Raw genomic sequence first — 72,089 nt, 5'->3', positions numbered from 1 at the left:
CATGGTCATATAGCTTACACACATATTGCTTTGTGCAGTAAACCCTTATGATAACAACAGTTTCCGTCAGAATACCGTAGGTAGTACAGTTATTTTTATGTCATTAAAACCCCTTAAAAATTAAAAGAAAGATTCTAAGAGTTTCACTATTTATTTGAATTACATCCCATATTAATTATAGTTTTACAAGGTTAACTGAACTGTGGTATTATGGCAAAAAAAAAAAAGAAAAAAAAAAGAAATGGTAACCATGGTCAATTTTTGTGAGGAATATAAGGTTTTTATTATAAAATGTAAACTGTCATTATTTATTCACCTCATGTCATTACCACACCAAATTATTTGATTTTCTCTATGAAACACCAAAATAATAGGTTGTGTCTCCTTCTATTCATATGGATTTAGAACAGCATTAAGGTGAGTAAATGATGACAACAGTTTCATTTTTGGGTGAATTCTTTCTTTAATCTCAGTGGTCATCACTGTTCTGGCTGTATATCACATCAAATCGAATTCATCGACTTGCAAAACAGCAGAGATATTATTCTATTAGCTGATCTGATTTGCTCTGAGCTCCGAGGTTCATAATATGGGCATTAAAAGTGCAGGTCTGCATGTTTTTATCTGAGGTTGACTTGGCATGCTTATGTTGTGGACTAGCGGCTGCCAACCTAAATATTCACACTCTGGCACCTTCATACCACCTTCCATCTCTGCTTAGCTTGCAACGTCAAAACTTTTTTCAACATTGTTTTTACTTCCTCTGGCTCTGTGTGTGCTGGACGGTATTGTGGTTTCAGTGAGCAAAGTTCAGCTGTGTTGTCATGTCGGTCCTTCACCGTTCACCGCTCATTTGCCACATTACGAAAATGCATGAGCAGGTGCCGGTGTTTGTACACATAAGCTAATGTGGATGGAGGTTCAGTCCGAGTTCAGAGGTTACAGCTGCTCGTTGTGTTTGGCATTAAGCTGATCTGGCCTAGAAATTTGGAAGAAAAAAAAAGCTACCTACAGTACAGTACTTGTCAAAAGTTTGGAAACATTACCGTTTTTAAATGTTTTTAATTAAGGTACTTATGCTCACCAAGGCTTCATTTATGTGTTCAAAAATACAGTAAAAACACTAATATTGTGAAATATTATTACAGTTTAAAACATGTTTTGTATTTGAATGTATTTTAAAATATAACTTATTCCTGTGACGCAAAGATTTTCAGCATCATTAGTAATCCAGTGTCTTCAGTGTCACATGGTCCTTCAGAAATCATTCTCATATGCTGATTTGCTGCTCAAGAAACATTTCTTATTCATTGCCTATGTTGAAAACATCCAGAAACCATGATATACTACCATTTAAATGTTTGGGGTATGTGTGTTTTTAATGGAAATTAATGCTTTTATTCAGCAAATATGAATTGATCAGGAGGGACAGTAAAAACATGAATAATGTTACAAAAGATTTTTATTTAAAATAAACGCTGTTTAATAAATGATAAATAAATGAGCAGCAAATCAGCATATTAGAATGATTTCTGAAGGCTGAAGTAATGATGCTGAAAATTCAGCTTTGCATAACAGAAATAAATGACATTTTAAAATATATTCAAATAGAAAATAGCTATTTTAAACTGTAATGATACTTTACAATATTACCGTTTTTACAGTATTTTTGGACTGAATGTAGTATTGTTTTTTTTAATTATTATTATCATTTAAAAAAAAAAAAAAATTTATCCAAAGCAACATGTGACTGATCATGGGGGGATGAAAATGTTTGCAGAGTCGCAAATCCAGTTTTCCAGAACAAATCGTTACCAACAGAGTTCAATGGAACTTGTGACCATAGTTAACAATGCTTTTGGGAAACGCACTACAGTTTTAGAACTAGAAGTAGAACATTTTAGAAATTACCTAGCCTGGCAACACCCTTGTAACCAGCCAAAACACTCTGGCAACCGCATAGCTACACACCAAAAAACAATCATAACACTTTATAGTAACATCCTGAAAATCACTCTGATGACATGTATATATTTTAAGATACATTATAAATGTATACATCTATTTTTTCATATAAATTTCGATATTATATAACTGCAATGCCAAAAGAATAACTTAAAAGTTCCAAAAGCCCAATCTTTGTAGTATTTTGCTGTGAGAAATAGTACAAAAAATAATAATAATACAAAACATCTGGCTGTCATACAGTTCTCTATGGTCATGTAAATGCACTTCAAAACATGTAAATAAAATTATTTGTATTTTCAAAATTTCTTACAGAACCATCTGTTCAGCATTTAATTATTGTTGTTAAACTAGTGCCATCTCTATAAAGTGCATGTGACATCACTCCGTGTCAGCCAATCAGACCACCCAGATGAGATTTTCCCATGCCTGTATCACTATCATCACTTCCTCATATGTCATTGTTTATCAACTTACTGTTTCTATGGCAACACAGCAGCAGAACCCGGAACAATGTCAGGATGACAGGATCAGGTCAGCGGGTACAGTGGCACAAGGCTCTGGCATTTCCAGGAACGCCAGCGACCCTGCCTTGCTCTGAGAACGCGGGCTGTTTTGTTTATGAGTGGTGAAGAAGTGGTGCTTTTTCACACAGGGTGTGCACACCATGACACAAGAAAGCACCTTTCCTCCTTCAGTGTGCAAACATAGAACATTGACATTCACATGCTGGAAGATCACAATACAGGGATTGGAAAGATAAGTTGAAGAAATAACATAAGAAACTTACAAATGAGGATAATGGAAGCTTTCAAAATCAGCAAGAGAGCAATGATATGCAAGTGCTATAACAAGTCTCAGTTAGCTTAACACAGTACATGTAGCAAGTTTTTTTTTTTTTTATTATATAATAAAAAAAGAAAACAAATAGAATAGAAAAAAATAGAGCAAGCTAGTGTTAGAGGCCTATTTTTTTTTTTTTTTTTTGCTTTTGTTAATTGTATAATAAATAAAAAGAAAACGGATAGAATACAAAAAGATTAGAGAGATACATTACATATTTAACATAATTATATCCATTAACACACTTTTTACACAGATTTAATTGTTCAGTCTTCTGGTTAGCATGCATGTGATGCAATAAAATGCTGCCTCCACAGGCAACCCATTAGATTTCGGCTCATGAAAACATCTTTCTAATATCAGACAAGACCAGTTTTAGTGACATATTACAGATAAACAAACAATTTAGAAATGACATGTTCCAGGGGAAATCGCACATATAGACGTCTTGGCAGCGATCGTGTGCTATCAGGGCCTGAGTAAGTTCCAAACTAAAGTCCCCTACAGGCTCTGAAAATGACAAACATCATACTGCAGCCCTTTCCTAATGCATTCTGACTTGGTGTATGATTTAAGTTTTTAAATGGCTGTTTGGCAGCCTCGACTGGCAGCATTTCCCAGAGTGTGTGAAATGACAGCGAGCGTCTGGAGAGGTTGACCACATCTCTGCTGACATCTGCAGAGCTGCTGAGGGGAACTAATAATGCGGGACTAAAAGAAATGTAATTTCAGTTGAAATAAACCAGTTTCATGTGCATCTCAACCAGCATTATCATTATGTTGTCTGTAGAAAGCTGCTTTTCCTTTCAGAACACACAGATAGGATAATTGTATGGCTGAGATAACATCAACGAGCTCTAACCGTCTGACTTTTTTTTTTTTGAGCTTTTTTTATGAAGGTAATATTGAATGTATAATTTTTTTTATTTTTTTTAGGAATTTTGCTTTTTTTATGACTTTCAAAATGCCATGGCATTGCTATACAGTTGTTAGGGTGATAGCTGCATGTACACTTCTGGCCGGGGGTTTATTCAGGCCTGGGAAGGGTCAGAGACATGGGAAGCTCCTGCTTCTTATCTTGGCATGTTGTTGGGTGTTTCACAGCTGGGCATTGCTGCTGCTGCTGCTGCTGCTGCTGTCATTTCCGTCTCATTTCAGCCCAGGATATTACTCACAGCATCAACAGACTGGAGGGAAAAATGGAGATCAGCGCTGGGTGTGTGGGCTGAGTGACACCTGCCTGGAGGGGCGGGGCTTTCCGTAGAGGAAACAGGAAGTCACCCTTCTGAGCAGCATCAATAAAAATATAAAAATGTTGTGAAATGAGAACGCTGTGATCTGTTGCTGACGCTTAAGATTCAGTGGAAAATCCACTTTATTTAGATCCAGTTTATTCAGTATTATTCATAATTTCAGTACAACAAGACTCTTGGAATTATTTTATATTTTTGTTCCATTAAATAATACATACAAAATAAGTGGTTTTCAGCTTTCAATATATATATATATATATATATATATATATATATATATATATATATATATATATATATATATATATATCACCTACAAATTAAATGAACTTCTCAGTTCTTATTCAGGTAATATGAGCAGAATTAATTATTTAAATAAGATTTTCAGCAGTCTCCAGTCTTATTATATATAAACAGTTAATTTAATTTGTAGTTAATACATTTTACTAAGATTACAACTTTCCAACATTTTACTGGTAGTGTGAATTTTTTATTCAAACATTTTTAAGATAAAAAAAGACACTTGAAAGCTACACTAAGCTTGAAACTCGAAAGCAATCCCAATTTAATGTAATTGCATAGAATAAAATGATCAATTTGTACATATATATATATATATATATATTATATATATATATATATATATATATATATATATATATATATATATATATATATATAAAATAAATTTTAAAATAACAGTGTTTCACAGAAGAAAGTCATGCTGGTTTGGAATGCCATGAAGGTGAAAAAATTATGACATACTTTTAATTATTGGGTGAACTATGCCTTTAAGCATGCCAGGGCAGGATTTCTATTAACACTTAATTTTTTTCTTGTTTGAAACAAATGAAACATCCCTCATCTTTACACTATTTCAATCAAACACGTAGAACACAAATCCACCAACACCAATTCTGTTGTCAGGATGCTGATGTATGGATAATTCTTCTTCCCTTACAGGAACCTGGCACAGTGCATGCTCTGACATTCCTTTACCCACAATGCATTTCCAATATAGTGATCAATGGGACATGGTTGCTAAGGGCAACTGCTCTGTCAAGCCTAAGTAATGTGTAAGTTCCCATAAAGAAGGGATTTGGGGCTCCTTCCTCATGGTAACGGTTCTCAGTGACCTTTCAGACAATGCCAGACAGGGCAGTAAATGGCCAGCTAAAGACTCAAGAAGAGTTATGGCTAGGAAGGGCTTGTTTCCCATAATAAAGCAGATATGCAGTCTTGAGGGAGCGTGGTGTGAACGAGCCACCCAGCATCCAGTATGTCATTCAAGAATGTCCCGGCACGAAAACTACAGCAGATTAAATGGAACATGAGCTAGAAGGACTATTCAGACTAGTACAGTTTTTTTGTGTTTAATTTTAGGCATAGCAAGTTATGCCTAATGCATAATTAAAGATACATAATACATATAAAAATACATTAAACACGCACTCTTCAATAGCACTTTTTAATGAAAATGGTATATATATATATATAAAACTGTATTGCTTAAGTTTTATTTAGATTACATTTTGTACGGATCAATAAATATGACAAAAAATATTAATATGATAATATTTAATATTAATTAATATCTGATTTACAAAAGTAGAAAATATAAAGTATTTTATTATCGTATAATACTGTATAATTTAGTAAGTATCTTATGACAGTTAAAAAACTTAGTTTAAATAAAATAAAAAGATTTTATTTTGTTCAGATTTTTTTTTTTTACTTTCCATCAACACGTTACATAGAAAAGTTATAAATAAATAAAATTACAAAAATTTTCAAATTACAAAAAAAATTAAACAAATTCATATATAATTAGCTTTTGTAGCTTTAATTCACTTTAACTGTGTAACATAATTGAATAATAGATCTTCAAAAATGCAGTCAACACTAGTTTGTGTAAAAACTGTAAAATGCAATGATGTATAAGAATGCAAATAATCTTACTCGTTTGGTGTCAAAAAAATTTTAGGGTGGGGGATAGGGGGAAAGGGGGAATCACAGTTTAAAAGGGTTGTGTGAAAAATGTCCATAAGTGTGCACTTTTCCAGAGCTCTTCATTGAGAATCTAGAATAAAATCATTAGCGTTAAACTCAATCCAACTGCCAAGTTAGTGTAAATTTAGCGCAGCGGGAGTGGATGATCTATCATTGGTTCCTTTGCTCTTTTCTCAAGTGTTTATTTGTCTCATAATTCCATTCATCATGAAAAGCAAAACCCAAGATGAGATGTGTCAGAGTGGATTTAAAGAGCTTAAGACATGTTGCTCTAACAAAAACCTCCAAGAGCTGAAGCTACACGGCAACCAGGAAAAAAAACGATTCCAGCTGTCAAGTCGCAAATTGGCTGGAAGATCACAAAAGCAACAGCTGAGAATAAAATACCAGCAACTCATGGCTTCAATTAGAATTGATTCCAAATCAAGCTTGTTAAAAAAGGCAACAATACAAATCAAACTCTACACTCACGCTTGGACTCTGCAGAGAACAAAGCTTCTCTTCAGTCTGAGGCCTTTTCTTGCGCATGTGGCTCCTGTAGGCGTCTATACACCTGCGGTGTGACGCGAGCACTTCTCCACCCCTGCTTCAAAGAGTCTTGGGGTTTTATTGTGCATGTCTTTGTAAAAATAAGAAGTGAAAAATGGAAAACAGAAACTTCAGAATACCAAATGTGCACTTTTTTTGGTGTTTATAAAGAAACAAGCAAAGCTGTATGCTCTGTGTTCTTGCATATGAAGGTCTTGCATAGGAACTGTCAGGGTGGCAAGTACCTGTGTAATGTAATAAATCACGATTGGCAGTCAAGATCTATTCATCCACACTCAATGCAGAATGATTAAATTGCAAAAAAAAAAAAAAAAAAAAAAAAAAAAATGCAAAATACATAATTCTCTAGCATGTCATTGGTTGAGCTGATTCTCCAGATCTGTCAATACAAGTTGCAACATTCTATACTGTGTTGCAACTCAAATGAATATTGATATGAAATTAATAAAAAAAGAGGGTAAAAGCTCAGTTTCGCTGAAGAGCGAATGGTGAGAAGGGTGGATTTAAGGAATCCCACCACACACACACACACACACACACACACACACACACACACACACACACACACACACACACACACACACACACACACACACACACACACACACACACACCTTTCACAAGGAGGAAACACTTTGCAGATCCTGGCATACAGTGAGAGACTTTGCTGCCAAGAGCGCACAACATATGACCTATAAATATTCTTTGACAAAGGCAGAAATCTTACCTGAACGAAAATTTGCAAACCTATAGGCCATGAAACCACTTTGACAATAATACAGTAGCTGCCGTTAAGTATTTATTTGACCTGCAAATGTACAGATTTTACACAAATGCTTGTACTGTAGCTCTTTTTGTAATTTAGTGCTGATTTTGTGCACTTACGATAATAACTCATATTTAATTAAAGAATTGTTCTCACTTTCTCTTCTGCTCTTCTATATATATATATATATATGGGAAAAATTTAATTTTGTCTGGCCAAAATATATTTCAAATATGTGACCCTGGACCACAAAACCAATCTTAAGTTGCTGGGGTATATTTGTAATAATAGTCAAAAATACATTGTTTGGGTCAAAATTATTGATTTTTCTTTTATGCCAAAAATCATTAGGATATTAAATAAAGATCATGTTCCATGAAGATATTTTGTACATTTCCTATTATAAAAATATTAACACTTAATTGTGATTAGTAATATGCATTGCTAAGAACTTCATTTGAACAACTTTAAAGGCAATTTTCTCAATATTTAGTTTTTTTGCAGCCTTAAATAGTTGTATCTCGGCCAGATATAGTCATATCATAACAAACCATACATTAATGGAAAGATTATTTATTCAGCTTTCAGCTTTCAGATGATGTATAAATCTCAATTTCATATATATATATATATATATAATATATATATATATATATATATATATATATATATATATATATATATATACACACACACACACACAGGGAGGAAGGAGGTCACATCTGATGACGTGTGTCATGATACGCTGTTTGCCGTTTCATTTACAAAAAAACTTTATTCTTCTTTAAAAAAAAAAAAAAAACTCATTAACATCAAATTAGGCAATGTTAGGTAATTATTATTATTGTTTTTATTATTATTTGCAAATCAGCAAAAAATAATATTTTATTATTTTTTGACACTTGGAGAATTTAATACCAAAAATGTACAGCTCACATCTTTATTAAAGCACTTTGTCCATTTATTAATTAAACAAAAATTGTGTTATTTCATCTGAAAGGTTGTGTTTACTTTGCATATACAAGGTTAGTAAGTGATTTTATCACACGTATGCAATATAAATATGTAATGTTTAAGTCTTAACATTTAAGCAAAAGTTCAAATCAGTGTGCATTTTAATGTTTATTCTGATCCAAGGCTCTATAGACTTCCACTGAAACGGTCATTTGAGTTGCAAATCTGTTTAAATTGTCTTTTTAGCAGTGGGACTATGTGTTTACCATCTGAAAACTGGATTAAACTTTGCATAGATTAGGGTTATTAAGTGATTTTATCACACTTCTGTATTTAAATATATAACATTTAAGTCCTAAAATCGAAGCAAACGTTCAAATCTGTGCATTTTAATGTATCATAAGGTGGTCTTGGCTGCGAGTACGGCAGTTCTTCTTGTCGTTATTCTTATCGCCGTGTTGGGGGGTGTTTTCTGAGGTGATGTCATTTCTCTGCGAGACCAATGAGGCCCTGGGAACCATTCTACTGTTGCTTTATGGTGACATGAAGGCCTGATCCATTTCCTGTTTCCTGGCAGGGCGACTTGGCAGTGATAACAGCTTAAAACTGGCATTTAGTGTCAAGAGCACCCTGAACAAAAACCTTGTTAGCAGCAAGTCAGGCACTAATTAACCGGTATTAATTTGGCCTGGCAAGGAGACGTCATTATAATAGCCAACAAAAGAAGGGGGACAGCGGACAGTGAAACACACTGGTGCAACACATTCTCCAACATACTCACCGCAACAGTCAAAATATGGAGAACACTCGCATACACTGCTATTTCTGGGAAAGAGGAATCATCGAAGAGTTTTATCAGGCCTCTGCGCTCCTTCAGGTCCCGACACGTCAGGAAATTTAGAACTTGGCAAGTCAGAGCCTGCTGAGTGACTTATTGCAGGATTCAGCAGTGATAAATTCTCACTAATGGTTTCAGGGGTTGAAAAAGTGTTCAACTTGTAAGGGGCATGAGGAGAGAAATGAGAAGAATCAAATTTGTTTCTCTCAGCAATTTTGGGTTAATAAGACTGGAAAGTAAGAGATGTAAATGTCAGATTATCATAATCTTATTTCAATAAAAAGATGGTCAAATTCGATGCTTTAAAATTAGATGTTTAAAGGTTAATTCTTTGACACTAAATGCAGGATCAGTGTTGCCAAGACCACAGTTTTCCTGCTGAATTGGGCTACTTTTTTACCGTTGACACAGTTTGTTCTTTTAGTCCTTGGGTTGAAGCAATATACCATTCAATTGGGCTAGTTTGGTTACGCAGACCTGGAAACCCTGTGCAAGATTCCCATTTGTGAATAAATTACTGTTTTTGAAAAGAAGCAAAAAATTATTAGTGTTTTTTTTTAAATCACAATTTAAATTACACAGGAATTGTATTATTGTCTTTTTAAATATAAGTAGGGCAGAGAAGTTGAAATAATAAAAATGCTTTTGATGCTTAAAGAGATGAAAATGAAAATTTTGTCATCAGTTGCTCAATCTCATGTTGTTCCAAACCTGAATGATTTTCTTTTTGTGGAGCATTAAAAAAAGATATTTTGAGAAAGGCTCAAGGTTTTTTTTTTTTTTTTGGTGCAATGGAAGTCAGCTGTAACCAAGACTGTTTGGTTACTTATGTTCTTAAAATACCTTGTCATTATTCATTTTGGGTAGACTACCCCTTTAAACACTATTAGTAGCTCTATAGACATGAAGATTTTTATAAAATGAAACATTAAATCTTGGCTTGCAACTCATCCTGCACCATTTGTGACATCAGTATATCAGTAATTTCACTCAGAAACAGATATTAAATGTCAGAAATAATTACAAAGAAACAGCAAGTAACACATTACATGAAACTAAATGTTGAAGTAGAAAGACTGAAATAGTATTTTTTTTATTTTTTTTGTAAAACATACTCCAGTAATCTTTGTTTACAACTTAGAAAAATCATCACAGTGTAGTTCATATTTAATATTACTGGATCAACCTGAATACATTGTGTCACACTAACAAAGATAGTTTTCAAGCCCCACATCATGTAGATATAGCTCCTTAAAGGAACGACTGCACATATATTTCTTACTGTGTTCTTGGAAAGCGTTTACTTCTAGAGACAGTGAGGTGTCGCTGAAGGCCCTCGCTGGCAGATGTCAGGGAATGGAGTGTGGACTTCCCACGAAGCCTGGGCACTTTGCCACCGGCGAAGATTATCTTTCCTCTCTCACAATTCCTCCTCACTGAGAGATGTTAATATAAAATGTCCTGCTCCTGAAGAATGGCGCATGCTAGATAGCAATAAAGCTGATGTTCAACTTTCATTTCTCCTGAAAAGAAAAGTGTCACAGTTACAGTTTTTACAAACACACACATGACCAATGTGTCTTTCAGTGGCAGCAACGGTGCAGTGTGAGGTGATATGTTGTGTAAATGATGGTGTGGACCGCTGCCATGGGGGTCTTCCCCAGGAACAATGCCAACAATTAAAATCAGATGTTACACAAGCACCTCAGTCTTGGGAAATCACACAGTATAAGCCAAAAAGCGTTTGGGAAATACACACGGTAGTTCTCTTAGAGGAGAAGCACTATTATGTTACCGTGTTTGCGTATGTCTTTTTTAACGTATCCATTAAAGGAGGTCTGAATGCTCACAACAGTAACTGATGTTACTCTGTTGATCCAGTGCGGTGGGTGGGCGGGGGGAGTCATCACTTATTTATTCTAGATGGTTCCCCTTTATCAACGCTACACTATAGGGCTTTTTTTTTTTTTCCTTGTATGTTATGTTTATGGTCTATGTGTTGTGTTAAATAAACGTCATCATAAACTAACCTGATTAAAAAGTATCAATACATTCAGAGTGACAATAAAGCAGACTTGAGAGTTGATTTCATAATATATATATATATATATATATATATATATATATTATATATATATATATATATATATATATATATATATATATATTTCCTCACTGATTACAGCATCACAGCCCAATGACAACAAATTTTATTATACAATTGAAAAAAATTCTGCAAAATGGACTTTCTTTCTTGTTAGTACTTGCTGTACATTTGCATAGTTAGAATCAACTCATCGCATTGGTCTACATATCTATAGATCATCCTTTTATTGAAAAATGAATGGTTTATGGGTGCTGTAGATCGCAAATGTGTGTCATTTCCTTAAACTCCACTGCAGTTCAGCAGCCTCTTTAAGCAATAAAATGAATACACTTTTCAGAGTTTAAAGCAAATTATTCTCTAGCATTCAACAATATTTTTTGTGTTAGTGTCCAGCGAGCACCTTTTTTCCCCACAGAGTACCATCATCCCAGGAGGTAAACTGGCAGAAATCCTGTAATCCACAGGGGGATGGCGGGTCCACAATTACAGCAGGACTACCTTGGGAACCGAAAGTTGGCGAAGGCCTCGCCGGGACCATTGGGCTGTCAGCACCAGGAGAAATTAACTGACATCAAACACCGTACCTCACAAGCTTAGACATGTCCAGCACACAAGCACACAAAGACAGAAGAGAAAGACATTAGACAGAGGAGGAGAAGCAGAGAGAGAGAAACAGGCAGGAGAAAACAGGGAGTTTAAACAAGGGAGAGAGAGAAACATAAGAGAGGCAGGCAGGAAAAGAGATGGAGATTATAAAGGAGATGGAAAGAGAGAGAAAAGATCATTCTCAAAATCTGATTAGATATGATCCTTATACATACGGGTGTTTGACCTCCCCAATTAAGGATCAAGGGCCACACAAAATTAAACATATTTTTAAACTTAATTTTGTTATGGCAAAGCTAAATTTTTAGCAGCTATATATATATTTACAAGATGTCAAATTAGAATATTTTCTTAATCCTCAAAGCTTGTTCCTTAAAGCAACAATGTTTTCACATTTTTTGGGAAACACACACACACATATCAAAATGCTAACATCACAATTACAAATGAATGAATAAATGAATTAAGCACTTTTTGGGGATTACCCCCCGACCCCCCTATACCCCACACCTTGCTTACACTTGTTCCTGGTCAAAAATGACTCGCCTAAAAAAGAAATGCTTGTAAATCTCTCACTATGCTATATTATCACCAAATATTGAAACCTTCATTAAAACCTTTTTTATTAATTTGTTTTCTTTCATTTTTTTTAATGACTGATTATAGACATTGTTGATCTGGACTTATGCACCTCAGTTTATGAGTAAACATGATTTTTTTTTTTTTTTTTTTTTTTTTTTTTCAAAAACGAAGGGTGGATAAGCTCAGATCAGTGAAGCCTACAACTAATCAGTTAAAGAAAAAAACAAAAAAACAAATACAAAACCTGTCCTAATTGAATGAAAACAAGCTGACAAAATTACTGAATTCAAGATTTGGTGATACTACAGCATAACGAGAGATTTACAAGCAATTTTTACAAGAGATTTAAAAGGCAAGACATTTTCGGCCAGGAACACGAAATTAGGAAAAGGAGTTTCAGCACAGCACAAGTGTTAATTGCATTTATTACAACGGAACATTTCATTTATTTTGTCATTGTTGTTACCTCCACAGTGAGCCATGCAGCACTGCTCACCTTCTACAATGACAAACTCCACAGCTGTACTTGACAAAACCAACCAGCCCCTGTGAAGGGCCAAGAAACCGTCACTGCACCACAGGCTGCACCTAAAGCAAGAGTCTGATTCATTAGGTAAACAGTCTACCATTAATGAAGCCAATTTCCCTGGCAGCTATGAGCTTACTGCAAACAGCAAAGAAAGCATAAACTGAAATATAAGAGCGAAAAAGACGTCTGACTATGTTTGGATTTTACACTACGGGAGGTTGCGGGTTAAAGAAAGAAGGCAGAATCAGCAACGCAGACGGTGCAAATGTTTCAATGTTTTGTTTGCGAGTCTTTCCAGAACATGACAAAAGGGTTGTGCTGGAATATTTGTAGAAGCGAATAATTAATTGCAGGTGTTTGTAGCCCATCTGTGCATCTTTGGGATGTTTATTTCCACAGCTGTTGTGTCAGATCATATTAATTAAAGTTTGTTGACATATTTATTTACTTTGGCTCTATCTTATTTTTATTTGGAGTCGATTCATTTTTAGGTTTTGTGTGTGTGTCCAGATTTTGCCTTTTTTTTTGTTTTTATCTATAATGGACAGTCTCAGTTTGATGCAATAAATGTTAAAATTGTCCAAATTTTTTTTATCGCATGACGAAGCAACAACTTCACAAACTCTCTATGGCCCTTCAATGCATGTCTAGTGTAAATCTAGTCTGTAGGTGTCCTAAAAAGATGCAGAGTTGGCACGGCATACTAGTTCGGCTGGTACAGTAAAGTTTCAGAGATGTCTGTTCAATGTGATAATGCAGCTGGTCTACGTTAGCCCCAAAATGCAATATGGTTCAGCTCAACCCTATTTGTATTGGCCATCTCACAGTGTGCCGTGTATACAATGCTGGGACAGACGGGCTGTTGACAGCCTGTTTATTTGGAGAATGCACAGATGTAAGAACAACTCAGCAGATTCTCAACACAGGCTTTATAATACTGTGCTGTTTCTCTCTCTCCCTAAAGAAAGAAAGAAAAATGTTGATTTAAAAATTGAACCAAAGACACAACATCCTTACATTTGAATTTAAAGGGTCAAGGTTTGGCTCTGTTCAGTTAAATTCCTGCTCGTAGATGGCCATCTATTTCTAAAGAATATTTTTTTTCAATTTGTGGCCTTTTAAAGTTTTAAAGTGTTGGGTCAGTAAGTGTAATTCATTTATTATTGTTATTACATTAAGAAATTAATACTTTTTATTCAGCAAGGACGCATTCAACTGTTCAAAAGTGACAGTAAAGACATTTATAATATTACAAAAGATTTCTAGTTTAAATAAATTATGTTCTTTTTGATGTTTGTTTATTGTGTTTTTTTTGATTTTTTATTTAGTGAAAATGTATTTAATTATTGTTAATTACAACTGCTTTCAACATTGGTAATAAGAATTTTTTCTTGAGCAGCAAATCAACATAGAATGATTTCTTATATGGAGTAATGGCTGCTGAAAATTATTATTTTTTTTTATAAACTACATTTTTAAATATATTAAAATAGAAAGCAGTTATTTTAAATTGTAATAATATTTCACAATATTACTGTTTCACATTTATTTTTGATAAATGCTGCCTTGTTGAGCATAAGAGACTTCTTTCAAAAACAGTTTAAGAAATCTTCAAGCATTTTCAAGAAATCTTAATATTAAAAATTAATCCATGTTTTAACTAAATGGCTGAGCGAATGATTCAGTGATTCACCCACAAGGAAGGTCGGTAACACTTTATTTTATGGACCAATTCTCACTATTAACTATTTCCTTATTAGCATGCATATTACTAGAATATTGGCTATTCATTGGTAATTATAAAGCACATATTAATGCTTTATTCTGCATTAGCACATTTTAGATCCTTTAATGCTACCCCATACCAAAACTTAACAACTACCTGACTAACTATTAATAAGCAGGAACAATTAGGAGTTTGTTAAGGGAAAAGTCTTAGTTAATAGTGAATATGTGTTCCCTATTCTAAAGTGTTACCAGGGGGTCACTTGCTTCGTTTCTGAATGAATCAGTGTTTTGAACAAATCGATTGAACAAAGGATTCAGTGACTTACTCATACGTGTAACTTGTCGCCACCTACTGGAGTAACAATGTAACCTTCAGAAAGACAAACAGCCTCATTACAGTAGTCCAAACGACTTGTGTACTACATTCCAAAAAACAGCAGTTTTCACAAACATCTCCTTATCTATTTAACAAAAGAAAATCACAGGTTTGGAAAGCCATGAGGTTGAGGTTTAATTAGAGCTTCCTCAGCATACTACACTGACTAGCGCTCTCCAAACTGCAGAAGGTGGTTCTTATTCTGCCTTCGCACTCTTTATATTCAAGAGTCCTGGGCTCATGCACTGTGCTGTAGTTCAGGGTCCTGCATCTGTCAGCTGGTTATTAACACCAGTGCATTTCTCTTAACCCAACAGTGTTGTACAGAGGTCCCTCTGGCTCTGTGTTAGCCGTGTACATACACAGCACTGACATCAAATAGCCTACTGGAAAACACCAGAGATTGGCCTAAATATAGCACTGCTGCACATTTATTTTCTGAAAAAGAAAGAGAGAATGCTCACAAGGATATCATATAGACCACCTGGTTAGAGTACCACATATCACATGTAAACTGATAATATACATTCAGAATTGAAATAGGTCATAACCACATAATAGAACAGGGTTAAAATCAACATAAAACACATTCACAACATTAAAAGGAGAAGTTCACCCAAAAATGCAAAATTTGCTAAAAACATACTCACCCTCAGCCCATCCAAGTTTTTTTTTATTTATTTTTTATCAGCTGTTTTGACTCTCATTTTGACGCCACCCATTAACTGCAGAGGATCCATTAGTGAGTAAGTGATGTAATGCTACATTTCTCCAAATCTGTTCCAATGAAGAAACAAACTCGTCTATTCCTTTAATTGGCATTTTAAAAATGCATTAACTACTGGCAAGATTTTAGAAAGGCTGTATTGTCTACAACAGTAGTATAAAATAATGGCAATTTGGTTATTTGTTATCATTAACATAATACAAACAATGTTTTGAAGACCCAGGATGTGAAATCAGATTTCATGTTGACTTTGAATGATGCATGATCCTGACTTTACTACAATGCAAACTAAAAGTATTCCAGAAGACTTCCTTCACAGTTAAGTCGGCAATAATTCACAACAGCAATACGAGTTAGTGACAGGTGCATATTTTCCATGTAATTGATAATAAACAGGTTTTCCTGCCTTTCACGCTTCGTTTCTTAAAGGGCATCCACACCCTGGTTGTGCCAATATTCATTTGGATGGCTGTGATTCACTGGAGCTGCCTGCTAAATGTTCCTAATTCCTGGTCTTACCGTTCCGACTGTGAAAACATCAGCACAGTACTGAGACAGAAGCCTGAGCAACATCACGATTATCTGATGACTATAAACAGTGTGACACGTCTCAGTCCTGCTTTCATACATCTTGCATATTTCATGTTATTAATTTATATATATATATATATATATATATATATATATATATATATATATATATATATATATATATCATATATATATATATAGATATAGAGAGAGAGAGAGAGAGAGAGAGAGAGAGAGAGATAGAGAGATTGAGAGAGAGAGACTAAATAGCATCAAATATGAGTTAAAGTTAACTTTGAAATAATGATATAAATTAATAATATCGTATAAATTAGTACAAATTGCATATTAATATTAAATATTTTATTTTAAATATTTAGAACTAAATAACTAACACCTTTATATTAAATATGTGAAATGATCATAAACAAATCCTTTTTGATTTTATGGGATAATTCTGTAATTCTTTAAAAGTAAAATCTCTTAGTAATGGCTGGAATACTGAGATTAATTATATATAGCACATGATTTCATGTTAACTTTAAAATATAATATAATAATAATAATAATCACGTATAAGTTGCATATTAATATTAAATATAACATTTAATAATCTATCTCTTTATAATAAAAAACAAACCTTTGATTTTATGGGCCAATACTCATGCTGCACAAGTTAAATCTCTTGGGTGGAATACTAAGATTAATTATATATTGCACATTGTCTAGACTGAAGTAATTGTGCATTGACAAACTGGTCTGGAATGGCACTTTAATAATTACATTTTACACCAAGTTAAATCACAAAACACTTAACAATAATAACCAGTGTGAGCCATACTGTGTCAGTCTCTGCCTCTGTAAAAAAAAATGCTCAGTCATAAATGTGGCTCAGCAATTTTTCTCCTATTTTTGAGGAATTAGTTCAGAGATGTAGGACTGGCAGAGGACTGTCGGCTGGCACAAAACCCTTCAAGCCCAGAATAGTGGTGGTTTTTAATAACCATGTTCAAACTACGACGGTATGTTATTAAAGAAAATTACCTCTCCAGACCTTCCAATGGGCTGTTTGGGTGGGCAGGGGTGGCCACCCATGAATGAATGCATTAAAAACGACAGCCTGTTTATTCTGAAATGGAGGATGACCATTTTACAATGATGAATGAGTCCTTAAGAGAGCTTCACACAGCCTCTTAGACTGGCACGTCTTCTGCATCTGTAATTTGAAGAAGAGTGAATTGTGATGTTGGTGACGCAACACATGGCACACATCTCGAAACTGCCTTTATCTGGCACTAAACTGTGTTGTTCTTGGCTGTAAAAATTATTACATGTCCTAAACTGGACCATCAGTCACTCAACAGTCCCAAAACTGAAATCAAGATAAAATCTAAATAACGCTCAATGACTGGTTAGGGTAACAGTGTTATATTAAAGTTGGCCACGGTGCAACTCAAGCTCAGCAATTCAGACTTACACTTTGTTTTTAGGGCTCCTGGCCTGTGACGTAACGTCACTGAACACATGTCGATGGAGCAGATCCTGGATCAAATTCAGGAGCGGGAGATGTCTTTCCCACCTATCGCCCTCTCTCCGGTGTGGCCCCACAATCTCCGCCAAGGTCAAACTCCTGATTGAAAGTGGCAGTTTAACGAGAGTGTTTCCTTACAGACTACAATCCCAGTTCAGGAGACCATACAATGGCTTTCATGAGCTCTGTGGTTCGTCCTTTCCCATTTAGATTAGAATCCTGAAAAATTTAGGTCACACCACAGAGAAATCCCATCCCTCCAAGGAACAGCGGAGCAAACCGTTCCCTGTTTGTGCAGGGGAATTTTAGTGTCTGTGGAAATGTGAATCCTAATGACAGTTCAATAAAGTCATTATGCACTTGGCTCCTTAAAAATAAAAGTTCCTTAAAAAAAAAAAAAGTCAAAAGTGATGCCATAGAAGAATCATTTTGTTTCCAATTTTTCTCTAATTTTTTCCACTATAACAAATCCATTGAAAAAGGTTCCATGGATGTTACAGGTTCTTCACCGATCCATAGATGCCAATAAAGAACCCTTATTTTCAGGGGTGCACCTTGAAACCTTTCCAGTGAACAAATAGGGTCTTTAGAATATTAAAATGTTCTTCACACACACACAAAATGTTCTTTTAAGAACTGTTCACTGAAAAGTTCTTCAGGGAACCAAAATTGTTCTTTTATGGCACTGCTGTGAAAACCCCTTTAAGAGACCTCTGTTCTCCATGTCTCCAAGTTTCAGATTTGGAAGTGACAGGTAGGTGGAGTGCGAGATGCTGTGACTGTGGTCATACCGGGGCGTATTTGCTCAACAAGCCCCTGATGACAGACTGGGCTCAGGGAACAATAGTTCCCTTGCAGCTCCTTATCGCGGGATATGTACCACTGGGAACCTGCCACAGGAGCGACCCGTGTAAGCTGAAGCTACAGCGCTGGGTTTCCAAGTGGGTCAGCAGCCAGGAGACTGAGCAGCCAAACCCAGAACCGCCTCCATCTCTAGGATGAGGGGGCAAGGCCTGGGGCGAGTCAACCATGAGCAAGACTCTTGTTAAACGTCAACTCCTGTCTTATCCCTGTTGGGAAACTCTCAAAAAGCCATCAAAAACATCCTTCTGAGGCACTAAAAGTCAGTTGAAGAGTCATCATCCCATACTATTAACAGCAGCATCACTGCAATGTACACCATTGGGATCGACGATAAAAACATGCAGGTATGTCCGTCACCACAGGTACCTGGAGGTTTGGAAACTCTCTCATCATTGAGTGAGCTCTTCTAATCCTCTGGTACCTCGGAGGGGGCCAAAAACACTCAATCCCTCTTCTGTGTAGGCCAGTGGGATTTCCCTCTTTAATTAATTCAGGATTTGTAGAGAGTGCAGAGGTCAGATGTGAGGAGAGACGCAGGATTGATTTTCTCTTGTAAGATCTTGAGCCCTATTGTGTGTCACGCTTAAAGGAGGGAAATGTGTGCTTGTACGTTACATGTTAATGAATAAAAGACACTGCTCAAAGAGTGAACCGGTTAATGGAATTGTAAAAAAAAGTGACTAGGTGGCTTTAACACTTTACTCGTCTGGTCAAAGAAAATCAGTAGTCTTGCCCAAAACCTTTAAAGCTGCAATATCAGGGCGATGAAACAAATAATAAAAACAGTGTTTACACTTTTCAGTGAAATCAGCATGTGAAAGGTTCACTTAAAGTTATATTTGCATATTAAACCGGCATAAGATAAAGTATTTTTAAACTTAAAAAGTATATACACTAGTTGTGAAAACCAAAATGGACCCTACTTCAAACATTCTTAATAAATTTCCTCTTGTCTTATAGTTAACATCATTAAAAAGAATAGTTTGCTTTTATCAACAATCCTCAACAAGTTTCATAAATAGTGTATTGTGATTTTTTTTCATTTCATAGAAATAAAAATGACAGAACTGAATTCAGATACTATAAAATACCAAACAGAATACTACCCTTACAATTTTTTTTTGCCAAATAAAAATACTGAAGCTTTTCCAAGTTCAGCTTTCATTAAAATATCAGGCTCATAAGAGTCATTTACTCTTAAATTGGACTACAGTTATTGCACTGTGTTTTTGAGTCACTAAAAAGAAACCCGCTCATAAGAGTCATTTATATGTGAATACAACTACACTTTTATTCACTAAAAGATCCAACTCATGAGTCAGTTACTAGTGAATCAGACTACACTTGTGCGTCATATGTTTTTGATTAACTAAAAAGAACTGGCTCATAAAAGTAATTTGTTTGTGAACCGGACTCACTGATCTATATAGATAGGGCTTTTCCTCACACTTGCAGTCTTTGCACATGTACACTTACTTACATGATGCATTTCCTGTATTTGGGCCAAGTGTTCAAGTGACCATGAAGACCACAAGTGTGTGTCAAACTTTTCATTACCCGATGGGACACACTTACAGTGTTAAAAAATGCAAGTAATTGTGGTGCTTTTAACTAAGTGATAGAGAACCGTTACAAATGTTGTACAAAATACATTTTGCACCAAAAAAAATAAAATGCAGTTTTACTACCAAATTAAATGTAATTTTTTTTAATTAGTAGCACTTCGGATTCGTCGGAAAAGTGGTACGGGAACTGAATGAGTAATAATGCGCATGTGCAAAAACAAATGTCTTTTTATGTTGAAGTTCAGAAATGCGACGTTCATGTTTCTCACTTTATTGCCAGAATATACCTTTTTTAACAACTGCCCTATTTTGTGGACAATATAACTTGTGCTCGATAAAATTATTATTATTAATAATGAAAATAATAATAATAATAATAATTAACAACTGCTTTATTATTATTATTATTATTATAATTCTGAAAATGTAACATAATACTAAAACATCCAGCCAGTTAACACTTGATTGAACACACTTTGCACTAAATTCATTTAAAGAGAATTTACAAAAAAACAGGACATTCCCTCACCATATCATCTAAACACACCTTTTGCTTTGGTAAGAAAGTAATTGCTTCCTGTTTATCTGACCCATGTTGCCCTTCTCTCTTGCTTCCCTGAAACATCAGACAATGTTAAGGTCAGAGGTCAAAGCCATCAAGGCCACGTGTAGAACGATACTGTTTTGAGCCAAAGATCAGAGGGTTAGTTCTTGGAAAGACTCAGTGAGCGTACCAAATGCAGCTTGATAAATACAGTGATTTATGTTGTTAATGACTAGCTTTTAATTAAAATATGAGCAGGTGTGTTGAGGTTACAGTATCATTTATTTAATACATCTACTTACTTGGACAGTTGTGGTAAGCTGACTCTGAATTTCCTTGTTTACCATGCACGATATTAATTAGTGGTGTTTAATGCTGCTATTGCTTATACTTTGCTTATACTGGGTTAGATTTAAACAAACCCTAAATTTTGAATTTAAGAGGATAATGTGCCTTGTGCATGAATAAAACTTTCAATTATGGTATTTATGGAGGCAAATTCTGATATTTACTATTCTACAGTAAAATGATTGTAGTTTTGACTTCAAATTTGTCAAAAGGTGAAAAAAAGATTTCGATTGAAGGACCTGAGACCAAAATATTATAGTGGCATAACTTTTGTTAATCTTAAAAAGAAAGACAAATCCTCCTCTGTGCCTCTTCGGATCGCCCATTAAGTGTAACCTGTGGGAGGTGAGGAGGACCACAGGAAGAGCAATAAAACACCACAACGCAAATATACACAGTAAAAAACAATTTTGGCATTGGTGGGGACATATGGACAGAAAACAGACATTTAATTGTTTGATCAAAATTATTGCCAGGGCAATTTAGAAGTTGCTGGATATTAGCAGGGACATGTCATAGCATCCCTACTAAGTTCTACCCCTTGAAAATCATAACAAAGGATGTTGAATTTTAACTAGAGTTCTCTCCTTAATTTTGAGTTAATACAAATTTCACAAAAAGCTTATGGACATAATTATAAGTCAGACATAATTATAAAAGTCAGACATTGAAGTGAGTTGCTAGTTACAATTAATTAGTCACTGGATTTCGGTATGGACATTTCCCTATACCCTCCCTACTAAATTCTGCGCCCTTGCTAAGAACATAATGTTTCCTGAGGTGCAGGTGGGGTCTGGACTACAGGAGAGGTGAGCTAAAGCTCTCTAAATTATATCAGCCAAGCCAGATCCACTCACACAAGTCACAGAGATTTATGGGAAGGAAACTATTTAAAGTACCAGTCATGCTCATAACCATAGACATACTTGTAGTTATTGATATTTTTTTCCTCATTATGATGTAGGCAGAGAATAGAAATGGTCTCAAATAAGGTAAAAAAGGATATTTACTAAAAATTGTACATTTAATTTAGAGATTTATTTGTGTGTGACACCACTTCAACTATATGCAGATTGTAAGTGCTACAGGTCCCGGGCAGTCGGGAAGATTGTAAGCAGTAATCATCTTGAGAGTAAATGAGAGAGCGAGACAAGAGTTAGTTGTTTCCTTAACGGTCCTCTTTGTTGTCTGAGGATGCGCTGCAGTCGTTATGCAAACTCTGGTCTCTCAACTGCCACCCAGAATTCAGAAAATGCAGCTGAACTATTCAGTGCAAACTCATCATATATTTAATTAATTAAAATAAAACTTGCATATACATGTAAATAGAAATGAACATAGAAATGAAGTTACAGGCATCACAGCCTGTAAGTACATTTTCATATTTAAAGAATTTGCCACTGATGATTCAAGCGCAAATTTTCAACAGTGTAGAGTAGCGCATGTTGTTTGTCATTTCTTCAATCACAAATGCAAATATGGTTTTATGTTTACGCGGTGCGATACGCAATGCAACGCGTTAAAAGACAGTATAAGTCATTATAATCAGTATATACCACAGTATGGTAAGGGGTGTAACATTTCCGTCACACTCTTGAGGTATTCGGCAAATCACCACGCACTGGATAGCTGGCCAATCAGCGTACACCTTGCTTTTCAGAATGATGAGCATTGTAAAAACCAACACATTTTAGAAAGGCAGGGCATAGAGGAGAAACAATAATGTACATTATGTGGAAAATAATGTTTTTTTTTTACCTTAAACCACATAAACACATTGCATTACACCAAATACACAAAATAATGTTATTTTTAGCAACGTCATATGACCCCTTTAATCAATTTAGTTATTAAACAATGTGTTTTCAACACTATATATATATATATATATATATATATATATATATATATATATATATATATATATATATATATATATATATATATATATATATTCATTTAACATAGAGCTCTCCTTGTGAATTTATTATATAAAACATCACATCCTTCAGAAATCATTTTAATATGCTCATTTGCTAATCAAAAAACTTATTGAAAACTTGTGCTGCTCCATATTTTTGTGGAAACAGTGATTTTGGAATTGTTATTTTCTACCAGTGAAAGTTATTACAGGTAAACCGTTTTTTTCTCAAAACATTTTCTGTATAAAGGCCAGTTTGAATGAATGACATACCTGCTTACTGTTGCTTCAGAACAGGAAGTAGATGCATGTCTAGAAAAGAACAGGTGATCTTGGACTCCAGCGTTCCACGTTCGCAGTCTGTTTGGAGTGCAGGAATGTTTGCAGGGCAGTAATTGGGAGATAAGATCAGCAAGAGGGGCCAAGGTGCTGAGAGACAAATGGTGAGGAGATGAAGCTTGAATTAGAATCACCCATGCAGGCAAGTGCATAAAGATTTGGAGAGAAAGAGAAAAAAAGAAGCACAGGCACTGGTTTAGGAACAGCTTTCTTTAGCTCATTATTCATTCCCTTGTGACATCACAGGTGCATCGCACCTCAAAACTATCGCTGTGTTGATCCAGCTCACTTTAGAGGGATTATCTCCACCTGTCTTTGCTGTGCTACCTTTAAGAAATTAATATATGTTTTTACAGCTGAGGAGCTGTTCGTTGGAAATCCACAAGATATATAAACCATAAATTACTGTCAGCACCTCCTGTGGGTTGTGAAAGCCACTTGCAGTCTTTATTCACACCTGCTCTAGTATTCCTCTCACTACCTCTCATGCTTTCTATCACTAAATCATACAATTGGGAGGCAATAAAAACCACATCTTCAATCCCAAAGGTCTAAATAAATTCCTAAGGACGGCTCAGAAGAAAAATCCTTTCCTGTAATGGAGTCACTCTCAGTATGAAATACTAAAAGGTGAATAGCAACTTTCTGCAAAGATTTTAAACACACACAGTTGACTAGCAACCTGCTAAGCAAACTATGGAGGCTTGTTTCTGATTTTGTTTCTTGATTCTCAAGATTTTTTGAGTTTGTAGGTAATAAATTTGCAATTCTGGCATTCTTTCCTCAGAATTCTGAGTTTATACTTTGCAGTTATTATTATAATTTTAATATTTTTCAAAATTTTGTCTCACAATACTGACTTTTTGGGTTTATGCCTCACAATTCAGATTTTTTTTCCTCAGAATTCTGGGTTTACATCTTGCAATTTAGATTACTTTTTTTTTTTTCATAGCAGAAACAAAATCTGTTTTAGTTGTTTGCTGTTAATTTTTAAAACAACAGAAAACATACAGAGAAAGTATGCAATATCTGCATACTGAATTGCGATTGGTCTTCTCCTGTGCCTTTATTTGCATACCGAACTGTGATTCGACTTTCCTGTCTTGCATACAATTTGTATATAGCCACATTTTCTGCACAAAGGCACTAAAAAGAAAAAGAAAAAAAAACAAAAACTGCATGATATTAGTGAAAATAACAACAGCTGTTCTGATGATATTTCATATATGCCAAACCATAGTCTCAAGCTTACCTACATAAAGCATTTGTTATTGTTTAGTCTTACATTATTACTGTAAAAAACTGGCCCCGCTCCTCCAGACCAACACTGAAAATGACGCATGTGAATTTATGGTCATGCCGTTTGACATAGGCACTGTGTGGTCCCGTGTTCAGTTTCACCAGATTTACATTTATGAAACCTGATGCTCAGCACAAAGCCTCTGGTGACAGGGGGAACTTGTGGCCCACTCCAATCTCTCTGACTGGAGCAGATGCAGAGCATTGTTCTTAAATGAATCCTAACTTACAATGCGCAGAAAACTTTGAAACTGGCCAACTGTACGACGCCTACACACCACTTCAGAACACTGTTTACAATATGTGTGGAACCTGAGAGCCAAAAATCTGAATGTTTGCTGAAACACTGTTTGGGGGAGGTGAGAGCATGGAAATGCTGTCAGGTGTCCATATCGTTACCTGGGAAGAAGGCAGAGATGAAATATTTTTTGTTAATCCCGGCTCATGCGAGTCCCGGATCAGGTTTCAGTGCGATTGCGTAGGCTCTTTTTTGGATGAAATATCAGAATCCTGTAATGAGCAATTATCATGAGTTACAGCATATGAATAAATATAGCACATACTGTACACAAACTATTGCTATATAATCATTATAAATCATATGAACCTTTCAATACAGACTCAGCATAAGCTCCTGAGGTGGTGTGTAAAAGCCGAAGTTCTGGTGAAGAACTACACCATCCATAAACCTGAAGAGAAATACATCAATCAGAGAAGTTGCTATTTATTTGTATTTGTATGGATACACACACACACACACACACACACACACACACACACACACACACACACACACACACACACACACACACACACACACACACACATATATATAGATAGATAGATAGATAGATAGATAGATAGATAGATAGATAGATAGATAGATAGACAGACAGATAGACAGACAGATAGATATAGATACAGATACAGATATAGATATAGATACACTGCCGTTCAAAAGTTTGGGATCAGTAAGATTTGTAATGTTTTTTAAAGAAGCCTCTTCATGCTTATCAGTGCTGCATTTGATCAGAAATACAGAAAAAGCAGTAATATTGTGAAATATTATTGCAATTTAAAATAATGGTTTTCTATTTTAATATACTTTAAAATGTCACTTATTTCTGATGCAAAGCTGAATTTTCAGCATCATTACTCCAGTCCAGATTCACATGATCCTTCAGAAATCATTCTTAAATGCTGATTTATTATCAATACTGGAAACAGTTTTGCTGCTTAATATTTTTTTTTTTTTGGAACCAGTGATTCTTTTTCATCTCTGATGAATAAAAAGTTAAAAAGAACACCATTTATTTAAAACAGAAATCTTTTGTAAGAATATACACTATTGTTCAAAAGTCTGGGGTCAGTATGTTTTTTTTCTGTCTTTCTTTTTCTTTCTTTCTTTTCTTTCTTTTTTTTTAAGAAACTAATGCTCTTATTCAGCAAGGATGTGTTAAATTGATAAAAAGTGATAATAAAGACATACTGTTAGAAAAGATTTTTGTTTTTAAAAAAATACTGTTCTTTCTAACTTTATTAATCAAAGAACCCTGAAAAAATTTCTGCAGAATTGTATATATATATATATTCATATAGTATTGCATAAATTATATACACACACACACACACACACACACACACACACACACACACACACACACACACACACACACACACACACACACACACACACACACACACACACACACACACACACACAGAGAGACAGATAGATAGATAGATAGATAGATAGATAGATAGATAGATAGATAGATAGATAGATAGATAGATAGATAGATAGATAGATAGATAGATAGATAGATAGATAGATAGCAGAAATCTTGTATGTTGTAAATTTGTATTTACATGAATATTTCACAAAAATTCAAATACTTTAATTTATTTCCATATATAGAAACAAAACAAATGTATATTATTATAATTAGTTTGAATTTTCTTTATGTATATATATATATATATATATATATATATATATATTGTTTCCCTTTTGCTTTTAAATGCAACATTATATAAATCACCTATAAATGTATATTTACGCGACTATTTCTTTCTTTCTTTCTTTTCTTTTAAACGCCATACCAGCTTCTAAGGCTATATTCATGGCGAGAATAAAGTGCAATCAATCAAAGGAAGACTAGAAAAGATGTTTAAAATTTATTTCCTCTAGAAATCTTAGGACCATGTTCGGATTCACGCGACTATTTAAAATATATAAATAATAAGCAAGTGCATCACATTTAAAAATATATTTTATATGTAGAAGCAATATAAACAGTATACATATTAAATATTATAAAATATAAAATAAATAGCTTTGAATAAAATTGTGCAATATTCATCTTTTTTAAGCGTAGAACTATTAAAGAATATTTTGAAATGTCTATGAGAATGAGTGAGAAAAGAAAAAGGACCAATTAAAAAGTGAGGATTATTGAATTATTTGAAGCATTTGTTATGGTTTGGTCTTTCTGCTGTCTTTTGCATTTACAGGTAAGTTATGTTAACGGTAATAAAGAAACACTGGTGTCCGATTCTCTGCTTCTGTTGCAGGTCTTGTGCGCATTTTTAAGCAGCACTAACCTAAAAACATGAACATGTCGAATGAATCTGTCTCTTTACAGGTTGAATGTGGCCCTAGCTGATGAACTGGTCACTTTTTCAGGGCTTTAATGGTTTTTGTGCACCCTAAGGAGTGTCCTCATGTGAAAGGCTCTTTCTTCCAGTTTTACCTCCCATGATCCTCTCCTGGCCTGCGGCTGCCTGACCCACACAGAGAGCTGGTTTTATTTGTGTGGGCTGCCTGGAGTGTTAAAATATCTTAGTGTCTCTCTGTAGGGGGAATGCTGATAGACACCTCTGCCCTGATTTCCCAATTTGTTTTAAATTAGTTGAGACTCTGGTTAGCGTAATGGGGCAGTTGGTAGGGGTCTGAGACACTTTAAATGTGTTTAATGTCAGACAGAAATGTGCCTGTGGCATGATGTGATAGCATGAGCGATCTAAACAAGCCCTTACAGACATGGCAGGGGAAGACATTCATTTCATGCCAAATAAGTCATAAAATGTAGTACTGGACACTAAAATGAAGTCATTTGAAATTGAAAATTCAATAAAGGCAGCTATTCTCTTGGCATGAAAAATCCCAACTGGAACAAACTATCTTTGGTTAACAATAACAATCATAAATAAATATTCAACCAATGCCTTCATAAAATAAACCTCCTATAAACAAATTTTCTCTAATGCTTTTCATAATTATTTCACATACTTTTTTAAAGTTGTGTGTGTGTGTGTATATATTTTTATATATATATATATATATATATATATATATATATATATATATATATATATATATATATGTATATATATATATATATGTATATATATATATATATATATATATATATATATATATATATATATATATATATTTATGTATGTATGTATATAGACAAAAAATTGGAATACAACTTTAGTTAAGAAATAATTTAAGTTGTATATATACACACAGACACATTTATAAAATGTCAAAGTCCGTTTTTACATCAAAATGAATTTCTGAAATGTTTTATAAATAGAAACAATATAAATAGCATATATAGGGTTAATTTGGGATAACAGAGATATTTTTCCTCAATTTACCCTATATATGTACATATGGATGGATATATAAGTAGTAATTCATTAGAATGGATATTTTTATTATATAATTCACTAATTATTTTATTATAGAATTTATTATAGAATTCATCAATTATTTAAATCATTTAGAACTTTTGTTACAATTAATTTTAATTAAAATTGTTCAATTTACATAATTCAACCAATACGGATGTATAATTTTTATTTAGAATTTATCAATTTAAATCATATAGGACTTTTGTTATATATATATATATATATATATATATATATATATATATATATATATATATATATATATATATATATATATATATATATATATATATATATATATATATATATATTTTTTTTTTTTTTTTTTTTTTTTTTTTTTTTTTTTTTTTTTTTTTTTTTAATAAAACTGTGCAATGATCATCTTTTTAAGAACTTTTTTTGTTCTTGAAGAATTAAGAATTTTTTATGTATGGAAAAAAACATAAAAAAAAAAACAGTCAAATAAATTTCTGTGGTAACCATCATTATGCCATAATGCTGCCGATAGAGCTTGAGAACTTGAGCCTGGAACATTCCTTTAAGGCGTTGCATTTAAATCTAACGTATGTGAACCTGTCGACCCCGTTAGGTTAACAGAAGCTTTACTAAGCGCAGACCAACTCCTTTGTGTGGGCTAATTACACTCGCCCTGTCTACAAAACAGCGCCTTCATTTTTCATCTGATGAGCTGTTCATACCTGTCTGACAGTGGCCACCTTCAAGGGTCCTGCTGATCCTTCTTCCCTCCTATTGATGGCTAAACAGATAAACGGAAATATTTCAGGACTTTGCAGTGTAAAAACTGTGATTGTCTTTCTGATAATCAAGGTATGATCATAACACAGCACTGCATTAAAAAAAAAAACCCTGATTTGTTCAAAAATGTCAATAAAACCTTGGATTTTCCTGACAGAAAGCTAACACTTAAGACATAGTATATAATATATAAGTGTGTAGGCACACAATATAACAATAGTTATTTCTTGGTTGCTTTTTGGGGGCTTTAAATGCACTATTATTAGTAAAAAATACACAGAAGAAAGTCATATGTGTTTGGAACGACATGAGAAAAAAAGTTATTTTTGGGTGAACTATACTAAAGCAGTGTCATATTAATGCATAAAAGGAGCCTTTGCACGCTGACTCATTCTATTGCCAGTCTGTAGCATGTAAACATAGCAGCAGACAGTTCAAACTGAAGCAGCTCCTCACACTGTTGTCTAAACAGGGATGTGACTCCGACTCTACGAAAGGCTGAAGCCCCAGGCCCTGCTTAGCTTTACCACACTGTTCAAGTGTAACCTCACGCTGACCCTTGACCTGCCGGGTGGAAATATGTCCCTCCTCTCTCCCTGACATCACTCATGCCCCTTGACAAATCAGTCATGTTTCACCAACCGCCTACAGGCCCAAAACACACATCAGCTCACTGGAGATCCTGCGGAGGTGTGATAAAAAGAGACGCCATTGCTGAATGGATCTCAAAAGAGCAGAAGGGAAGCTGGCAAAGGCACCACAAACAGGCTCTCGAAGTCGTCGCCTGAGGATGTGTCAGCGTCCTGGGTGGCGACAGAAGCGCCATGAGGGAATGTAGCGAAGCAAGGAAACAGTGCCTGGAGCGAGAGCTGCCATGTTATCCTGTTCGGTTGAAATGCATTAGACTCATTGGGTTTCAAAGTGAAATGCAAGACATGTTGCCCACCCAAAAACTATACGTTAGCCCTTCTGTTGCCCCAAAGAAAAATATCTGAAACAAACTTGTAGCAGGCAAGTTTATAAAAACTCAACGCTTCTAGCTATGCAACTAGATTCCTTGCAAAATTCATAAAGCAATGCAAGTATGCATTGCCTTCTCAGTCTTGCCACAAGGGGCGCTGTCATTAGTGCAAATGGTCTTCATCTACACCCAGTTTTCGGGTTAAAGAGAATTATAGCCACCTGAATGAAAGCATATCCAATTTATTAACAGATAAATTTTAACTCTGTCGCCCTTTTGAGTGCTGAGGTACCGCAAGTTAGCAATACATCACCTAAGCATTCACCAGAGTTATTAAAGTTAGTTAAAATTAAAACCAGTAAAAAAAGTTACTTGAAATAAAATAAACGCTAACTGAAATAAAATTAATATATAACAACTTTTTTTTCAGCTAGTTGCCAGAACAATATTTCTTATTTTCATTTAGTTTAACTTGACTTACTAAAATAACTAAAACTAAAACTGAACAATAAAAACTATATAGAAATATAGGACACAGAAAAACAAATAATAAAAACACAATAAAATTACTAAAATTTTAAAATGGATATGGGAAATACAAAAATAAAATGAGTTAGAGCAAGCTTTGCCGCCAAATGGAAGTAACCAAATACACATTCAAATATGCTGAATAAAAAAAAAATAAGGCAATTTACGTTACTGTTCAGATGATTGGGGTCAACAAGATTTTTCAATATCTCTCTTATGCTCATAAAGGTTGCATTTATTTGATAAGAAAATACAGTAAACACTCTAACATTGTGAAATATTTTTACAGTTTAAAATAATTGTTTTCTATTTTAATATATTTTGCAAATAAATGCTCTTATTGTCTGTTTTTATATATATATACAGTAGTCAACATTTGAAGTGGATCAAAAAAGTTCATCAAAGTTGTCCTAAGACAAGAACAAATTTTGGTTTTAGGTTTTAGGAAAAATTTGATTTTGAAGGTTTTGATCCACTTCAAATGTTAACTAGTGTACATTCTGATTTCAATTATTAATAGTCATCTTGAAATTTGACTTGGCACATTAGTATATTTACTTGACAGGACAGCTTAAGTCTAAAAAAGTGACAAAGTTTACCCCTTGTGTAAAGTGTATTTCTGGCCTAGCTATTCAAATAAATGTAGTCAGTTCCATAGACAACAATAAAAACAACAACAGTGGTTTGGCTCTTGGAATTATCTCTGTATGCTCTTTCCCAGATGTCTCGCAACTCATTATGCTTTCCGATCCTGTGCTAATCATGTGGGTGCCGTGTCAGGAAAAGTCCTGAAATGAGTGTCTGACCAAGAATGCTTGCCACAAACGGTGTTTTTTGCGCATTTCGCCACATTCCAGAATGCTAACAAGAGGAAGGAGCTCCTCACAGTTTTCAGCTATAACAGATGGAAAAAAAAAAAACGATCTGTGGTGTAAGCATTATCCCCAAGACAGCAGTTTGGAGGGCGACCGCAGTGCTGAGGTGAAGCCCTGCATGGCCGTTTACTTTTAACAAGTCATCGAGACAAGGAGACCATTAAGATTGATACGCAGTCAAAACATCAGTGAGGTCTTGTGCCCTAATGCTCTCTCAACCCTGAGAAGAGATAGTGCCCGAGGGTGCCGTCACAGAACAAGGGAGAGGAAATTCCACATGGAACACCAAGTGTGGACCCACAACAGAGACTCTAGAGCTACCTGGCCAACACACACCTGCACTGACAGGGATGAGAACAACATATTAACTGAATAAAGCTGGATAATGACAATAACTCTTCAATATTGCCACTGTTATTTAACTGGATTGAATTCAACTGAACCGACTTGAGCTGAATAATGACATTACGTTCTTTTGCAGATCTGCTTATACTACAATCCGCCAAAATAAAAGTGTTCTTATTTTAGGTTTAAAAATGTTGAACATTTACATAAAAAAATAAAAATAAAAAAAAATAAAAATAAAAAAGTAAATATTAGCATTGTATTTTTATGTGAACTATAAAATAATTATTTTTATTTAATATTAACTTTTTACTTTAAAATATAATAGTATTATCACACCTTTTTTATTATTTTGTTTATTTTATAAAAAAAAATGAAATAAAGTGCAATTATACTATTATTACTATTATTAATTATTTAATTTTTTTATAGTTATATTTAATCGGCCACACTATGTGCACTGTGAGCACCAAACCAAATCTCCAGGTGGTCTCATGAGAACCAGACTGGTTATATATGAAACAACCGTATCTATCAGCACTTTATGTATGCAACTTTTTTCTAACATATATACAAAAACGTTTATATAGAGTATGTTTTTGTAAATACATTTAGATAGGTAATGATCTCTGCACAGTTATCAAACTGATTTGAATTAACACTAAACTAAACTGAGCTAAATGAATGTTATCTTCTGTATTTAAATTTGTTCCATAACTGATGAATTTTACAACATTAACAGTTATTTTCCAGTTTATTAATGTGATGCTGCTTTGAAACATATTGTTCACTTCAACATATTGAAACATATTGATATTCACTTCACTGGTTTGCACTATAGTGCCATGTGCCTTGTGTTGCTTTACTTATCCTTTTTTACATGCCCCTATTTGTATATTTGTATAGTTGTATTTTAAATTTAATCTGTATCTATCTGCATTTTATATTTTAGTGTTAGTGTTATCTGTATGCACCAAGGGTCTGAGAGTAACGCAATTTCAATTCTCTGTATGTATGTGCTGTACATGTGGAAGAATTGACAATAAAGCAGACTTGACTTGACTTGACTTGATACTGTATTGTATGAAATGCTATATGAATAAATTTTATTTGACCTGCCTAACCCTGCTACAAACTTAACATGATACCTAACAGAAACCTCTTTGCTTGAAGAAACAAAAGTTTTTAAAATAGTTCATTTACTTACCTTCATGTCAGTCCAAACCCCTTTGACTTTCTGTTCGCCATCAAACAAAAGGAGATGTTGGGCAGGATGTTCACGCTGCTCTTTTCCATATCATTTCAATGGGGACCACTGGCTGCTAAGCACTAAAAATGACAAAACACACACTTTGTTAGTATTATGAAAGCAGTCCATTCAAGTCTTCTGAAGTCATATGATAGCTTTGTGTGTGGATCAGACTGATGTTTAAGTTGATATTCACTGAAATGATCATTTATGTCAACCTAGGTTGGTGTGGTAAATTTGATTATACTATACTGAGTATACTGAATATAAATTGTATATAATAAGTCAAATGAAGTTTGTGAGTAACAGCAGAGAAGTATAGCGAATTTCATTCTGAACTATTCAGTTTAATACACATCCATATTTTCCCAGCAGATGCCACTCTAGGCAAACGGTCCCAGTCATACAGTATTAAAAAAAGAAAACAGTCCTCTGGGAGAGAACAAATAGGCCTAATCATTCCACTAATATTCTAACATATGAACCAAAGACTTTTACTTCCTGCATCAGTGACACTAGATGTCAAAGCATTTGTAACAGACTTACAAATTTACATCTGCTAAATTTTACTTTCTTAGCTTTTCTTGTACAGCAACCTTTTTAGTAAGGGTACACTTTCTTAAAAAATGTAATTGCCTATGCAAAAGTTCTTGCATGAGGTTGTGAGCATTTATGATGTTACAGAAGATTTCCATTTCAAACAAATGCTGTCTTTTGAATGTTTTATGTATCAAGGAATCCTAGTAATTAAATAAATAGAAAATTCACAAATAAAAAAATCATTAATAAACATCTTACAAAGCCCAAAATTCGGAACGTCTATGTGTATGAGATGTTTCAACTGTTTTATCGCCTAATAAGTGAAAATCATAGGTATGATCATTTTGTCAATTATAAGGAGCAATAGTGAAATTGATGCTTAACATGGAAATAATAACACATAGTATTTACTCATTACCTAATTTCCTGGCCATCAATACTGATAATAAACAGAACAAAGTGTGCCATGTTCATAGATGAAGATAAAGATCTTCTAGGATGTGCCATCATCACTAGCTGCCAGGAATACAAAACATGGCAGCATCATTTAAGCTTTCTGTGGAACAGAGACCTGAACTTCTGCCACTTCTTTGAGTCATTGGTTACTCACCACAGTTGCTCAACTCAGCAGGGACCTTCAAACACTCACAATATTGGAAGTTTAAGAGCTTTGCTCGTTAAATTCATTGTAATTTATATAGTCTTGATATCTTAAGTGATTGTTGATTTAAGCCTCTCACATGAGCAGATGTGAAAATTAGACTTCCCGCTCGTGCTGAGAGGCATGTTGTTGGACCTGCTTCTTGTTGGCTGCTCCTCTGCTTGGCGCTGAAAGGAAAATGGGAAGACAGATAAAAATAAGCAAAACAATTAGCACAGCCAAAAGCTCCTGTGTGAACATCGAGAGTGATTTGAGATTAGCAGTCAAAGTGCAAGAGTTCATCGAGGGCGTGTTGAACCACAGCTGAAACCATGCTTCACCAGATCCCGAAATAAACATCTTGGATATCCAGAATTATTTAGTAAAATATAAATAATGAGTTTTATTACGTTAACTGGATAGAGCATGGTGAATGTTTCTAATGAAATGCAGAGAGATAAAACAAGCAATGTGTTTTATGTTTGTTATTCATCAAAATTGATTTAATTGTATCATGCAATTTCGTTCAACAAACCCTCTTGTCCCTCTCCGACAATAATGCTGCATTTCGTCTTCCTGACATGTATCTCAACTCTGATGTGTTTCAGAGACGGGAAGGCACATTGTGAAAGCCTTCTGGGCCAAACTTCAGCCAAATATCTCTTCCAGATGCACACAGCACTCGGACCCCCAGGAGAAACATGGGACGCTCGCTATGTCGAAGGCCCCGGAGACCGACTTTTTCTCAGCACGTGTCATTTTGCCTCGCTCACACACAAACATGTTTTTCTGGAGGCGGATTGCTGGGTGGTATAGATCGGAAAAGAAATTAGATTTCCAGTATTGTGCGATTCATCATGTGCTCTAAAACTGTTGGATATAAATAATCTACTTTTAGAGTGCTGGTCATTGCTGTCACATGATCCCCACATGTGTGATCTGGTACCCCCCCCCCCCCCACCCCCCCCCACCCCCCCAAAAAAAACCCTCTTGTCAAAGGTAATTAAGTTCCACTTGACTTGTACCACCCCTCTTACTTATTTTATCATTTACTGGTACATTAGTCAGCAGACATCCAACAGGGCAATAATACATCAAGGCCTTTGGATTATCCAGCCCCAGCAGTAGAGACAAAGATGTGAAAACACCACAGATCAGGTAACGTACCCCAGTGATTAACTGAGAGCATATTTCATGTCTGATGAGGAGGACCATTGTTCACCTGAGCATGGACTCTGCTAATTGGGACCAGAAACTATACCTGCTACTGTCAATTAAATTCATAGTATAAAAATATATTTAGAAATTGATCATTTACACACACACACATACATATTATATATTAATCATTATAAAATTCTGCTTCAGTGTTATAGGTGAAAACTGTATCTCTGATCACTAAGAAACCTTACCAGCTCACCACTCAACACTTTAAGTACATTTTAAGTTAGTGTAAGTAAATTCAAGTAAAATGCTGAAGTTTAACACTTTTAAGATATTTGTTTAAATCCCTAATCCAATGAACAATAGAAAAAAAAAGAATCTGAATTTCTCAACAATAGATGCAAATCTCATTTCTAAATCTCTAGCTTGTAAAATAGTAATTTTGGCAGTGTGAAAAGCCGTTTGAATCTCTGTTGGTACAGCAAAGTCACGGAGCGACATATTCTCCTGCCAGACCCTCTTAAGCTGGCCTATCACTTGCCTGAGCAGAACAGTCAAAAGAGAGAATCTGATATTGATCCAACTTCCCAGACACCCACAGTCAGGGATCTTGTTAACAGGATTAGGACACCCTGAATAGACTAACACCAGAGACAGAAAAGGCCTTCTTGTTGAAGAGGACCCTCCAGCAAATCTCAGCCAGAAATCTGTACTTCTGCCTACACTTTAAGAGAGTCCTCATGTTAACCAAGAAAAGCAGAAATGGGATTTGGGGGGCAAAATCTGCACTCATGTTTCCACTAAAGTTTGTACGTGTTGATGTCACAACACAATGCATGTCCCAAACACAACACCGCAAAGAAAGACCTAGATCATATGTTCCCACAAGACAACATAAAACAATTGCACAGAAAGCAGGACTATATGTAGGTATAGGAAGTATTTTGCAATTTTCCTTCATGTGGTATTCCTGCTTGTTTGGGTGCTTACATACATAAATTAACAGTCCATAAACACTATAATAAAGCAGCTAAAGTTCATTCAAACACTCAGAAAGGTATGGAAAAAATATGATAGAAAAAAATATAAAAAGGGAAAAAAAATATTTCAATGCTTTTCCGCTTCCCTGAGAACCTATCACAAGTTTTGTGTTCTATCACAAAACATTTGCGCATTCTCTCACAAAAGCATTGCGGTAACCCTGCATTCTTTGCAAAATTATTGCGGTTGCATTCTTTGCATTCTGTTGCGAAAGTATTGCGTTCCTCAGAGAAAGTTTATATTCTCTTGCAAAACATTTGCATTTTCTGGCAAAAGTATCAAAAAAAATAATAATAATGTGTTCTCTTGCAAAGCATTTGCATTCTATCCTGTTCCCCAGAGAAACTTTGCATACTCCTATAAAGCATTTGCATTCTTTGGCAAAAGTACTTTGTTTCCCTGAGAAACTTTTGCATTTGCTGGCAAAACATTTGCGTTCTAGTGCAAAAATATTGCATGTCCTCCATTTGCGTTCTCTTGCAAAAGTATTGTGTTCCCCAGAGATTTTTGCATTCTCTCACAAAACTTTGCTGGCAAAACATTTGAGGTCTAGTGCAAAAGTAGTGCATTTCCTCAAAAAAGTTTTCTCGTACTCTCGCAAAACATTAGCATTTCCTCGCGAAAGTATTATGCTCCCCAGAGAAACTTTGCATTATCTTGCAAAATATTTGCATTCTTTAGCAAAGTAATTTGTTCCCCTGAGAAAAACTTAGCATTTGCTGGCAAAACATTTGCGTTCTCCAGCAAAACCGTGTTTTGTAAAATGTTTGAATTATGTTGCAGAACATTTGCATTCTCTCTCAAAAGTATTGTGTTCCCCAGAGTTTTTGCATTCACTTGCAAAACATTTGCATTCTTTCTCGCACCACAATTTTTAAACTATTCCATCACCAAAGTTTTTCAAGCGAGCAAATGTTTCAAGGGAACACAAAAGTTTTGCAAAAGAATGACAAAAGCATTGAAATAATTTTTCCTCCCATCTCATTTTTATTTTTCCATCACCATGTCCCCTCAGGGTCTCCATAGAAAGGTTCAATTGAATTAGTGTCTGATGTTTCTACGTGCTCAATGTGGCCTTCCCCGTGTGGCTTCCGTGTCTATAAGTGTTCAGATGACTCATTCTTCTCCACTATACCCGTCAGACATCCAGGATCCAGAACCCTTTGACTGGCACCTCTCCTGCGGGCTGCCTCTGTGGCGATAAATCCCAATTATGACCCCTTCCATTACAGCTAGCGAAAGGTCATGTGACCCAGACGGCATTCTCGGGCGTGATTAGGATTAGCAGGCCATCTCTCCTGGACGGAACTGTCGCCAGTAGCTCTGCTAGTTACTTAGCGCCTAGCCATCCCCGCCAGAGAACAACAAGCCAGTGTCTGCTGCCTCTAAAACCCTCTGGATTAGAGGCAAGACCCCACCAGAGCATGACAAGGCTTTTGTCACTGGACTCCATTGGCTTTAAGACAGCTTGTTGTCTTCATTTTGTTCCCGGCGTGTTTTTTTTTTTTTGTGCTTTAATTCAATCACAGGAGATCTTAGAAAACCAGATTAAGCATTGTTGTTGAAAATGGATTTTATGCTGAAACCAAAGGAAAGTGTAGATCGAGAAAAAATCTATTAAGGGCACAAGGAACTTCTTCAAGGTGTGGCCTGCAGAAACCCAGGTTGCTGATTGCAAAGAATATTTGTGAAGCTTTTTCATCTATTCTTCACAGAATAATTGGTTTTATTTTTGGCCTTAATGTGAATTTTATTGCACAGGACAAACAGAACGTGCAAAAAGAATCAGGAAGTGTCATGTGCCAGATTTAAACAAATGTTGCTTGCAATAGCGATTACATTTCATGTGATTACATTTCCAAACTGCAGAGATAAACCTTCTTCCATTCTAATATGAACTTCTAGTTTAACCAATGCCATTTAGAGTGTGACTGTGCAAACCAAAGAGTTTTAACATACCTATCAGTAAGCATTCCCATTAATTGAATAAAATAATAGTGATTTATATGTTGCTTTCAAAAATGTTGATTTTGTCAGAATACATACATACTTTTAAATGGCTGGCAATGGAGAGAAATTTATTTATTTGACTATTTAATGTAGTTACTGCACTGTCCAGCAGGGGCTCCAACATTTGACTCTAACAATGGCAGATGGAAACCAGTTTGGAAACAGTCATCATTTTTTATTGTAACAAGTGATGCAGAACTTACACCTTTAAATATACTAGTATTACCCAACTAACAAAAATATATTCCAAAGACAATTTGCTGATGTTCACCTTAAGTTATAAAAACTTTATGTCTTTATTTAAAACATAAAATTCTTACTTGGTTTTGTGAATGTCAAGGGATAAATAAATTTTTGCTAACATCATGGGAACGATACTATTGCATGTTCTCTGACTGTTCAAAACACATTTTTTGAAATGTTTTCAAAACTTTTTTTTTTTCCTGGTTTCGCCAACGTTAAGGGAACATTCCATTTTATAATTTTGCAAACATTATGGGAATGTTACTTTTGAATATTCTCTGAACATTTTGAAACAAGTAGTAACATTTTAAAATAAAATGTTAGATGAACATTCAACTAAAACGTTTAGAAATAATGTATAAATAACGATTTTGTGCTAACATTTTGACAATTGAAGACCTTGAAAACTTTTGACAAACATTCTATTAATCTTACTAGAAGAATGTTTGTTCATGACTTTGAGAGAACCTTTCCAGAACATCAGTCAAATTCTGAGAATGTTCTCTGTTGGCTGGGTAACTGGGTCCTGTATTGACAATTATCAAACAGTTCTGTGAACTATTCAGAATCTTAATGAATCAATGAATTACTGAATCTAACACTGAATAAAAGAGAACAGTCTCTCTGCAGATTTCTCATAAGCAACAACAGGAGCTCTCAGAGAAGCATTAATAACTAGTTTTGTTATGCATATAACCATTCATGGCTTGCATCCATGTCAATCAAGTCTCTCTGTGGCACTTCAGAGGGTCCGATCTGGCCGAGAGCAAAGACACACAGCCTCACCGTCGGTGAGCTCATCCCTCGACCCATTCCTCTCTGATCCCCCTTGGCACCCCTTTCTGATGGTATCTTAATCTTTCCTGTGAACGAAGGTCTCCCACCTCCCCTGATGGGGTCTGTTAAAAGGCCTCTGCTAACCTATTTTGGGGACAGCGGTGCATATGGTTTCAGAAGCCTGATGGTATTTCTAACCTCATTGTTGACTCACAAGAATTGCATTGAACCCACGTCCCATGGCCGCATTTTAATAGGGAATGGAAGTGCTGGGTTGTGTCACATTTCCACAGGACTCCGATTCCACTGGGAATTCCAGAGCTATGAACTAATGTATCAGGGACTGTGATCAAGCTATTGTGGGCTGCTGGAAACTAGCGTGGTCTGGTCTAATGGCTCTAGCTCAAGGCTGGTAACCAGAAGGTAGCCGATTTGAGCAACAACGGGCCACCATTGTGCCCTTGAGGAAAATGCTTAAAGACCATGTGAAATCAAAACTGACCATATACTCTCAGGTACAACGTTTCAGGTCTTATTATGCATGATTAATCTGAATGTAATTCCAAAATGTAATATCTTACCACTGGGATGCATTGAAATATGGTTAAACTTGACCTTCAGCCTCCACATCCTGGTCAAAAGTTTCCTTTAAAGTTTGTGCTGGTGGCGTTTCACAAGCTGATGAATTCCTGATGGATAAAATCAAGTCCTGCATTTTCTCTCACTGAATATATGATTTCCTTTGGAAATGTGTTACATTATGGAAGTGAAATGGGTTGCAAATGCCATTTCATGTTGACTTTAAGGCCTAGGTTGCAACTGCTAAATGATTATATAATGCATGAACAAATGGGGTAGACAGCCTTGAATATTCCTAATATAACTGGAAAATTACTATAAGATGCCAGATTCTGTTCATGTGCATTTCAACAGTGCTGATAACACCAAAGCCTTACTATAAAAAAAAAAAAACATATTTTTTTCCTTCAAAAAAAAAAAAAAAAGTTTGTTAATAGATAAACTAAATGGATGATTTATGAAAAAAAAAAAAAAAAAAAAAAAAAAAAAAAAAAAAAAAATGGTTATTATATATATATATATATATATATATATATATATATAAATTCAATTCAGCCTTTTCTAGACAGACAGTTATCTGCAGGCCAACAAATGAATAAAATGTTTGATGAACATATATGGATGGACAGTTCTGTTATATTTGTGTAAATAAATTTTAATTAGCAATATATTTTTGTCCAGTTTGGTATATTTTGAAATACATTCAATATATATATATATATATATAAATAATATATATATATATATATATATATATATATATATATATATATATTAAAATTCAGTATATAAATCTTTGGTAGTATGCTGTAAAAACGGCTTGTTTACTAATAGAAAATGCCATTCATCAAATTCCCAGATTTGTGTGATTGTGCGTCTACATATGTGTGAAAATGGCAGTAAATCTCATTCAGTTGCAGTGAGGTGAACTGAAGGGTTATTCAGTTCAAAACCTGTGGGTTAAAAAGAAAAGCATGAGCATAATGAAGCCCAGATGCTTTTCAGAACATACATAACCAGCATATGTTGTGTTTCGGATGCTGGTCCCCATTATGGGATGCTGGTATTCTTGTGTCTGGTATACTATTTAGCAACCCAAACACATGCTGATGTCCACACCAGGCTTCTTAACTAGCTTAACCAACAAAAGTTTCAAAGCTTGTTTACAACCTTCACCTTCTAGCCATTTTTCCACCATCTAGAGCAGGGGCGTCAAACTCAATTCCTGGAGGGCCGAGTTTTGTTCCACACATACCATGTAATTTTCAAACAACCCTGAAGGACTTGATTAGCTGGATCAGGTGTGTTTAATTAGGGGTTGAATCTAAACTCTACAGCGCTCCGGGAATTTAGTTTGACACCCTTGATCTAGACAATAACCAAACTAGCACTAACAATAAGCATAAATCTTTGAGGATCAGCATGGAAATTCATTGTCTTTTAAGCAGGGCTCAAGCAAACTAATCCCAATTTAATTTTTACATTCTCATACTAGCACAATATCTATTCCTCCACTGAGACATTTAGGTTCCTGCTACAGACATGTTTCAACTAAAGCTCTTATTTCATAAATTCTCTCATTTTTGAGCCTTTCTTTTCATGTGAAGACCAGAGATAATCCTGATAGATTGATTGATCTCATTAACTTGGATTCTTGTCTCATTACTCATGAGCTGATGCTGAATCATACACTTCAAATAATCCATTACAGCAACAGTGATAAAATATGACTCCTTGCATTCCTAGAAATGCTCTCTGCTCTCTGCTCTCTGGTCGTGTGTTTCTGATGCCGACCCTCCTAAAACTTCCTAACGCTGCAGCGTTGAGGCGTTATGAGGTGTGACACGCAGCTGGGGCCTGTTCTCTCAGAAATACGGTCGTGTGTTTCTCGGATCATTGGGTAAGGGGATATAATAGGGGGTGTTGCGGGCACGGAGCGCTCGCTCAGACACAATCAGCACCTGTTCCCTCCCTGATCGCTATAAGCTCAGTGTGTAATTAATGGATGTTCTTGCTTTTCAGAGGGCTTATATTATGTTTACAGAAGTAACAATAACTCTCTTTATCATGTCATAATTCAAAATGGACTTGCATACACATAGCGACCAAAGCTACGTCTAAATTACTGTACAAGCTGAGCATCTGAAACCTGCACAGTTTAAATTTACAGGAAAACTGCCAGCTGTGCCAGAAATTCACTGTAAAAAAATACAGCAATATTTAAATAAAGTGAAACTGAAGCCATCAAACTTGGTTCATTGTTTATACTTCATAAATGTATGTAGAACTATATGATTTAATGTTCTTATACCAGCCTACTGTACCTAAATTACTTGAATATGATTTGAACTTAAAAATCACTTATAATTAACAAAACATTGCAGATAGTAACAGCATGACTGCTAAAACAGGACAAAAATTTACCAAACTAAACAAAATCCACATCATGTACGTGACATGTACAATAAATGCATACATACGATAAAAAAGAAACTAAAATGTAAATACATAAATAAATAAAATATAATAAATAAAAATTTAAAATGAAAAAATATATAAGTATAAATCAATTGCATAACTGCTTAAACAAAACAAAAAATTACCAAACTACATAAAATCCACACCATGATCATGTGATTAAAGAAACGTTTTTAATGAATAATTAAACAAATCAATACAAAATAATAAAAATATATATATAAGTATCGCATTCATACATACAAGTAAGAAATAAGTAAGTCTCTTTGAGAATCTTTAATATAAAATAAATAAATAAATAGTGAACTATAATACGAACAAATGATGTGTCAAGCAGGGACTAGGAACATCTGTAGTAGTATTTATTACCATAAATTATAAGGTGGATAATTTTACTTACATCTAAATGCACAGTTCAATTACATGAATTGTTAAGTAATATAGTTTTTCTCAATATCCATATGGTGACTTGTATGGTGAAATTAAGCAAGTAACATGCTTTTATAACTTTTTACACTGTGTACAGGAGAGCTGGGAACCAGGAAACATAGGTCACAAACGTGTTAATTAGTGAACTCGAAGTGAATGATATACTGTAACGCTGATGGCATTGAATATGAGGGGAACAGAGACCTGGGGGAGGGTTGAAAGCAACCTCTGGCCCTCACAGCATCACAAACACTGAATAAAACCCAGTCTCAGCGCAAAGCTTGTCTTAATCATTAATTTGACAATGTGTGTGAACATCTGCTTGACAGCACTTTGCTGACATCCAGTCTGAAAAGCATTGTTGTTCTCTGTTACACATTTCTCTAAAGCTCCCACCCAGAACCTCTTGTCAATTGACGGCAACACAGGAAAAAGTTTAGATGTGTCTTAGATGTTTTTTTCATTGCAAAAGTTAGGTAAGTTAGGTAATATTACCGCACTATTGATTTAAATATTTCAACAATTAGTAGTGCTTGCTAAAGCTAAGTATTAAACTTCTCCCACTATGTGTGTGATATTTGTATATTGTAATTGTTGTTTTAATGAAGTGTGAGCAGACATTATCAAGTATGTCACTCACTTTGCAAAAAACTAACAAAAACACATATTGAGAGTCCAAAAGCATTCACTGCATGATTAAGCCTATTAGAATGCAGTTAAAATGTTCATATAATAGGCAAAATAAATCCTTGGATGGGTTTTTGTTATTTATAAGATATGATATATAGCACACATACATCATAGAGACGCCTATTTGACATCTTCAAGATGTATTTTTAGAGTGTTTTCAGATGCTTTAACAGACATCTTGCAGACATACCTGTGCTACCTGGGAAGTTTAGTAATATCTCAAGAGCAAGAGTGATGTTTTCCCGCTCTTGCCGTTAAATGTAAAATATTTGCGACTGACGCTATTGGGATGGTTGTCAGTGTATTTGCAATAAGCAAATAGTTTATGATGGTTACTTTAAACAGCAGTTTGTTTAAAGCAATGTAGTAAATTTTGTCACATCCAGTAATGATTCACTCACATACATTTTGGTTGCTGGATCATCTCAAAGATCGAGCTGCAAAGGTAATGTCCAAAAAGAAAGTCCTTGATTTCACCTGAAGTGATAAAAATATGAACATGCACAATCATCTATGGTGTTTCTAGATCTATTTTTTTTTACACATGCAAATGTAATTTCCACAAAGCGCCCAGTGTGCAAAAGGCAGTGTGAGAGCACTGACTGATGCCCTCAATTGAGTAGGATTCCAGCTTTTTGTTATGGGCGTCCCTCAATCCCATTCAACTGGCGTCTCTTTTCAGGGGAGCTCTGTGTTAGGGATGCTCTTTGGAGCCACTGACTCCCCATTGTCTGTCGAGGGGCCCTGCTGTCCTGCTTCTTTGTTATGACAGTTGGACGGCCTTTATACAGACTAAATAAGATAACTCAGCTGTTCATTTGAGGGACTAATGCAACACCCCCATCAACCCCCCATCCAGCATCTACAGAAGCCCTTAAAACCCCCCAAAACTGCAGGCCACACTCTGAGTCTCAACACATTGAACCAGCTCAAGAAACTACACCAGTGGTTCTCAACTGGATTTGTTTGAGGAACCAGACTTTATATTACATGCTGATCAAGGGCTAAATGTAATCCATATTTAATGCAGTCTGGGTCAAAACTCCCTTTACCTTGTGTAGTACCTACCAACCTGTCAGTATTGGAACTGACCTACAGTACAGTAATTTAAGCATCTTCTACTAGATGTCACTGTGAATTTGTGGAATCTTTAAAGTCAACAATAAAGTTGATCAACTTATTTATTTATTTTCTGTCCTAATAATGCAATATATGATTACTTGAATTTGACTGAACGGCCCACCAGTTGAGAACCACTGAAATATAAAACAATGTTTTACAGCTAGTTTTCTGACAACTCGGTGTCTCCTAATGGCATTTTGAATAATAAAAAGTTATGTTATGCATTTAAAACATTCAGTGTCACAGCCAATGGTGAAAATAGTTCACCCTATGGGACAGAAAAATCACAATAAAACATTTTAAATATAATTTACATTTTTCTCTTACCTTTCAAAAGTTTGGGGTCAGTAAGATAAAAATAATATATATATATAATATTTTAGTTCAGCAAGGATGCATAAAATTGATTAAAAAAAGAAAGAAAATTGACAATCTTTATTTTAATTATTAAATGCTGCTCTTTTGAACTTTCAATTCTTCAAAGATTATATTGTAATAATAATTTTTTTTTTTTACTGTATTTGTGATCAAATATATGCAGCCTTGGTGAGCATCTTCCAAAAACATGAACAAATCTTACCAACCTCAAACCTTTGAATGGTAGTAGTGTATGTTTAAATAATTAATATTTCATTATTAAAAGAAATTATCCTATTTCTTTATATTTGTTTCTACTAGACAGCAATGAGATTAAATCTGAGATCAAGTGGAGAAAACAGTATCCTCACATTCAAAAGACAAAAAATCTCAATATGAACTCCAACATTTCTCATTTTCTTCCATGAATAAATGATCTGATCTATACTATCAGCATTCATTTCACAGCTCTATACTCTTACTGTATGTTAAAAATCGACTTATTTGAATCTATTTAAAGCTGACATTGTAAAAGAAACATCTGAGACAATGTACATTCTTCAATAAAACATACCTCATTGGGTCTGCAAAGCAATGAAAGAGCAATCTGTGTAATCTGCATAAAATACTGTTCACGCATACGGGACATAACATTTATACACAATTCTTAATGTCTACATGTGCTCGCGTCTCATTGTTGCGGCTGTTGCAATGCTCATACGCAACTGTCAGATTATAGTTATCATTTTACGCCATTAGCATTCCAGCGTTTGAGAGTCTGGTCTCTGGTAACAGGTCCAGCGAGGCTGTGAATGTGTACGGACGGCTCTGCTTAAACACTGCTATCCCTGACCCTGACACTGAGGCTGACCATGGACTAACATTTACTCTACATCACCCATCCTGCTGATTTCCACCTTAACCAGAAAGTTAATACAGAAAACATCCTGACGGGACAGTGCACATATAAACAGATAATGGGAAAATTCAGGTGAAATGCATGTGCTTTGCATGTGAAAGAGAGGATGAGAGTTTCAAAGGAAGAAGTTCGATAAAAAGAACAAAACCAAATTATGTGAATGGACTATGGAGAGAGGGGCTTTACAAAATAAGATCTTCTTAGAAACAGGAGTGAATTTCTGTGTTGTTTTAATTCTGCGCTGGTCCAAAACCCTGCTGTGAGAGAGAAAGAGTTACTGAATAACCCAGCTCACCACTCATCTCCTACAATCTCTCTAGGACTACTGACCCCTGGATGCCCTAACCCGAGTTTAGAGGTCACATCCCCCTCTTTCGTTATCTCTATTTCATTCTCACCAGCGTTCGCACATGTACTATAATGCTACAGGTTCATATGCATCAGAAAGTCCTTGTATATGTTATGTTTATGCACATTTAGCAGTAAAGTACTAAAAGACAGAAATGTAAGTAGAGCTAAAGAATCTGCCATTGAAAAACCACAAGACCCTATTGATCACTCTTAAAAATAAAGGTTCTTTATTGGTATTGATGGCTCTATGAGGAACCTTTAACATCCATAGAGACTTTCCATTCCACAAAAGGATTTTTAGAGTACGGATGCATCGATCCGATACTTAGTATCGGTATCGGTTCCGATACTGCCATTTTCTGCCAGATCAGGTATCGGTCAGACAAGACCGAATCAAATCTGATATTGTGTGTATACTATTCTGTGTTATTGTTAAGCCCCATGATAGGCACGAAAACATTCTAAAGCATCATAAAAATTTTCGTCATCCTCCATTCATCATTCAAACTGTGTGTCACGTTCAGTTACGACAGTCAAGAAGATGAAACTCTCTCCAAGATGATTCAATGTTCCTATTATTATACTTGATCTGTAGATAAAAGTCAATGGTTTTGCCTAAAAGGACTTAATCTTGCTGCAGTTTACTGCAGTTTCTAAATCATGTTATTTTCCACCAGGTGTCTGTTAGGCCCAAATGTGGCCCAAATCTGAATTTTTTTTTTTCTCACATGTGACTCAGATCTGTTTTTTTTCATGACAGTGTGAACAACACAAACCACATGGAATCTGATCTTTTCAATTCCCATTTGTGCTACTTCCATATGTGGTACTAAATCTGATACAGGTCAGACGTTTTGCAATGCGATCGCAGTGTGAACAGTCATATCAGAATTAATGCGACTTTTACGTCACTCTAGATCAACATTCGTCACGATTCTGCGCTCAAGGGAGTCACTTCAAGATTTTACATACCCAAAGTTATCAAGACAGTTGCGAAAGGTAGTCAGTGGAAGTACAGTGACGTGTCAGAACTCATAAGTATTACAGTGACAACTCTATATACAAGCAAAACATGAGGGCTCGTATCATAAAAGTTTCAAAACTTACATCCTTGTCTTTATTTTTCATATTGCTTGCGCATAATTTTGCTGGCTTCTGCGGCAGATCACACTATAAAAAAACACATAATTGCTTACTTTATGTCCTCTCTCTGCAGGGGTGCCGCTATGGCTTCTGGGCCCCCTGAACAGCATATTGGCCTCGCGATTGAGTTCTGAGGGGGTCCCCCTCAGTAAAAATTGCGTTCCGGGCCCCTCCTTGTCGGGCCCTTTGAATCATCCTAACCATCACCCCCATTACAGCGCCCCTGCCTCTGTGTTTACTTCCATATGACAGCATGATGCCAAGTCCACCGTTTTCCCCTGGAATTGGGCTACTTTTTCATTGTTGCTGCATGTTGTTTTTCAACACCGTGGGTTAAAGCAACCCCACTAACGCAATATTTATTATATTTAGGTTTAGGATGGTAATTAAAAAAACGAAAGAAGAAAATAAAGAATGGGGAATGGGGTTAAAATGATCCCAGACATCACCAATTGAGTCAAAATGTGCACAGGCATTTTAAAAACTTTGCAACACAAGATGTGCATGTTTATGAATTTGTCTAATACTTTTAGCAAAAGTCAAGTCAAAGATTCAAGGTTTTAAAATATAATTCTAAATTTTTTTTAGAGAAGTCAAAGTTGCTTTGGGGTCAATTTGATAACAGGAGGGTTAAAGTATATTCAAACAAATTCAAAACAATCATTTTAATCATATTATACTGTTTTTATTTATTTATTTATTTTTGTTTCAAATAAATGCAGCCTTGGTGAATTTGTAATTTTTCTATTATGTGAATATGTTCTGTATTCTTCTAGTTGGCTTGTTGTGGTCATTTGAAAAATGTTTTGGAATCCAGTATTCCAGTAATACAAACAGTCTGGTCAATATTGACTGAGGATGCTTTTATGTTTGAAGGCAGTGGGGGAAGGAGAACAAACTTAACCTGTTGTGATCTGAGATATAGGAACCTGTAAACACTTTCACTCGAATGTCACCCATGCTGTGCTCATCAGGAATCAGGGTGTCCAAGGGGAAAAATTGCCAGGATCGATGCTAGGAGCAAACACACACACACACACAGAGAGAGAGAGAGAGAGAGAAAGACACAGAGAGAAAGAGAGAGTTGTCATTAACTGGCAAATAAATAAATGTAGCACATTAATTATAGATAAAATTACTGTAATATTTGAGAAGAAAAGGAGCTTGGAGTGATACAAGACACTATATGAAAAATATGACTTTGCACTGATGCAGAAACAATATTCACTCAGAAATTAAACATGATATTTTGAAGTAGAAAGACTGAAAGAGTATTTTAATAATCCAATAATCTTTCAAAACTTAAAAAAGAACAAAACATTTTTTACAGTGTAGAGTGCTAAGATTGACCAATCAGAATCAAGTATTCCAGAGAGCTGCATAATAATGAGTGAAATGATTAGTAATAAGATTGAAAGCATCTTGCAACACTTCTAATGCTGTTGACTTACTGACTCACTGACTAAATGTTAATCTAAATGTTTTCTGACAGTTATTTTCATTGGCTAAATTGCTTTTTTAAATCCAGTCTAATCCTTGCGGTAGCAGGTGTGATGGTAGGAGGCCGGAAAAGATCCGTAACCATAATACTGCCATAACTCACAGTCAACACAACACGAAGGGGAAATGTTTATGGTACCCAACGCTCTGTGTAAATGTTAAAGGGGTTCGGCGCACCACCATTAACATGCCATTGGAAAGCCGTTTCCTTGGCAATGGCTCTGCAAGCACAAGCTGTATAAAATCTGTTTGGGTTGGGAATGCCATTGTGATCAGATATATGTGCCAATCCATGTTACCATGGAGGGCGGGACCGCTCAGGAACGCCTTTTCATGACTAAGTCCCTTTCTTCCCCTTTCCCAGGAGTCATTCATTCTGGATTTAATTTATCACAGACAGGGATGATCAGATCAACCTTCTGTTGCCTAACCTCTGCACCTCTCTGCTCACTTCTGACTAACTTCAACACCAATGGCCTAATTCTAGCCAGCTTGCTTTGGTCTGAAAAGACAACAATATATGTATTCCTGTCAAAGAAAGCAGATCTGATCAGCACCCTTAGATCTGATTTTAATTTGGGCTCGACGTCCTCTCTTGAACTCCACACAGCCTCAGCAGATGGGCCACAGATACTGATGTCATTTCCTGGATCTTTCCAAAGTGAACAGTAAAACACAACAGACCCCATAACTCTTTCCATGTTCATTTCGATTTCAAACTTGAAGCTTCTATTTAAAAATAAATAAACAAATAGAGAAAAATGTATTTGTAGAAAGGTTTACTGAGGACATCAGGTGTAATACAATGTTGCGTTGACCTATACTGCTTTAGTGATATGGATTATAAGGTTCACATTAACGATCAACAATGTATTAAACCAACGCAATGTGGTTGGCGCAGACCAATCCCTATCCTCATTGCAATTGAATTGGTGGGTTTTTGTTAAATGTGAGCCAAAATCATCACAATTAAAAGAACCAAAGACTTAAACTACTTCAGTCTGCGTGCATTGAATTTATTTAATACACGAGTTTCACAATTTGAGTTGAATTACTGAAATAAATTAACTTTTCCACGACATTCTAATTTATTGAGATGCACCTGTATATATTTGTGTTGTGAAATGTGAAAACAAAGCCTGATGTATAAAGGACAATATCATTTCAAAGCATCTTATGAAATGATAAGCATCAGTCAAAGGAGAAAGAGCTGATGTAGCATAATTTGAATGATTTCAGACGAAGGAAGAGCAAACACTATACAGGAGTCATGCAAAGGTTGCTAGGCACTGAAAGCACTGCAGTCTGCCGTGCAATGACTGTTATGCACTTGCATGTTCAGCGCATACTGTGAAGAGCCTATCCAGACTTCTGCAGTGCTCGCACCACAAGAATGGATTCATTCACTGGTGGCACATGTCTATAATTTCTTGGTCGTAAGTCAGCATCTCTGACTGCCTGTTTATTCACATACACATCTAGAGCAGACATGTTGCAGTACTGGTCTGAAAAAAGACCCAAAATCATCAAATAAAAAATTTTATGAGAGAAACTGGGCATTAAGTGGCTATTACATTGCACTACAGACAAGTTTAGCAGCTACAAACAAGAGAAAATATTCCCAAATCCAAACTGATACAGAATTCGGGACTTATCCTGACCAATCCGCCTCCACTGATTGCGGTTCCAATGCTGCTGATTAATTTAATGGGAAAGAGACAGTATAAGCACAACAGCTGTGAAAAAATCATGTGTCATGTAGGTTGTCTGCCGTCCAAACCTCGTCTCCTTGGCTCCATGCAGTCTTGCTCTCGTTGCTCCAGTATCATCGGTGGCGACTGTGGGGATAACAGATCACACCTCTTTTGTGAGTGCGGGATTGCAAGAAGGCCAAGGCTCAGTAAATCAGTACCAGTGGAGTGCAGAACTGGACAGAACTAGCAACAAGTGTGTCCCGGGTCCAGACACTGAGTCTGAGGTATTTAAAAGGCCTGATGAGAGAGAAATTATAAGAATTAAAATGCATTTAGTCTAAACATGACTGCATGGATGCAGAAAAGTATTTTTTCTACTAATTATAATTTAGTAATGTCATTAGTCAGCTCATTCTAACAGCACCATGCGTGCCCCATTTATGTTCACATGGCTTACTTGATATATATAGCTTATAATTAAATCAGTATGATTTTTTTTTTATTAAAATGTAATGTTTTTATTCAGCAAGAATGCATTAAATTCATTAACAGTGAAGACTTTAATTACAAAAGATATATATTTATATTTCTTATAAATGCTGTTTTCTATTCTTCATGCTGAAAATTCTATTCATCAAAAGAAAAATGCACCATGGTTTCAAGAAAAAAATTAAGCAGCACAACTTTTTTCAGTGTTGATAATAATCAGAAATTTTTCTTGAGCAGCAATTTAGCATATTAGAATGATTTCTGAAGGATCATGTGACACTGAAGACTGGAGTAATGATGATGAAAATTCAGCTTTTGCATTACAGCAATAAATTACATTTTAAAATATATTAAATTAGAAAACTCTTAATTTAAATTGAAATCATTTTGACAATATAACTGTTTTACTGTATTTTTGTTCAAATAAATGTAGCCCTGGTGAGCATAAAAACATCCTTCAAAAATACATAAAATTAAATCATACCACCAATAATCACTTTTACATTGCTAAACATAATTAAACATTATTTGTAAATGTTTTAATGAGTATTTCAATCATTATCATTTTAATGGATTATATAGAATACCAAAAAAAAAAAAAAATAATAATAATAATAATTCTACCTAAATTCTGCTTTAAATAATAATAATAATAATAATAATAATAATAATAATAATAATAATAATAATAATAATAATAACAATAAAAACAATAATAATAAAACCATAGTTTCAAACCAAACCAAAAAAAAAAAAGGAGTGTGAAGTTTTGGATGTTTTGTATGGTAAGCAAGGTTTGAAAGAGAAATGCTCTACATCGAGCTGTGGCTGCATGATTTAAAAATTAAAAGATTGATCAGAACAATCTCTAACACTGAAAACCAGAAGCCAATTCAAAAATCAGCCAACCCCAGCCTTGACTACAGCATCAGTTACTGTTGCTCACTTTCTCCCTCTGTTGGTGAACAGGGATTCTGAATGACTCAGTCAAGCACTTGTCTGTCAATCCAGCAAATTTGCAAGATAAAAACAATTACAAATAACATTTACCAGTATAGAAAGATGTTTGTGGTTTCCAACTGCATATATACCATGTTAAACACACGTGAATTTATGATGGACTGTTGCTGTGATTATGCTGACATGAAACGACTTAAAATGAAACCAACACGACTGATTTCAGCCTACTGTTCTATTACGAAGACAAACCTGGTTTATTTGTCTATGAATGCCTAATAAATCAGATTTTATCTTTGAAAATGCTGTCTTAAAGTGACTCTTGTAATCTTCATTCTCATTCAAATGCCAACTACATATTACAGCATTAATAATAATAACAACAATAAGCCATAATCTGTAGTCTATTTTTGTACAAAGCTGTCAAAATGAAAATCCTATAAATAGCATCCTAACCACAAAGTACTTGCGTTTGGGGTCACTGAGGCCAGGGAAAATACACCTTGCCAAAAGCATAAGCGGTTATACCTCGAGCACGGCGAATAGTTGCTGCATTGAGTCCCTCTGGAGAACTCTTAAAAAATAAAAAATAAATACTTGGCAGCCAAGAGCAAGAGAAAACATATATGCATGCACTAAACCCGCCTTTATCTGCTTTCTCACACATCAAAACCTCCCCCAAACGACGCGCCGCCCCTACCAAACCCTTCAGGAGTAAGTAAATTCAGCATTCCCTCTCAGACTCAGTTCAGAGTGGCATCTACAGGGGTCATCAAACGGAGCTGAACTTCACGTTTAGATGAATTAACTGCACGCACAGGACCGGGTCTTTCATTTAGACTCAATTTACTGGCGGGACCGCGCGTGGTTTATCTTTATCTGATGCTGCGTAAAAGTTGACCGTGGAAACCGCTGCACGCGCTTGGAAGAAATCGCATGGGAGGATACCGCTCAGTGTGATTTTGCTGCCACTACATAAACTATATTGAGCACTTGGGCTTGTTTATACAAGGAGGCAAGAACTGTTGATCCGGACAGACCTGCTTCTCGTCCAGATGGATGCGCGATGATGGATTCATCGCTTCTCGATGCAACTTTTCAGCGCGGTGCACTGATAAACTTCTCCTGAGGATTTTACACCAGCGACCTTTAACTGAATTATCCTCTCAAGATGTCATCGGAGTATTTGATAAGGTCGCTGCTTATGCTCTTTCTAGCACTCTTCTCCGCCAATGCGAGCAACTGGCTGTAAGTGAATACACTTTCTTCATTCATATGTGATGTTTTGACGTCTGGGTTTAGGTCTGTTATGACAAAGTCAGTCAGATTCCCCGAAAGCAAATGCTTAGAATGTCAAATGCAGCCTGTGAATCACAAATCTGAAATTAGGAAACTAAGCGAATTTGTGAATAAGAATATAACCTACTTAGATTACATATCTTAAAGCTTAGTTTTTTTTTAAAAGCGCAGAACAAAACATGTGGAATCTTTGTCCAAGTTGTCTAATGTAGCCTTTAATCAAAAAGAAACATCTCAAACCATGCACTGTATGGACAGCACAGGATATAAGGAAATGAAACCGGTTATTTGGAGACTTTCCGTTCATGTGCACTTGGCACAGCCGCGCTTGGCGCTGGTTGCGCGCAGCCTGGAGATTAACGCATGAATATGACAGCAGTAACATCACTCTTTATCATACTCAAAGTGTTGAAGAGAGCTGTATAAATGAATCACTTATGGCAATTTGGGATTACAGCAAAGAATTCATAAGCGAATGATCTGATTTTGATACTTATATACAGTAGCTAAGAGGTTTGGCTATAAGGACATATCAAGATGTGTGCATTTCCAGGTGTTTAGAATAATTTATCTGTATCCTAAGGGCAGAAACAGCACATCATTTAATCTATCCAGATGCAGTTGAGTTTTTAGATGGAAGAGTGTTTTTAACTTAAAGGCGTGGTGACAGGTTTGGGGCATGCACAGACAAGCTTCACACTTAAGGAAAACCTCCTACCTGTCTACAAAATATGATCATTCTGACAGGAGCTTGTACACGATTCCAACCCCATCTCAGGACAGGTATTAGCAAGTAGCCAAATAGACATTAGACAAGTTTTCTTTAGCGAACAGAAAATGTGAATGCTTCGAGTTATATGAGCAACACGTGGACATGAAGCTGAAATGTAGTCTATATGATCCAGAAACACTTTAAATATTATTTATAGGAAGACAGTTAATTAAGCTTAAATGTCATAAAAATGTGACTCCAAGTTTTGATAAGAACTGTAAGGTTTAAGTCTATGGTTAATTTGAACAACAGAGAAATATAGAACAGAGAAAAATATTGCTCAGTATGACAACTGACAATACATATGGCGAATTAAAACATTTCAGTAAATTTTGTTGCATGCTTTTTGATAAAGATCATCTTCAGGCATATTCCTGAGGTAAATCATCTTCTAAGAAACATAGCAGTCTTTAGTTCAAATGAAATAAACAGTGATTTCGTCATGACTGATCTTAAAATGAGATTTAGATGCAAGGTAAGATTAAAAAAAAAAATACATTTTTTTATGTTTTGTCTCACTCGAATAAAATAAAATCAGATGAAAAGTATGACTGAGTACACAAACTTTTTCTGTTTTGTCTCCTGTTTGTTGCATATAAGTTGCCTGTGAATTATTGTGGAACGAATCTTAAAAATAAAAGTTCTTCAATGGCTTTTCTGTAGTAGGTTTGGTTCAGCACAAACCTCTTCAGAGATTAAAACATTCTCAATGTTTCAATAAAGGTTCTTCGGATCAGTGTTTTGGCTTCTAAACAATTGCACATAACAAAACACCAGAATACAGACATTCTGAAAACAAGAGAATAAAGGTTTTGTGGTGTTTAAAAAGTATCAGGCTGTTAGCCATTTGTAGCTCTAATATGAATGTTTGTTTTAAGAGTGTGCGTTGAGTAACAACTTTCTCCTGGTTAGTCAGATACTCTTTACTCAACAGTCATAATTAAATGTTTTGAAGCACAGCCGAGAGCTTTTCATTTGAGAGATGTGTGAATGTATTATTCTTGAGCACATCCATCAGCACCTGTATGGAGGGTTGAGGTGCAGGTGCAGGTCATGAGAGCAGTTGTACTGCACCTGCACATCTTCAAACCTCCTTCAACAGCTTCTGCTTGTTCATGCAAATATAAGCTTACATTGCTTTATAAGATTTTATGAATGACTATTTGCAGTTGTTTTGTATTAAAATGCCAGGAATGAATCATTAATTAGACACTATAAATAACAGATGGTAAAATGTTATTAAACAAACTCTTTTCTAAATAGTTGATCTTAATCCTTATTCTAATGCATTTTGACAAGCAATGATTTTTGCTTTTATCTTGCTTTGGCGCAGTCAGCATACTGCTATTGATCAAACTTCAAAATCCTTAAACTGAAACCAACATTTCAAATTACATCCACCAAAAGTTCAGTCTGTTCCAACTTAGTGTGCTTTTTTTTTAACTGATCAAACAGTTTCACTGTTGCAGATGAACAAATATCCTTCTAAAAGAATTTGTAGATTTCTACTGACAAATCCAGACTCCATCCAATCTTTAAAGAAATAGTTCACCAAAAAAGAAAATCTGCCTACCCTCAGGACATCCAAGATATAGAGCTTGTTTGTTCATGGGAACAGATTTGGAGAAATTAACAATACATCACTTGCTCACCAATGGATCCTCTGCAGTGAATGGGTGCCGTCAGAATGAGAGTCCAAACACCTGATAAAATAATCCAAAGTAATCCACGCGACTCCAATCCATCAATTAACGTCTTGTGAAGCAAACAGCTGCATGTTTGTGAAGAAAAACAAATCCAACATTAAGGTTTTTTTTTTTTTTTTTTTTTTTTTTTTTACTTCAATCCGGCTTTTGGTTAAAATATGAGTCCTCTATGCACAATAATGCTTTTCCAGTGAAAAAGTCATCTTGTCTGAATCAGGAGAGAAATATGCACAGATCAAGCACCGTTTACTACAAAAACAGTCTAAAACAGTTCTAAACAAATATGTGGGTGGAGTTTGATGTGAGAGGGGTTATTATGAATTATGGAAGGCACGGGTAGATTTGTTTCTTACAAACATGTAACATTTAATTTCACAAGACGTTAAGTGATGGAGTTCAATCATGTGGATTACCTGAGGATTATTGTGATATTTTCATCAGCTGTTTGGGCTCTCATTCTGACGGCACCCATTCACTGCAGAGCATCCATTGGTGAGCAAGTGATGGAATGCTCCAAATCTGTTCTGATGGAGAAACAAACTCATCTACATCTTGGATAGCCTGAGGGTGAGTACATTTTCAGCATATTTTAATTAACTATCCCTATTCTTAACTATTCCTTTAAGTATACAACCTACATAAGGCCTATGCAACCTTCTTTTTTCAACTTTAAAATTTATCTTGATGAATTTGCCTTTTCTAGTTTCATGATGCAACAATTTCAGAAGTAAAGAAAGAATTGCACTGTGATGTTTTTTGAGATGTTAAAGTTACAGAATGTTCACTAACGCACAACTCACTGAATATAATACAAAACCATGCAGTTGTCTTCGCTTGGGAAGTGACACAGTGTTTCCCATTGCACGGGATGGAAAGAACAGTGGTTGAGGCGTTTGCACAGGACGGTCAATAAATAGTTCACAGCTGATGAGCAACATGAGAAGAGAGAAACCTCTAATGTGAAATATATCCTGGCGCCGAGTGCTGATAACACAAATAACACCAGTGACAACAGCGTAATGAAGCTGTAAAACCTGTTGTCACATACCTCCACTCATACAGCAGCCTATTAAAAGGTTAATTTGATAAAAACAGGCAACTTCCATCACCACTTTCATCAGTCAACAACATTTAAGGTCTTTGCTCTTAAAAATAAATTGCAAAATCCCCATATGGGCCTGTCAACACCTAAACAGAACAAGAGTCAATCCCTCTGCTCTGTACACCGAGTACATTTCCTCCAGCTTCTTGTCAATCCGTCTTCAATTTAACAGACTGGCGTTCTGGTCACACAAGATGTTTAGGATGATTTTTAGACCTCAGGTGCAGGAACGTCTCTGAAATGTATCTATAAATAGTATATACTCATTTATTTCTTGAATTGATGCAAATTATTTACATAACTAATCCCTTTTCATTTGGTTTAAAGGCATATATGATACAAACCGTCTTGATTTGTAGAAGCAGACACTCATATAAAATGAATTAATCTGTATAGATTAGATTAAGTTTAAATTTAGATGTTCAATGCACCTTTTTGTACCTCTCTGAAAGTCTGAAGTATTTTCATGATGTACATCTGGTACATATTTAATCTGCTAGAAGAGAAATCAAAATGATATAAGCATTATTTTTTATTTATTTTTTTCTTGGACATGGAATAGGATTAATATGATTGATTGAATTCAGTTAATTGTAGTGCTAATCTTTTAGTATACTGTCAATAGATGAGATAACACTGCCCTCTAGAGTTAAAGACATCCACTAGACCTGCAGATAAGCATAGTGTTAATGCAACTAACACTCTGTCCGGAAGCTCTCACAACTTAAAGCAAAAGAGTGAATGACTTTTTGGTACATGAGCTGTGAACAGTCTGCAAGACTTAGAAATACCAATGAATCACTGAGTTTTTGAGGAAACAAGAGCTGTTTATCAGAGAAAGACTGTTGTGCAAGAATGACACATCTGTTTTTGAAAACGTCATATTCTGTGATGGTTGTTTGATTCACATTTTGGCTCCTTTGTGTAGGACATCTTCTTGACTGTATTTTTAATGTTGTGAGGAGAATAAAAGTGTGACTTTCATCATCTTTAGACTACATTTCAAAAAATACAATTTTTGTTCAAAAATACATTTTATTCAGCAAGGATGCATTAAATAAATCTAAATTAATTTATAATGCTATAAAAAAACTGTCTAGTCATCAAAAAATCCTGAAATAAAGTGTCATGATTTTCACAAATATATGAAGCAGCACAACTGTTTTTTTGTTTTTTTTTAACAACATTGATGATAGTAAGAAATGTTTTTTGAGCAGCAAATCAGCATATAAAAATTGATTCTGAAGGATCATGTGACACTGAAGACTGGAGTAATGATGCTGAAAATTCAGCTTTGCCATTAAAGGAATCAATTATATTTTAAAATTTATTATAATAGAAAACAATTCTTTAAAAATGTAATAATGTTTGACAATATTTTACTGTATAGTTAATCAAATAAATTCAGCCATTGTGAGCATAAGAGACTGGGGGAAAAAAAAAAAAAAATCCCAAAAGGTGTATTTCAGCTAACAGTTTGCTTTGTAGAGTTTAACAACAGAGTTAAAGAGGGTAAACTTTATCATTTAACTGAACTGTGCACGTGTGTTTTAAACATTTTGGCTCCCTTATATGTTCTTACTCTGCCCATGTTTTAAATGTACATCCTTGAAAGTGCAGAGTTTTCTAGCGTATTTCATTAACTTCTCAGGTGATATCAAAGGTGTGACCTACATTATTGTTGCTAGAGGCAATTTAGTAGTCGCTGGATATTGGTAGGGGCATGTCCCTACTAAATTCGGCACCCTTGGTAAGAAGTGTGTGAGCATGCAAAACTCACCAGCTCAGTACCTTACTGGTTGCTGAGGTGTTCAGAGATTGCTGGCAGGTTTTTGATATCATTACTTTGGTCCTCTGGGTGGTTGCATACTTAATGGAATTCATCTCTCATGTGAAAATCAAAATTGATTGATTAGAATAGAAAAATTCTGAAGAGCTTAATATATCATTTATGTCAGTGCCACAAACGGTGCAGAACGAGTTTCCCACAGAGTTTTAGGAAAAGTATGAGCAATGCCAACAGTCATGCATTAAAGTAACAGCAATAGGGCTTCTAGTCAAAACAAACTCCTTGGTAATGCTGGCGACATTAAACATCTTTAAATGGAAGTAGCGTTTACTAATAATTGTAATAAAATGGGGATATGTGGGTGAAATACGAAGTACTAAATGCATCAGTTCCCTTAAACTCCCTTAACACAGAATTTATTTCAGACAAACAGCTTTTAATACACAGACATAAGTGCACTGTGACGCACAGCTGACAAATATGTAAATATCAAATATTTTGGTAAACCTCATGAAATTGTGGCCTTTGGACGCCACAGCACGCATGTTTACTTGCTGTCGGTAGCCTGCATAGGTCTGATATTTACTTTCACCGATTTACCACAGAGAGACAGAAAATGTCAACATCCATTGTTTGATTATAAAAAAAAATAAAATGAAGCTTTTTAGTTGCTATATATATATATATATATATTAGAGATGCCACAATTCTCAATATAATATTGAACCATTCGGTACGACATCCACGGTTCAATATGTGCTTCTGAAAGATATTAATAATGTCACAAAATATTTCTATTTCAAATAAATGCTGTTCTAAGGGGTAATCGGATGCTACATGCACTTTTACAAGTTGTTTGAACTGAAATGTGTGTTGGCAGTGTGTGTACACAACCACCCTATAATGATAAAAATCCACCCAGTGCTTTTTTATTTAATCTCATTAAATCATTTCCTCTCTCAAATCGAGCCGATCTCAAGAATGACTCCTGAACGATTGAGGTGTTCTGTTGTTGGATGTAACAACAGAACACCTGCCCCCGATCTACATAAATGTGTATGTTTGCGCTAATAATTTGGGATCCAGCTTTACCAACAGAAGACGTGAGTATAATGTTTTTTAATGAATCTTTGCAAATCACCTTACTAATAATGTGCTAATTATCAAGTTTCAAGATGAATGCGGCTAAAGTAAACAGTCTCTCTGAGAGAAGCTGGAAGAGAGGGGCGGGGTCAGCAGAGCTCATTTGAATTTAAAGGAAACAGCTTGCTCTGAAAAGAGCTGTATTTGACAGGGTAAAAAGGGTGTTGTTTTACACTACAATTGAGAAATTTATCCAAACTATGTTACAGACTTTTCATTAAGACCCATATCTTATTAAGAATCATATCAACTTGTGAAAAATGGGAATCCGATGACCCCGTTAAGAAATGTTTCTTGAGCAGCAATTTCTCATATTAGAATGATTTCTGAAGAATCATATGACACTGCAGACTTCAATAATGATTCTCAAAATTCAGCTTTGCATCTCAGGAATAAATTACATTTAAAAGTATATTCAAATAGAAAATTAGGTATTTAAATTGTAATAATATTTCACAATATTACTGCTTTCACTGTTTGTTTGATTAAATAAATGCAGACTTGGTGAGCAGAAGAGACTTGAACGGTAGTGTTATATAAATTTTATATGTTTATAAGTTGACAGTAGTAAGAGGCAAGCGGATATATAGAGTCAGGCGTGTGTACGTGTCCCTCATTCTCTTTCAAACTCTCTCGTACAGCACGGTTGCGTGCTAAGTCGCGCTTGGCTAAGCCATCTGGAGCCAACAGCGCTCGAAGGCCAGGGCGATGTAATTCAACACAAACATGACACAAAAGGAAGAAGGCACCATGCTCCAGGTGGAATGATCCCGCAAAAACCTCCCAGAAAGCGCAGAGGAAGGCATCTCCCATTCTTTTACAAAATCCCACAGTCAGCTCCCTTTGTTTTCTCAAATGATTAGCAAGTACGTAGAAAGAAGGCTAGAGAGCTAGAACTGGGAAGCAATGAAAACAAGATTCTCTCAAGGTCTCAGACAATCTTTTTCCCAGACAAATATGCAGCGGGCCGTTCTTCAGGTGTTTGTTTGTCAAAATCCCGAGCTTGATATGAGCGCCAGTCTTATGAGTGCATCTGGCACTGATATATTATATTCCAGCGCTAATCCCGCCAGAACGGACGGGCCTCCGCTGCCATTTGGCTGCCAGATTCATTATCAGGTCAGGATCACAGAGCTAATTTACTAGTAAAACAAACAAAAGCTGTAAACACGCATGCAAGAACATGCAATCGTCAACAGATGCTATAAAAAAGAAACTCAAACACCCTCTGAGCAGAATGCATGTGCATCTGGCCGCTGATGTCATGCTTCATCTTTTGGCTGGACAGGAGCATGTTATCAAAGCTCATGAGAGCAGAGATGATGGTCCCATGGACAAGGAGGTGTTTGTTTCTTATCTGCCCCAACCGTGGCCTTCAAAATCAGCTCTTGTCAACAGCAGAGAGGGGTGGGATGCGCCGCTGCCAGTATTTAACTTAAGATGAGCCCTTGAAACCAAGCAGACTTCAAGACACTACACTCTTAAAAATACAGCTACCATTTTTTTTTTTTTTTTTTTTTGTATGTTAATTGCAATTTAATAAGTATGAATTGAAACACTGACTCAAAGTCATACATGTGCATTAACATCAAATCAGCTCAAATCTTTTGTGGTTAACTGCTAGTTAAAAAATGGCAACATCTAAGTCAACTGGTTAATCAGAACTATAATTAACCATTGTTAACTATTACTATTGCTAAATCAACCTAAATACATTAATCTGTATCAACAAAACTACATTTTATTGGTTAAAACTGGTAAAAATAGCTCTTTAAAGGTAACAGTTGCAGGTTATCACTAACAGAAACCCCTAAAAAATCCCAACTTAACAGAACATTAAACACTTACATATCTCTCACTATATTGATCCTGTGTAAAAACACAAAAATAATAATTAATTTCAACATTTATTCTCCTACAGATTGACTGTTTGGCATGCTGGTACCTAGAAATCTGATGCAACTCTTTAATTTTAATTTCAGATTAATATAATCAATTATTGAGTTCATCTGACTTAACTAAGTACAATGAGCTTTTATTAATATTTGAGTGAAATTAACTAATTTAGTTAATTTTACTGTTTATTTTTCTGTGGGGAACCAAAAACGTTTGCAACGCTGTGAAAACCCCTTTTAAAAACCGCTTTCAACAGTGTAAATACTGTACATGTGATTACACTATAAGCATTCCGTGAGTCAGATCCAATCCGTGGTGATTTTGCGGTTTAGCCTTGAACTACAAATCAGATAAATAAACCTCAAGATCTTGCACCTTAATTGAGTATTTACACCACAGCACCTTCAAAGCCATTCTTAAGACTTCCATCCGCAATATGCAATACGCAAGGCGCACTTTTGAATTACCCAGCACTACACCAAAAGACCTTCAGAAACAAATAATGTAAACCAAACCCATCCGTGAGCACACGCAACTCTTTAAATGCATCTGCGCAGACTTTAAACACTCATGACTTTGATCTACACCAGTTCTTGATGATAATGAGACCAAGCTTGGTGTGTACGGATGAAAACCTGTGTAATGTGTTGTAGTATAGGACTATTTTTATAAGGTGCCATAAAGAGATGGAGCACAGCAGACCCTTTAAAGCATTGGTGTTGCCCCGACCCCCTGGCCCTGGAGGTGATGGGTGAAGATAGTCTCTATCCGTCTCTCAACATCACCCTTACCTCATCTGCCCTACAAAGCCTTCCATGAACGTCACAGGAGGGCCACACTGTTTATGTTTGCGCTGTTTATTGTACTGTTTGTGCTATGGAGTCAATGAAAACCTACGTGGGTCACTAAATTAGTGGAACAGTGCATGAGTCAGGGTTATTGTTAACAGACACTACAACAACAACAAAATGAAACAATTTAACTAAAAAGAAATAAACAAAAATAATTTGGATTTTTTTTTTTTTTACAACACTAAAATTCAAAATGCAATAAAATAACCATAAATAAATTTTAATTTAACTTTAAAATTATATAAAAAAAAAATTTACAGAATACATATAATAATAAATTAAATATATAATGTATAATAAATAATATGATAATATATAGCAGTACTATATTTAGAATATATATAACAAAATAAATATATATTATTATTAATTATATATTTATTATATTATATTGTTAATTGATAACTTGTTTTATTTTAAATAGGTTTCTTCATTTAACTTAATTTTATAAATGTATCTTTGTAGAAATTGACATTAAAATAACAAATGCTGTAAATATAATGTTCATTGTTAGTTATGTTAGGAAATTTATTATAAAGTATTGTGATTTAAATATACCGAAAACTAAAACTTAACTTAAACCAAACCAAACCAAAAGTAACAGAGTGAAAAGTAATGAAAAATTACCTGAAATAATAAGTATGTAAAATAAATAAACAACAACAGCAAAAATTATAATATGCTAATATTCCACACATATTTGCATTTTTCTACCAGCATCTAGATACAAAGTTTTTTCTTTACAAATGCCTGTATTATTGACAGTCTCGGAACAATTATTGATTACGTCTCTACTGCTTTGTCCTCAGATATCTGGCAAAGCTGTCATCAGTGGGGAGCATCTCGGATGAAGAAACCTGTGAGAAGCTCAGAGGACTCATCCAGAGGCAGGTTCAGATCTGCAAGCGCAATGTGGAGGTGATGGACGCGGTCCGCAGGGGCGCCCAGCTCGCCATCGACGAGTGCCAGTTTCAGTTCCGCAACCGGCGCTGGAACTGCTCGACGCTAGAGAGTGTTCCTTTGTTTGGCAAAGTGGTCACACAAGGTAAGTAGCCTCATATTTAATTGGACATGAAGCCAGCCCTGCTTAAAACCCTGTAGATACTTAGTGGCTACTTATTTGTGACACAGGTACACGGGAAGCTGCATTTGTGTACGCTTTATCTGCTGCTAGTGTAGCCTTTGCAGTGACCAGAGCCTGCAGCAGCGGGGAGCTGGACAAGTGTGGCTGCGACCGCAATGTGCACGGTGTCAGTCCAGAAGGTATGTGTGCTTTGTGTGAATAATAATTATTGTGAGGATTAATCGCTATGAAACCACGATGAATGATTTTGATTCAATTTGATGGTTAATAGTGCTTATCCTGGCCAAGAAATGGCAAATTAGACAGAAAGAGTCATGTAACTGACATGTAAAGTGATCAGTCGCAATTCCCGTTGTTCATAAGTGCTGTTTATGAACAGGATATGAAACAGATTATACTACAATAATTGAAAAGCAATCTAAAAATGTATTTAAATAATGGTCACACACAAAACAAGAATGTGCTGAGACTAAAATACAGAACAGCAGGGGTTTTCAAACTGTTCTGAGAAAAAAAAAGAAAGAAAGAAGAAAACGTATATATTATATAAATATATTTTATATTTGTTGAGTATTTGGTATTATTGTTTTATTCTGCATTTTAAGAACTGGGCAGAAATAATGAGATTGTGATCTTTTTTTTTATTATTACTGTTTTTTTTACTTACTACGTAGTGAAGATTCTAACATCTAACATTACACTAACAATGGATAGAAAAAATCCATCATAGCAAAATAAAGAATTTCCATGAAATATTTTAATGATTTTCTTCAGTATAATCAAACAGTTTGAAAACCTCTGCAGTAAAATACAGAAAATAATTGAAGACTATTTCATATGATTAACTAAAACTAAATTAAAGCAGCCACATACATAGTTCTTCTCATGGATATCTAGTTCACTTACTAAAAAGTGTCTCAAACTAAATTATAAAAGACATTCTGTGATCTGATGTCACTAACCTGGAAAAATTGCCAATCATGTACCTTGTTTCCATATGGACTCGTTACATCTCTCCATGCTTGAGGGTCTTTATCTCAACAGGTTTCCAATGGTCAGGATGCTCTGATAACATTGCATACGGGGTTGCTTTTTCCCAGTCCTTTGTGGACATCAGAGAACGAAGTAAAGGACAGTCCTCCAACAGAGCCCTAATGAACCTTCATAACAATGAGGCAGGGAGGAAGGTAAGGTGTTTAACACACATCATGCTGAAAGGTTTAAACGATCATAATTTGTTAACAAATTACCTTTCTTTCACAATCCAAGCAATTCTAAACAACATGCGAGTGGAATGTAAGTGCCATGGGGTTTCCGGCTCCTGTGAGGTAAAAACCTGCTGGAAAGCAATGCCGCCGTTCCGCAAAGTGGGCAACATCATCAAGGAGAAATTTGACGGTGCTACAGAAGTGGAGCTGCGCAAAGTGGGCACCACCAAGGTCCTGGTTCCCCGAAACTCACAGTTCAAGCCACACACAGATGAAGATCTGGTGTACCTGGACCCGAGCCCAGATTTCTGCGAACACGACCCCAGATCTCCAGGCATACTGGGCACCGCGGGCCGCTTTTGCAACAAGACCTCGAAGGCCATCGACGGCTGCGAGCTCATGTGCTGCGGTCGCGGATTCCACACAGAGGAGGTGGAGGTGGTCGACCGCTGCAGCTGCAAGTTCCACTGGTGCTGCTACGTCAAGTGCAAACAGTGCCGCAAGATGGTCGAGATGCACACATGTCGGTGATCTTCCCCTCACCACTTTCCCAAGCATTTCATGCGACGGTAGAGGAACATGTCATACATGAGACTTTAAAATATAGGGGCAATATACCCGTGGTCCCAATTGAGAGTATTTTTCTCTCTCCTTGTCCTGTTTTTAATTCAGTGGTTGGTTTCTTTTTTTTTTTTTTTTTTTTTTTTTTTTTTTTTTTATTGCAATCGAATAGAGAGTGAATTTTTAATGTGACGCACACCAGAGGAGTGCCATTGGGATCAGGGGCACATGAATATGGAGAAAGGTCAACGCCTTTTTATTATTAATGCTGCTTTAGGGTTTCATCTTGAAAGATGGACGTCGGACTAACTGAGACATTGAACACTACGTGCTGAGATGCAGTCCAGGTGTACATGTACTTTCCAAGAGTTTTCCATGCTCGTGGCCATTCGTTCCTGTGATGCTGCTTGAATTCAAGAATCACTCACTGATAACGTACAGCGAGTATTAAACCGAGGCCTGCTTTACTAGGGATGCGAACCGACTCCGAACAAGACGGAGTGGAAATATAAGTGTTAGCCAGCTGTTCAAAAGGAGCGCTTCGTTAGTTAACTAGCTATTGATGCAGACAGATGATTGGTGCTGAGCTGTAACCATGCATCTGGCGCGAAACTGACAAACATAAATTGTTTACCCGTTTGGGGTGCTTGGATCATGGATTCTGTGCACGATGACTCTAGCACTTTTCCTCTCCAGATGCACATACCGCAAATAAACAAATCCCCCAGCATTCCCTCCTCCATTAGTCAGACCGAGTGACTGAATTATTTATGTACGATACCATAACTCCAAGCTTTTCTATAGTAAAACTTGCTATCCAGTATGCTTTTAAAAGAAACATAGGTTTGTAAAGACTTATACACTGAAGAGGATTATATTTCATATGAATGTATGTTAAATTGAAATATATGCTGTGTCAAAGACTGACATGCTTGTGATTGTGCTTTTTGAGTGAATTGCTCTTTCCAAATGTTTAAAAATTTCCATAGTTAACCAGCTTAATCAAAAGGTCAGATCTGGTCTTTTGGCAGGGTATGATTTAATGGTCTTTGTGAATGTATTCAGACTTGTTTAATGGGTTTCACACAAGGATAAGTGTCTTTGTTTTGTAAAGTTTTGGTTTTGCGGTGTTGCTGCTGTTGATGTTAAAGAAATATCCTGGGTTGTGGCATAATGTTGATTACTTCAAACATAAATTTGGGGGGAAAATGGGGAAATTCTGGGGTACTTGCAATTAATGTTAAAATACTCAGCGTTTCAGTAGTATATCCACAAGCTTTAATGCGTGTTATGATTTAAGTGGTGGAAAAAATTGCTTAGTAACCAGTTTCTGTGCTGTCTGGATAGTTGTATCCAATTTAACTTTACAAGGTAATGGCATAATCCATAAAATGATGATTTATAAAATTATATAAAATTATTGTAATAAAATGATCAAATAATTTTATATAATTCTAAAATAATTTTATAAATTTATCAAGTTATTTAATATAATTATTTCTAAAATTATAAGCTTTTATTACATTAAAAAGTTGACATTTATGCTTTTAAATCATTCAAAGATTGCCCCCCACACACTCTACATGCCTCACTATTTAAACTAAAAGAAAGAAAGAAAGAAAGAAAGAAAGAAAGAAAGAAAGAAAGAAAGAAAGAAAGAAAGAAAGAAAGAAAGAAAGAAAGAAAGAAAGAAAGAAAGAAATCAAAGGTTGAGTCAAAATGATTTTTGTGGTTATCAACAATATGCCATTTCTTGGACTGAACCCAGAATGTTCTTTTAAGTTACACATTCAGAGTTTGCCATCAGAAAGATTTTTTTTTTTTTTAAGAAATAACTTTTATTTTATTATTTTTATTCAGCAATTAAATAGATCTAAGGTAACAGTAAAGACTTTAATGTTATAAAAGATCTCTACTTCTTTCTGTTCATTAAAGAATCCTGATTAAAAATTGATAATTGATTCCACAAAACTGTTTCTAATATTGATAATAATAATAATAAGAAGAAGAAGAAGAAGAAGAAATGTTTCTTGAGCAGCAAATCAGCATATTAGAATTATTTCTGAAGGATCATGTGACACTGAAGACTGGAGTAATGATGCTGAAAATTCAGCTTTGCATCACAATAATAAATGACATTTTAAAATATATTGAAATAAAATATAAAATATAATTAATTGTAAAAAATAATAAATGAAGCCTTGGTGAGCATAAAGAGACCCCAAGCTTTTGAAGGATTTGTGTACATGGTTATTATAAAATCCCCAGGTTAACCACACCTACCACAGACCTTCTGGAAAATTCAGTAACATTAATAATGGTATCTTCCATCTCTATCATGCTTTACAGATGTATGCAATGGTTTTGGGGTTTGATGGATCATGGTAGTACCAGTGCGTGTACCAGTCAGGCAGCTGCCTAGTGACATGAACTCAGAGAGTCATGCCATCACGCCAAGAACAATAAATATTTATAGAAACTATTCATGGAATAATGGCAGGAATGAAGCTTTGTCGGACATGCATAAATGTGGTTTGGTGCTGCAACAAAGCGGCCCCAGAGATGACTTTCGTAAGCACCGCTTTGCTGAGCTGTTGCCCAATCACTTGTGTTGTGTCACATTTCCACACATTTTTGGAGGTCAGTCTTATTTTTGCATGTAGTTTAATACATGTATATACAAATTTGGGGTTGGTTTTTCAAATGTTTTTGAAAGAAGTCTTTTATGCTCACCAGGGCTGCATTTATATGATAAAAAAAAAAAGCAATTTATTCCTCTGATAGCAAAGCTGAATTTTCAGCATCATTACTCCAGTCTTCAGTGTCACATGATCCTTCAGAAATCATTCTAATATGCTGATTTTCTGCTCAAGAAACATTTCTTATTATTATCAATGTTGAAGACAGTTGTGCTGCTTCATATTTATGTGGAAACTGTGATAAATTTTTTTTCAGGATTCTTTGATGAATAGTAAATTAAAGAGTAAGCATTTATTTGAAATCTTTTGCAACATTATAAATGCTTCGCTGTGACTTTTGATCAATTCAATGCATCCTTACAATTATATATATATATATATATATATATATATAATGCATAAAAAACCTGACCCAAACTCACACTGTTGGATGAGTTTAAATACATGCAGAAACATTTAAATACAAAAATCTTCTTTATAATGTTTCTATTGCAAGTAAACACACCAGACTACTCCACTCCACCCTTGCTGTAGGATACTACTGTCTACCCTATCAAGGGCCTTAACTTTTCTTCCGTAACAGTAGACGGGTAGATTACACCCTCCAGTTTCTTTTCAACCAAGCTGACATATTTTACCTCTAATTTATGTTTCATATGTCATCGAACCACCTCTGGCTTTTTCCAGTTGTTGGAAAAGCGTGAGAGCGTGCACATGTAGTCTAAAACAATCCACCATCTCAATTTATACATACATTTTAAAGTCTGCTTTCATATTCTTTGAAGTTCTTTGGTCATACCAATGTCTGTTACTAATAAGCTGCTTTGAGGAACAGGAAGAGGTGGTTTGAAGAGAGGAGAGTTTGCCTTTTATTGTGCGCCGGGAAATTAAAGCAGGGGGCATATCTGTGGACGCAGGCTGGAGAAATCACGGCAAAATCCTCATAATATCCAGCACATCCTGCGTTTGTGGAAGTAGAGATATTGGGGCCTAAAACACAACTGTTTTTGTTTGCTGCCATTTCATGCTGCCTGGTTTAGAAATATGTGATGTGATGACACTAACATGGATGTTTTCAGTGTGACTTTTAAACACACCTAGGAAAGGACAACCTGTCTGTGGCTGTAAGAAATTTCTCTGATGGCTATTTGGGGAAAAATATGCAGGCATGAATGTGGAAAAATCGGTGTGTATGAGAATAGATCTAAAATGTGCTTGAGGGAGATTTCACAATGAGAAATCTAATCCTGTCAACAGAATGGCCCTGTCACCGCCTCTTTGATGGAAAATACCACACAGTAATTTAATATTTGGAGAGGCTTTTCCAGGGACATAACATAATTATCAACCTACAATTCAATAAAGGTACTCAAAGATCAGGGGCTTTAGCCTTTCAGCTACTTTTAATATGACTCTGGTCTCTGAACTCATAACAGTAACATTTGTTTGATTAGCCAAGGCATGAAAGTATGCTATCTGTGGCCATTAATAATAATAATAATGATAATAATACTACACACACACACACACACACACACACACACACACACACACACACACACACACACACACACACACACACACACACACACACAGTGTTCATTCAAACTCAATTCAAATATTCATTTCAAATATTGTCCAGTTATCACATTTATATGGTGCAACAACAACCGTAAAAGAAAAAAAAAAAAAATAATAATAATAATAATTTATAATCAAAACTATACTATTCACTGTAAAAAGTGAAGCACTGCACATTGTGTCTTCACTTTGTAATAATGTGAGGATTTGTGAGCGAGTAGAACGCATATGAGTGCTGAGTTAATTCTAACTTAAATGCCTCGGATTGGCCAATGGGTTCAAGATATTAACATATATGTCTGTGATTGGCTACATTGCTCAACGCTGCAAAACAGGTTGTAAATAGAGACCTTTGGCTTTGACAGTCTTGTAGTTGAAAAACCCAACCAGTCTATGCAACCCCTACAGTGAGAATGCTGAAAACTACCAATACAGAACTTTAAAGATTAATTGCTGGACTAATTTATTTTTTTTATTTTGTTTTTTTTTTGATGAACATTGTTTTGTGTATTTGGTGTAATGCAATGTGTTTATGTGGTTTAAGGTTCAAAAAACACATTATTTTTCACATAATGTACATTATTGTTGCTTCTATGCCCCGCCTTCTGAAACGTGTTGTTTTTTACAAAGCTCGTCGTTCTGAAAAGTGAGGTGTACGCTGATTGGCCAGCTATCCAGTGCATTGTGATTGGCCAAATACCTCAAGCGTGTGACAGAAATGTTACGCCCCTTACCATACTGTGATGCCGTGTGCTGGAGCAACAAGACAAAACCAATAAAACCCATTACCAACGAGGCATTTGTTGCATACAGTGGGGACATAATAACTGATTATAATGACTTATACTGTCTTTTTATGCATTGCGTATCACGCTGCATAAAGAGATCTGAGAAACAACAAAAACTGCTCAAAACTCTCATTTGAATAATCAGTGGAAAATTCTTTAAATATGTAAATGTACATATATGCTGTGAGTCAGAAGTGCCAGACTGTCCTTTCAAAGTCGGAACTGCCCAACTTTATAGAAACAGTCTTTGTGTACAGAAGCATTGTAGGCTACTGGTTCTGGAAACAGTCCTTGTCCTCTGTAAAATGTGCTGCACACATCTGAATATTTGGGCTGGACTGTTCTGGAACAGTGTTGTTAATACAACTTAACCACTGATTTCTAGTCGTGTCCTCTTTTGGAAGACCAAACAAAGTAGTTTTACTTTCATACCGAAACACACAGCATCTCCACGACATGGTGGCACGGCAACAGTGAGAATAAAAGTTATGCCTTCTTTCTTTGCATGAACATTTGGACGGCGTTATGCAAATCTTCCCACATCGTGACGTAGACATGTGGGGGCGTTTAAACGAGCCGTTTTAGGAGGGCGTAGAAGAGTCTTAACTTTTATAAAGAATATATCTTTGGATTTGAGACTTTAGTCTTTGCAACTTTACAGATCTTCTTTATGCACCAAGAGCTTGTAACACTCCAAAAAGAAAGGAAAAATTTTAATCGCATCATATGACCCCTTTAAAAATTAAGTGATCAATCAACATGCAAGTTACAAAAACAGCTAAATTTAAACCAGATACTGCCTTATGGGACCAACCTAATCTCAGTCAGCCAAAGAGTAGCGAATTATCTGATTTTGATTTATCTAATGACACCTGATGAGACACATATATATTTTTATATAAATAAAGCATATAATGAAATAAGTTTTACTTATTTTATGAGTTTTGTATCTCTTAAACCAGGGGTCTCCTAACTCGGTCCTGAAGGGCCGGTGTCCTTCAGAATTCAGCTCCAACTTGCCTCAACACACCTGCCTGGAAGTTTCAAGTATACCTAGTAAGAGCTTGATTAGCTGGTTCAGGTGTGTTTGATTAGGGTTGAAGCTAAACTCTGCAGAACACAGGCCCTCCGGGACCGAGTCTTGTGACCCGTCTTAAATTATTGCTCTTCTCACAAACTCTAGAATAGGAAATAGAACTAATGCAACTGCATGGTGTGTGCGTATTCACTGTCAATGGGGGAGTGGTTAAGAGAGGATTCTACACAGGGTTGCCAGGTCTGCTTAACAAAACT

General features: G+C 35.4%; 1 protein-coding gene and 1 long non-coding RNA gene across 2 annotated transcripts; one reads left to right on the top strand and one right to left on the bottom strand.

Annotated features, from left to right (window-relative positions):
* Positions 1-23,250: 23,250 nt before the first annotated feature.
* Positions 23,251-53,006, bottom strand: LOC122146634. Its single transcript, XR_006161174.1, has 9 exons — positions 52,846-53,006; positions 50,958-51,168; positions 48,582-48,691; positions 34,475-34,562; positions 33,153-33,274; positions 29,179-29,237; positions 25,383-25,464; positions 25,175-25,285; positions 23,251-23,566 (listed from the first exon to the last, which is right to left on the bottom strand). It is a non-coding gene; the product is annotated as an uncharacterized LOC122146634 (long non-coding RNA).
* A 29-nt stretch (positions 53,007-53,035) lies between these two features.
* On the top strand, positions 53,036-65,846 carry LOC109051933 (wingless-type MMTV integration site family, member 4). The gene is made up of 5 exons (XM_042766795.1): positions 53,036-53,565; positions 63,685-63,920; positions 64,007-64,138; positions 65,004-65,146; positions 65,228-65,846. Exons 1-5 carry the CDS (start codon positions 53,489-53,491, stop codon positions 65,696-65,698), a joined length of 1,059 nt encoding a protein of 352 aa, XP_042622729.1. The 5' UTR covers positions 53,036-53,488; the 3' UTR covers positions 65,699-65,846.
* Positions 65,847-72,089: the final 6,243 nt, after the last annotated feature.

This window comes from Cyprinus carpio, chromosome A11 (genome assembly GCF_018340385.1).
Source record: "Cyprinus carpio isolate SPL01 chromosome A11, ASM1834038v1, whole genome shotgun sequence".
NCBI lineage: Eukaryota > Metazoa > Chordata > Actinopteri > Cypriniformes > Cyprinidae > Cyprinus > Cyprinus carpio.
The sequence above is the reverse complement of the archived record's forward strand: the minus strand, read 5'-3'. Positions and strand labels throughout refer to the sequence as shown.

Bases quoted from the DNA above. Each gene is read 5' to 3' on its own strand.
- LOC109051933 (XM_042766795.1), top strand. From the start codon at position 53,489: ATGTCATCGGAGTATTTGATAAGGTCGCTGCTTATGCTCTTTCTAGCA. The intron at 64,139-65,003 runs GTATGTGTGCTT...TTATCTCAACAG, and splicing joins GCACGGTGTCAGTCCAGAAG to GTTTCCAATGGTCAGGATGC. The intron at 65,147-65,227 runs GTAAGGTGTTTA...TTCACAATCCAA, and splicing joins ACAATGAGGCAGGGAGGAAG to GCAATTCTAAACAACATGCG.